Source organism: Pantherophis guttatus, chromosome 1 (assembly GCF_059756535.1).
Source record: "Pantherophis guttatus breed Tessera chromosome 1, ASM5975653v1, whole genome shotgun sequence".
NCBI lineage: Eukaryota > Metazoa > Chordata > Lepidosauria > Squamata > Colubridae > Pantherophis > Pantherophis guttatus.
Genome location: NC_142063.1, coordinates 288429531 through 288501619, shown reverse-complemented (window position 1 = coordinate 288501619; position 72089 = coordinate 288429531). Strand labels below are relative to the sequence as shown.

At 37.3% G+C, this 72089-nt stretch overlaps 1 protein-coding gene and 1 long non-coding RNA gene across 3 annotated transcripts; one reads left to right on the top strand and one right to left on the bottom strand.

Moving 5' to 3' along the window:
* Nucleotides 1-14595: 14595 nt before the first annotated feature.
* Nucleotides 14596-19307, bottom strand: LOC132712056 (uncharacterized). Of its 2 annotated transcripts, none has more exons than XR_015731482.1 (2): nt 19190-19307; nt 14596-17954 (listed from the first exon to the last, which is right to left on the bottom strand). It is a non-coding gene; the product is annotated as an uncharacterized LOC132712056 (long non-coding RNA). The 2 variants fall into 2 exon arrangements; XR_009622768.2 differs by lacking the exon at nt 19190-19307 and adding an exon at nt 18198-18362.
* KCNK5 (potassium two pore domain channel subfamily K member 5) lies at nt 18458-52470 on the top strand. The gene is made up of 5 exons (XM_034428021.3): nt 18458-19330; nt 41952-42063; nt 44468-44634; nt 46638-46806; nt 47467-52470. The coding sequence occupies exons 1-5, from the start codon at nt 19145-19147 to the stop codon at nt 48285-48287; spliced, it is 1455 nt and encodes a 484-aa protein (XP_034283912.2). The 5' UTR covers nt 18458-19144; the 3' UTR covers nt 48288-52470.
* Nucleotides 52471-72089: the final 19619 nt, after the last annotated feature.

Below are 72089 nucleotides of genomic sequence, written 5' to 3'. Positions count from 1 at the left end.
TTTCTCTTTGTATCAAACTTTCTCCAAAAATTGCTTTATCTTTTTTGTCATTTATGTATACTTTGGAATACTTCACTGTATTCTCCCTGGGTCACACCAATTACTTACAGATGGATATACAGCATTCCAAGCAATTTTTGTTTTGTTAATAGGGGAAAAATAGTATTCAGAGCTGTATATTCCAGTAATTACAGAATTATGTACTTTGTCTTTGTAGAATGGTATCAAAGTATACTGTGATTTGAACACCTTTTCTCCATTTTTATTTTCATTTAAAAAACCTAATTATTTTAAAGAAACATTACAATAAAATATTGTATGGTGTTTGCTATACCAAAGTAGCAATTGAAGATCGTTCATAAAATAAATAAGTAATTGATGTGGCTTTAAGTCAAGTTTCTATATTTTGGTACAAGAGTAGTGTCAGCTTCTGCATTTTGAGCTTCCATACTTCCACCATGCCTGCTACCTTCTAACTATTTCACTGAATCTATTCATTTAATATTACACGGAGCACCAAGGACTTCATAGTTGAATCTGAGCCACAGAGATACTCTTCTATTGGAGCTTTATTCTCCCATAGTTTAACATGTCCTGGTGGCTAAATATTCTAATATAGATCAGGCTCAACGTATGGGAATATTATAAGTTATCTTCAGAAGTTGCCTTCAGAAGTTATGGATGCTCCATCACTAGAGATTTTTGGGAAGAGTTTGGATAGCCATTTGTCTGAAATGGTATAGGGCAGTGATGGCTAACCTTTTCTGGACTGAGTGCCCAAAGTGCGCACGTGTGTGCGCGAATGCATGCATGTCCGAACCCTCAAAATGCAATGTGCATGCACTCCCACCCCGTGCATGCACGTGTGCCCCCACATGCAACCTGCCCCCTGCACATGCATGTGCATGCCCTCTAGGTGCACCCCGACCCCCCACGCATGCATGGCAAAGACCCGATGACCAGCTGGCCAGTGGGAAATGCATGCGCATGCGCAGCAAAACTGAACTGGGGTGACGGCTTGAGTGCCCACAGAGAGGGCGCTGCATGCCACCTGTGCATAGGTTCGTCATCATGGGTATAGGGTTTCCTGCTTGAGCGGGTGGTTGGGCTAGAAGACCTCCAAGGTCCCTTCCAGTCTGTTATTCTGTTAATTCTGAAGCTCACAGAAGAAAACTGTTGCTTTAAAACCACAGAATTATAACAATCCACTTGGGTAATTATAAAGCAGTATGTGGTACCCTCCTAAAAGTAAAGCAATCAGTTTTTTTTTGTTTTTTAAAAAAGGAGAGGATTAGTCTTCTTCTTCCTGCTAATTCTCTTCTGTATTCCTCTTTTGATCTGTTATTACTAGTTGTCTCTTATCCTAATAATAGAAATGTTCAGTTGGAGGACTAGAAATATACTGCAGAATGCTCCCTGAAAAACAAAGCAGATGTACAAGACATTATGCCTCTACCTGTAACTACTTACCAAAGTCTCATCAGATTTTTAAAGTTTCTTGCTACACAAATATTCATCTGAAAAACCAATGCAGCCTAAACCTGCCCAAACTCTTTTACTTCAGTTTTGAAGCAACATCACTACTGTCATGATTATGTTTGTTGTTTGTATACTATATCAAGAAAATGAGAAAAATACATATCCCGTTTCCACGAAAATAAGACCTATCCCAAAAATAAACCCTAGCAAGTTTTATGTGTGCACCTAATATAAGTCCTATCCCCCAAAATAAGCCCTACTTAAGAGTCTGTGCAGTTGGCTGGCCATCCACTCCATCTGGTGGCTCACAGTACCGTGGCAGGGTAGAGCTGCCCCATGCGCCCTGCACTGGCTTACCTCAGGGCCTGCGCAGCCAGGCCATCCATGGCCTAACACCTCACAGTAGCAGCACTAGCAGTCATGTGCAGTGTGAGCCCATATGGACGCCAGCCCACTTCTACTTGCTCATGGCCACAATGGAGAAGGAGGCTGAGCAGTGTGTTGGTGCCATGGTAGCGAGGCAAAGCAGGTGTCGGGGTGTGGATGGCCTGGCTGCGGGGGCCCTGAGGTAAGGCAGTGCAGGATATGTGGGGCACTCAACCCCCCACCTCACCTCGTGGCCATGGCATTGGCACATCAGTCGGCCTTTTGCTCCGTTGCAACTGCAAGCAAGCAGAAGAAGTGGGCCAGCAGGCACTCAGGATCCTGCTGCATAGGGCTGCTGGAGTCACTCCCATGAGGCAAGACAGGTGTTGGGGCATGGGTGGCCTGGTTGCAGGGGCCCTGAGGTAACCTAGTGCAGGGCGCATGGAGAAGCTCCATCCACACCTCACAGTGGCGGCAATGGCATGCTGCGTAGCCTCCTGCCCCACCATGAGCAAATAGAAGTAGTGGGCCTCCCATACATGGAAAAAAAGTAAGACACCCCTAGAAAATAAGCCCCAGTGCTTAGTTTAGGGCCCAAAAGAAAATAAGACCCGGTGTTTAGGGAAACATAAGTATTTTTCTTAAATTTCCTGCTTATCCTTTTGTGGGATAAAACTCTGTCTCTGCCTAGAACACTTTCTGGAAAATCTGCAGCAACTCCTCTGCCAGCTTCTGTGGCTTTGACAGATTAAGCACAATAGGGTTATAAAGCATTTCAAAGATCAACATTTCAAATGGAGGTTTCAATTTATCACCATTAGTAACATCTCAAGCAGTGGCTTATATAATGCAGACTTCTTTTACTGTCCTTTTCCCATTTGCTTGATCTAGAACAATTTTTCTGACACTTATTTATTCATAGCTTGATTTAGGAAACATCTGTACTACAAATGTGTCTTAGACATATAGTTTGGCTGAAAGATATTTCCCCTTTGGCGGGACAGGCTGAAACAACGGATGACCTATGCAAATAGTACGAATGATTGATAATCACAGAGTTGCTCACCACAGTATTATCTCTTTCTCCTCACAGTGGTTTTTCTGCTTTAATTTGGTTTATTTTTAGCCATTTAAATGAACCATTTTCGCCTTTTTCATTAACTCAACTAACAGGAAAAACGGTGGGGCCCATGTGACAGGTGCTCTGAGTGAATAATAAAGACACTGTTTAAACAGAACGGGTGAGAAAGAGGCAGGGAGTGGAAAAGAAGGTTAAAAAAAGAATGGACAATTTATGAGGTCAAGAAAAGAGGCACTTTGAATCAGCAGACATAATGAGAGTTGCTAGGATGGAAAAGTACTTAAGAGAAAGTCCACTCCTAAGAATGTTAAATAAAAGTATCTGTGCTTTAGACAGATTCTTTCTTGCCATGGGCACTCATTTTGCAAGAATTGAAGGGCGGGGGTGGGGGGAATAGCTAGTTGTAATTCAAAAGACAAGGAAGCCTGAAATGAAAGTTCAGGAGAAAAAGGGATACTTGTCATAATCATAAGATTATTCTTGCTTCTGGGGAGTTTCTTTCCCACTAAATTATATTTAAATATTTTTTCATATTGCTCTGGATTGGCTATTTTAAAAAAAGAGAAAAAATCCCAAAGGAAACAATCTGGCAAGGTGTGGTGCACCTAATAATATTTCCTCAAAGAAAAAGAATCTTAATGTGTGGGTTTTATTGCCCTGTTTTGCTAAATGTCAACTGACTCAGTTACTGGCCATCTTCAGAAAAAGGACAAGCAAGTACAGTAGCACATTTTTCTCTGAAGAATCAGTCTTTTTGTACATTTTATAACAGTATAAAACCAAACTTCCTTCGTTTTGTAAAGCTTCAGGATGTAGATAAGTAATCACAGTCTTCCATCTCCAAACGTTTCACGAAGGCAATGAGAAATCCAATAGAATGTATCAAAATTTGAAGCTTTGGTGCAATTTGCAGGCCAACTATTTCAGAATCACGTCAATGGGTGTAGCCTAGTCACTTTTCCTGAGTATGTAATTTAAGGTTTAGCTCTTATGATGAAATGCATTTGTATTTATTGCTCAGAGAATTATGCACTGGTAGAAGATCCAATACAAGCCAGGAAATACTACCTCCAAATATGTGTGCATTGTCTGTCTGTCTGTCTGTCTGTCTGTCTGTCTCTCTCTCTCTGTGTGTGTGTGTGTGTGTGTGTGTGTGTGTGTGTGTGTATGCGCATTTGTGTGCCCGCATACCGTACACCTGTATACTGTGCATGATACACACATGATACACATAAGTTAAGTACTGATAGACACGTTCAGTTCTTTCTACTACAATATTCTTGAAACTCAAGAAAATGGTGGATTAAAATATCCTAAAGTAGCAATGAGTTTCATAGGATAATGTATAAAAAAATAAATCTTCAAGAACAATAATTTTAATTTAATGTCATAAAATGCATTTTGTTCTAATGCTGAGTAATAAACAGACTAATGCTGAGTCTGTTTATTACTGGCTATAAAAGAAAAACAGAATCTAAACAATTAAATACACTTCGGTTTTGTTTTAAATGTCAGGAAGTAGATTAATATTCTCAATCCACTGTCCATGCATCAGGGGCAATATCGTTCTGGGGTGCACAATATACAAAATCACAAATGCAATATGCAATGCATATAAACCAATTCTTTCATTAAAAGCACACAAACATTTCCCCATACATTTCCATTCCTTAACATAAACATTTACCCATTCCCTGTTTCATCTATGCTGTCAAAATCTTGTTGGGAATTTACTTCAACTGGTTCCTTTTTTCAGGTTAAATCTGTAAGGACCTGGTTTGGGTGGCAAAATGAGGGATAAAGTATACTATAATACCTACCAACCTTTCTGTTGTTTCTCCCCTGTGTTTACCTTCAGGGCACAGTTAAATTCTTCCTAGCGTGTCTTCTACTTTTATCAGCCTTAAGCAAATGTTTTTCTTTCTTTGAATACCCTTGACAGCCACTAACACTGAATGGGTGGGAAGTATACTCCAACTTTTTCTGTTTGGCCTGAGCTCTTGTGGTTACTCACACTACTTCTGAGGACTTCTGTTGTCTGAAGCTTTTAATTAACTTCCAGTAGGAAAGAAAATTGGTTCCTGTAAGAAGATCAGAAGGAAGTCTTGGGACTTTTTCTACTAGAAGATCCCTTAGTAGTTCCTTCTATTTTAATTGGAGTCTGTACTAAGGACAGTGTAGTTGTCTATACACTTGTAAAGGTTTTCTTTATTTTTCTGAATCAGTTTGGGATTCTCAGTGTTTTTTAGACCGACTACTTGTCTCTCATGTATTTTTACAGACATAGTCATCTTTTGTCCTACAGGATCTTTAAGAGCTGCTGTACTAAGTCCTTTTGGAAAATTATTGTGACCTCTCCCCTTAGCTAAATGCCTTGCTTTACCATAGATATAGCCTTTTATACCTCCAGTAGGTATCTTATTGGAAATGTGGGAAAGTTTCTTGTCCTTTCTGTTTCCTTAACTTTATCTTCCCTATCACCTGTCAGTGTTGACTTTGCCAGGCCAGTTTTTTTGGTATTGTGGCTGTTTTCCTATTTCTAACTCTTTTCTGATCACTTTGCACTTCTCTGCAAGGGTTACAGCTTTCAGCCCTGTTTGTAAGTGATGCTGGCAGAATCTGACACAAGTTGGTAGAACTTGGGAGAAACTGTCCTAACAGTTCCAATATTGATGCAATATGATCCTCCTTCTCATGTATATTTGATTTTAATCACTTTCTTCCTATATCTTCTAACTCTCTTGTCCATTACTCTCTTACTCCTTCCTGTGGTTATAGGGATACTGCCTTAAACCTTGGTCTGTAGCAGGGGTGAAATGCTACCAGTTCGGACCGGTTCAGCTGAACAGGTAGCGATGGCGGCAGGTGGTTTGGAGAACTGGTAATAATAATAATTATAATCAGAGATCACTTCTGAAAGGAGCCCTGTATATACTCTTAAGCATGGAATTAGCTGAACCACCCACTGTTCCTTAGGCTATTTGCAAGCAACTGCAACACATTCAAATGCCACAAAAAAGATTCTATATGCTCCTCCTCGGTAAAAGTTTGGGATCCTTCCTTTATACTGGCTACTGTGGAACAAGAAAGGTTCAAGCTTCCCTCAATAGAGTAATCATCTCCTGGAATGCCTTCCTCTTTTCCTCTCTAACCGGTATTTCTTTCTCAAATTGGTCTCTTCATTCAGCTTCTCTCCACAATTATCTTCATCCTCCCATTCTTTTTCTTTCCTCATCCTACTGCTTGATCATGTTTCTAATATATAACCAGGCATCAAGGAAAATCTCTTTACTTTTTGCTTGGACTTGGGAGTCAGCGTCAACCTTCCTCTGTCTTCTTCTCCAAGTTCCTTACATAATCACAAGTCTCTATATATGTGCTTAGGGAGAGAACCTAGGCCCATGATGGCTAACCTATGACACATATGCCCAAAGTGGCATGTGGAACCATGTTGTCTGGCATGCATGGCATCGCCCGTTCCTCTTCCAGGTTTCTGGTGCACATGTGTGTGCGGCAATCAGCTGACCTTTTTGCATGCGGCCATGCCAGAAACTAGAAGAGCTGTCTTCCATTTTTCTGTGTGCGCATGTGCGCCAGCCAGCTGATCGTCATGCGTGCATGTGCACCAGAAACCCGGAAGAGTAGCTGGCTGAAACCGGAAGTTCATTTTTGGGCACGCACTTGCGCCATGGTCAGCTCCTCTTCCGGGTTGCGGCCCAGATGTGTATGGCTCTAGGTGCCGAAAAGTTTCACCATCATTGACCTAGGCAATGCCTTGTACTGCCCTAGCCCTTCTAGGACCAAACTCCCTTTTCCTGGGTGCAGGTTCTGCTTTCCTTTCATTCAAAACTCTTGCATGTTTTGCTCAGCTGCTGCACCATCCTACCGCTAATACCAAGTGTGAGAGGGCTCTTTTGAGAAATGGTACAAATCACCAACACTGTTGGTATCTTCCCTGTGTTTCCATATATAAAAAAACTAATGAATTCATTTCCTAACCCCTACCTTAACACATCACTAAGTCTATGCTACAGTCTACTTATACGGATATTTCTGTGCCTATATGATTACCTAATTCTTAAATAGTCTTAGGAAATATTCTGTTGTTCTTTGCTTTCTGAAATTGTAACAAGTCTTTAGCTATTATTTAGCCTGTTTCAAGTTAGTAGGATGCTGTGGCTGTTAGCTGCAGCTTCTCAGTCTGGACTAGGGGCAAAGAGAAATAAGGGTGGATATACCAGCAGCTCGCTGTAGGCTCTCAGAATCTTTGCTTCCCTTTTCATTTTTGTTGTTGGCTTGCTGAAGTCTAAACCAGCTTCTCCTTCACCATCAGTCACCTGCTGAACTAATGGCTGCTCTGCTCCCTTGGATAAAAAAATATTCTCTTCTCTCCCACACAATACTCCCACTGTCCACTCTCCAGTGCTATTGGCATGTTCCTTTTATAATTGGAAATCAGGTGTGGTTCAGGCTACCTTAAAGTCTCAAGGGAACAGACAAAGGGAAGGAAGAATGTATGCTGGCCAGTGCAAGCCTTTCATTTTGCAATCACTTTTTCAAACATTAAAATTTGTGTTTCTTCTAAAGTAGTCTAATTTTATTTAGTACAAATGTGTTAAAGCTTAAGCAAAAATTAAATTTATAAAACTTATGAACTGAATCATGATTCCAAAGAAAAAAAGATTATTGACAGTGTTCATACAGCAAACTATACATAATATCATTTGTTTGTCCCAGTGCAGTAAGTGAATGCAACAACTGTTATTTGCATTTTGGTATCAATGCAAAATGGAATTGTGTAGTGCACTGTGTGAATCTATACACAGTTGTAGTACAATCCTGTTTATGCTAACTCAGAAGTAAGTCCCATTAATTTCAGTGAGACTTAATTCCAGAAAAAAAAATAACTTTCTATTTGAAAATCCTGTATATATGTTTGACTTTATACAGGACATAATAAGCAATATATTGTCATCCTCCATCTAATTTAACCTTTGGCCCAGCAATCACCATTTGTTCTAAGATCTTGAGAATATCAATAGGTTTCGTAGTCATACAGCACATAAGAAGACCTGGTACTCCTATTTATGCATTCCATCTCTGAAACTCATTAGCATTCAAATTTATTTATAACTTATATAAACTATAAGCTAACTGTCCTGGTTGGCTGACAATAATAACATTAAAATGGCTATTAAAACAAAAAAGAACAAGTGTAGTGATGGAATTGTTGGAATGACACCAGGGAGAACCAGATTCCACAAATTCACTGGTTGACTTTGTACCATTCAGTTTCTCTATACCAAGGATTATTGGAATAGGATTATTCTTGTGGAGAAAAACAGGAGGAAGCCATATCTACACTGACTTGAACTGCTGAATGAAATATAAACCTAACAACTAATTAAATAAATAAATGATAACAAAATATTGTAATTAACATTGTAACTTATATTTCAATATTATATATGTGTGTGTTCTATTTAGCTGAAAACCACTAAATCTAATTAACATAGCAAGCAGGTAATGTAATATACATTGCATTGATATTAATGTAATACATTTGATATTAATGTAATGTAATATCAATTTCAGAATGGGAAACAGATTCCAAGTAATTATTTAAATTTCTTTGATTCCATTAAATGTCATAGCTCGGTTTTAGCTCTACCTTTCCTGGTTTTCATAGTACTTTCGACATCTGTAAAAAAAATTGTGGAGAAAAGTGTATGATTATCATCCAAGGAAAATTCTTATTTTTTCTAGAATTCCACTGAATATAAATAAAATTCACACTTGTATTTCCATTGTCTATCAATCGAATGTTATTCATTTTAACACTCAATAGCCTAGTTCATTTTATTGGCTGGAAAAGAAACTGTTCATAAATACATCTACCCCCTATTTATACTACTTACACAATGGGCTTGCTATTTTGAGGCATTATTTAGCTCCTTTTACAAATGCTTCATCATCTCCCATATCAAAGAGGCCAAATGTTAGTTAAAACTAAAAGAGAGAACAAAACTGAACAGCTACAAGCATTATGATAGTTGAAGGCATAATTAATTTAATGCACCATTTGATTACCTAAAATGGATTGTTAGGTAACCATTCATTATTGCTCTCGCAGTACAACAGTGATTTGTGGGAAATCATTCTTGTTAAATTACATACATTTTCCCCCTAAATTTAGCATGTCTGGTGATGTGGTATTAAGGCATTCATTAGGAGTGTAAAAGGGCTTGAAGGGCTTAAGTAAAATCACACATGTCTGCAGAGGTGCAAATAAAATTGTTTAAGTTGTCCCAAGAAAACAAAAATACAGATAAGTTTCCTTTTTATATATAAATTCTGTGCATGTTTGGTTGACACAACTTGATTGACTTTTCAGTTGGGAATGGGCAGAATGTGATGAAAACCAATGCTTGAAAATGCTAGAACCCAAAAGCAGCAGGAATGAGAGGATGACAAAGTAAGGGAAAGTTGCAGAACAAGGTTTCTGGAATTCTTTTCCTCCTCTTAATAGCAGCAACACTCTGGAGCAAGTGACCAGGAGGAAAGAAAACTGAGAATGGAGCAGACACCAGCATTCTAAGCCATTGCCCAATTCTCTCTCCCTCAGGAATGCACTGAGGATTATTATTATTTTTACCTCTGGAAGTACATCCAGTCCATGTTCAAATATACTTTTGTTGCTATTGTTAGCTTCTCTTGTCCTACCAAATTTGGTCATGTCTCTTCTGTTTTCAGGGAATTATCCTGTTGATAGACAGAATTCTAAGCCTTATTTATTATGTAATTTCTTTTCAAAGTGCCATTAAAGTGCAAAGAACAGTTTCAGGCATTTATCTGTGTGCCACAATGTCTCATGGTGGTTCACAACAGTTATAAAACACAGCAATAAAGTCTTCACAATTTATACCCAAAGCCCCCTAGAATAGTTTAGTTTTAACCAGCTTCTGGAAGTCTATTAACAGTGGAGCTAGTCATAACTCTGAGGGAAATCCATTCCAGAGACTAGGGCCTAGTCACTAGGCCAACCTTACTAGAACACTAGTAGACAACCTCCCTGGAATAAGGAGCATTACTGACAGCCTCTCTTGGGAGAGTTTCAAATGGATCAAATATGATTGGAAGAGGTGGTCCTGAAGGTGGCATCAAGTCACAAAGGGATTTATAGATTAAATCAATATTTGAATTCCTTTTTGAAACTTAGCATAGGGACTACAAAACAGCAACACACTACTGTTGGTATTGAGTCTTGACACTTGATGAACTTGATGAACTTGCTCAGGTTCAGCAAGCTGCAAAGAGAAAAATAAAAAGGCAGAAACCTTTACTGTGCTTCCTCTTATTAAAATTATATAACATATTCAATAGGAGAAGTAAACACCTATTAAAGTAAAGCACTATAATGTTAGTCAGATATAATGTGTCTACCCTATTAATATGATCTGTCTTTCCATAGCCTAGACTTACAAGTCTGGGGATTTATATATTTATGTGATTGATGTGGATACTCAATTTACAAGAGCAACTCTGGCTGAATTGCAGTTGGAAGGAATTGAAAATAAAACAAAATACAATAAAAATAATAAAACTTCAGAACATAAAAACCAAGTTGTTAATGCCATAATGCAAATGCCAATAATGACAAAAGCAGCCAAAGGCCAATAACACAAGTTTCATGCATTCATTACATTCTAGGTAGGTGCATCTCGTGGTCTCAGAGGAAGAGTCATGTCTTCTGCAGGGCCCTGCAGAAAGACAAAAGGAATGGGACTATCTAATCCTCAGGAAAGAATGATATTCCATGGATGCTTCCCTTTATCAATAGCAGAATCTTAATTAAGATGATGCAAGATAGAAGCTATTTCAGGTTCAAATGATATGATAAGCTTGAAATCGGAGGGCCCTTAGGAAATGGTCACTTCTGTTACTTCAAAATTACCATAATGCAGACCTGAGTTTTATCAGTATGAGTAATTTGGGATTTTAAAAAAATAATATTTAGCATATAAAATATAATGAATACATGAATGAGCCTGCATGATAAGGTAGCATAATATGCTATAGTTGTGCAGCACTTTGGATGCAACATGGAGATGTTGGAGATGCATGCAAGTATTTGGCTCAGTGGCTAAGAAACTGAGCTTGTTGATAGAAAGTTTGGCAGTTCAGCGGTTCGAATCCCTAGTGCTGTGTGTGAGCTCCCGTTACTTGTCCTAGCTTTTGCCAACTTAGCAGTTCGAAAGCACATAAAAAATGCAAGTAGTCTTTTCCTGAAATTTCATGGGTAGCTACCCATCACTACTGCAGTGCAATCTCAGGATCCATGCACATTACAGCACAGCACAATCCTACAAAGCTTATATTACTGAAGGTGTCATACAAATGTAGCTACAAAGAGAAGCAATAGCTAACATTGACTTAATTAAGAGAAATGACTATAGAAAAATGACAGACTTGAACCTAAAAGAATTATCTCCTAAAAATTTGATGAATGAAACCTGTCAAATGACAAGTCAAAGAGCTTTGCATAAGATGTTTGACTCCATAGCCACCTGGAGCGTTAAATATTCTAATTCAAGACATGAAAAGCCCAACAACAATTAAAGCAACCTGTCAATATTTAATACTTCTTTCTTCTACTTTTTCCAATGCAAGAAATATTTTTGAAATCACATTTTACATGTTTCAACTTTGTCAACTTAATTTCACAATTTAAAAAAAATGTGCCAGCCCATAGTCATAATTCACCTGCAGTTTTTGTGACCATGTAGTTTTTTCATATAAATAACTAAATAGGTAACTGTGTCAATCAGCTGCCTCCAATATTAGTATTTCCTATATTTCCAATAGCCAATTGTTGGTATCATGAATTTCCTAATTGCACGTAATATTCCCATTCTCTGCATATTTCTGTCTTTGACTTCTTCAGCTTAGTTTCCTTCAGATTGCTTATACACATTGTTCATGCCCATAGTTTATAGAATTAATAAATTGAACCATGAATTAGATTACTACAACATATTGAGCCTAAAGTTAATCAAACACTTTAGTTTTTGTGTTCTATCCGACTAAGGTGCCTTATTTTTTAAATTATTTTGCCATTTTTCTCCTTGCTTTAGTTATACCTGGAACTCCCTAACAGAATTACATTATTCTGCTTTTTTATTTTTCTTCAAATTTCTTTGCAGAGCTCAATTTTTACATGAAGACGTTGCGCGAATCTTTGGTTACCATTCGCTATGCAACAATGGGTTAATGAAGCTCTTCAAATCTTTTTAATTCCATGTTCTATTAGCCTTAGTCATCATGGTCAAAAGTGAGGGATATTTATCAAGAACAACTGAAAAGTCAAATGTTATTTACTCTATAAAGAAATTAAGTCTAGACTACTGATGAGGACCATGATGAACCTCCTGCCTACCAGCCATTTGGAAACCTGCCCTTATTGACAAACGAGTCCCTAACATGAGGAATGACACCAGACCCACACTCACGAGGGCCACACAGGATGTCACCACCACACATCCACGCGGAAAGCAGACTCAAACCCACACCGATGATGAGGCACGACCATGGACCAGAAGCCAGACCACAGCTGCATCATTAGCCACTTTAAACCTCTCCAATCCATACATGAAGCTGACTGACACCCACTGATGAGGCCTTATAAGGCTGAAATAGATCGATTTTAGTCTCTCTTAAGTCTTATAGCAGACAGCATAGTGCTGCTTAAATGTCTGATAAAGCCTAGAAAATAGTGATTTGGGATGTCACTTAACTATGGCAATACAATTATCTTGATTTACGTAGGAAAAACCCTGGCTAGAACAGTAATGCACATATAGACCTACGAAAAAAGAACAAAATAAATATTTGACCGTTACAGGGAGGAGTCAAAAAATGAGGGTGTGGCTGACTGATGAGGCCTTATAAGGCCGAAATAGATCTATCTTAGTCTCCTTAAGTCTTACAGCAGACAGCATAGTGCTGCTTAAATGTCTGATAAAGCCTATAAAATAGTGATTTGGGATGTCACTTAACTATGGCTGATTTGGGATGTCACTTAACTATGGCAATACAAACATCTTGATTTACGCAGGAAAAACCCTGGCTAGAACAGTAATGCACATATAGACCTACGAAAAAAGAACAAAACACACACACACACACACACACACACACACACACATTCTTACTTCTTCGTAGGATTTATGTGTGTTTTTCCTCTAGCCAGGTTTTTCCTATGTAACCAAGTCTCTCACCTGGCAGCAAGAACTTGCTGGCTGCCAGAAAGAAAAAAGCCCAGAATCATGAAATGTTTTCTAATAGCTACATGGAATTTCTATGGATTTTCTATGCTCCTTAATATTATTTTCCCTATGGCCTATTCCATGATTATCTGGGTCAACATCTAACTTGAATTTGGTTTCTGAATTCTTAAATTGCTGTAAACATATTAAGATGGAATTCTTTTATTACTGCTGTATTACTTAACAATTACAAACATTGAATGTCAACTCGCAAAGCATCCCTGGCCTGCTCTCTAGTTGCCATAGGGCAGGCGGGATGGGAAACCGGCGAAATGGCACAGCAGCCAAAGAAAAATGCACATTCCATGCTTCTCTCTCTCAAGGCTATATCCCAGGGTTACTTACAGCAGCAGAGAGGAGTGACCTCTACAACCCGCATAATTGTTCCGTTGGAGAATGTGATTGATGGCACACCCTGGGGGGAGGGGGGAAACAGGGTCATAATTGGAGCGTAAATTATGTAGGATCAGAGCTGGCTTCACTCAACTTACCGACATGAAGCTCCTAATAAATAACAGGATTTCTTTTAAAGCTTGGCTCGAGACTCATGATTTAATTAGGGCATCCATCAGAACCCTGACACCAAGCCAGCTCTCTCAAAACTAAGATTACCGCGATTCCTGGGTCCCAGGCTCTGTCTTTGGCTGCTGTGCCATTTCGCCGGTTTCCCATCCCCCCTGGCCTATGGCAACTCGAGAGCATGCCAGGGATGCTTTGCGAGTTGACACATTGAATTCATTAGCCAATTTACAAACTATATACTAAAGATAATTTACATTGTAGTCTTATCATTCTATATGATCTTTAGGCTTATCATAGATGGATTGCTAATATATGGATAATCACTGAAATGGCAGCAAAGGGATCTTTTTTCCTTCTAATATCTCTTTGCTGGCATTTAATGATTTTTTTTTCCAGCACAGATAAATTAGAGACTTAAGTCAGGAAATTCAAACTCTCAGCTTGTAGTTTGGCAACAGAGCTAGTGAGAGCTAGTGAGAGCGGCTTGCCAAATTCAGGTGGGCATTGCAAGTATTCCCTTGTGCTGGTAGGAGTTGGTAGCTCTATGAAAGGCCTGGGGGAGTTGTGTATCGCAGTTTGGTTCATTTTATTCATTTTTTTTTACTTACTGGAGACTTTTCTATTCGTGTATTGGTATTATAGCTCTTGGACTGTTTCTTATGTGACACTTGGGGCAATTTGAGTTTGAAATCCTTTTGTACCTTAGCATTAATTCTTATACGAACTGGAAATAAGAATTAGTCTTTAAATGATCACAGAAAGCTGTGGAAAATATTTTAACTGCAACACCAATATTTAAATAGAAACATATGAAGGAAGAGATTAAATAGAACAAAGGATTTATTTATGGAATTTATCCGCTGCCTCAATCCAGATGGATTACTTTATAATCAAGGCTGCATTCCCATGCACACATATGAGAATAAGTTAAGTCATAAGAATAATGCAGGTAATCTATCCACCTGATACCAGTTATGTATCATACAGATATATGTATAATATAGGTAAACTGATATTCATGGTACTTAGAGCAAACTCTCCATTTCTAAAGAAGAGGCATTCTCAGTCTATCTAAAAATTCTATCTGAAAGTAATGAAGGTAACTAAATTTTCAGAAGGAAAAAAAACAATAAAGAATATATTAACAACACTGGATTGCCTACTAATGTATGAATTCCACAGTTAAATAGAAAAGCATACCCTGCTGATAGAAGAAAAAATTGTCAAGTTTTGCTTATGGAGAAACTGGTCAAGAATAAGCATTAAAATTACCTGACTTTCCGATAACCTTCCTATAATAAATGTACATGTACGATGATACATACTAGTTATAAGGATTATTCACACATATATAATTTGCCTAATAAAATATTTGTATAGTAGATGGAGGATAAGGACAAGTCACTGATTGCCTGAGCCTGCGAATATAGGATACAAATCAAAATTCAATTCTAATTACTGGTATTGTGCTTTGATTACTCCAGAGAAATTCAGATTATATATGAGAACTGACTCACCTGTATGATTTTACACAGCAAGAAACAATGAGGAGAATACAGGCATCTAGTACAAACTATGATGCAAAAATTATGTAACAACTGTTCTCCTGTCACAATAAATCTCAGCCTTTTGTGCTTGCTGTCGGATACAAATATGTCAGTCCCAAGGTATATGTCATAATGCACATTTTATTGCTTGCCCCATCTGTGCAGATATTGATGATTGTAGGACTATATAGACTGAGTTATTTAAATTATATATTATATTCTCTGTATGGGGCTTGTCAGGATAACATATTTAAAGTTTTATAATTTTTAAACTAACCGAAAATATTCTACAAATCACATAATCATTTATCCACAGAATAATTTTTCCAAAGGTTCCATATGCTTCTTTTCTTTCTACAGCATAGAATTGTACATGAGAAAAAGCAACAGAAAATGATAGAAAGAAGCGTCTGTTACTAAGCATTGATTTGTTTTATCTCAAGGAGTTAGGCTTCTTTCAACAATGTTGCAATGATAGTTGGGTGAAATTTTTTTAGAAACTGCCCTTCATTTTCCTGGTGTCCCTTAAATGATCGGCAATGTTTTTTCTCAGTATGCACTTGCTGTACAAGTATAGTTTCTGACTTGCATTTTTCCTGACCTTAGCTTGACGTTCTGTGTCAAAGTGCTGTAGTTCAAGCTTTGCATCCACAATGCCATTATCCTATTACCTTGATTAAAGATTCATTTTGTAATAGTAAAAATTGGAAACTACTATGAAAAAGGTGAGCTCTACATGGATGCCAAGACCAGAAATTATTTTTGCATTACTTGGTTGGCTGATTATGTACCATCAAGTCATTTTTGAGACCTAGTGACCATGTAAATACATTTTTCTCCTTGATGTTCTATTCCCAAACCTCTTCTTTCAGGTCTCTCAACAGGACACTCATTGCCACTTTGATTGAGTACAGTATATCGACCTCGCATTGGTCATCTTCTTTTTCCTTCCACCTTTCCCAGCATTAGAGCCTATTCCAGGGAGTTAGGTTCTCACATAAAAAGTCTGAACTATGATAATTTGAGCAGATCACTTGCGCCTTGAGTGAAAACTTTGGATTGATTTGTTCGATGAACCATTGGTTCATCAGTAGTTTTATATATCTTTCCATAATTAATTAATTAATTAATTATTCTATTAACATATAAAAAAGCTACTGGATTTCAAAGTCACCGCTAAATACAGAAATGAAACTGCAGCAGAGTAATCAGAAGAAGCAGCTGCGGCTATCGCTCACCTAATTTTCTCAGCTATGAAGGGTAGAAAAAGTGAGCAAAAAAAAAAGAAGAAGAAGAAGAAGCCACTACTTCCTCCTACATGTCGTTTTGGACTTTCAGCCACAGTGCATTTAAGGACATGAGAGAGAGAAGGGAAAACTGACCTTGTTGATATTGCATTAGCCAGGAGGAAAGCAAATGAAGTACCCTCCTGACACAAGTGGTGATTGAGTGGTCCAGACAAGGAAACAGACTGGTACGATACTGCTCTTCAGGCAAGGTCAGTAGCCCAAATTGTCCCCATAGACTGCCTAACACAGGAGTCAGCAACCTGCGGCTCTGGAGCCACATGTGGCTCTTTCACCCCTCTGCTGTAGTTCCCTGTCACTCAAAATATGCGTCAGAACCACCAATGTGTGACACCCACCAGCGATTTACTGAGTTTTTCAATCTCCGGTAGGCCAACCATGGATAAATCCAAGAAAAGAAAAGTTTCAGAAGAAAACAGAACGCTTAAGTCAACTACATATGCTAGTTTTGTGGCCGCTCAAGAAATAGTCAGGCACGGGAAGGGTTTTGTGGCTCCTAGTGTTTTCTTTTCTGTGGGAAATGGGTCCAAATGGCTCTTTGAGTGTTTAAGGTTGCAGATCCCTGGCCTAACAAAAGGCAGTACATGATCCTCTTACTGTATCCACCCTGTCAGTGATGTGGCTGGAAGATTAAACCCATTGAGAGAAGAAAACAGTGACACCATAAAAGCATATTGCCAAACGCCACCCACAATGTGGAACAAGGACCGTCCACTCTCCCTATCAACATAGCTCTGGGGGAAATAACATTGATGAGATTTAGCTCTAAAACAAAAATTTTACCTAGTTCCAGCCACATTTATCTATTACAGCAAGAACCAAGTCTTATGGCACTCCAAAAGGCTTATCATCGCAACATTTTCTTAAAACACTGAGGAAACACGTGATCCACTCTGCTGATTAAAGTATCAGAGCCTTAATTATTACAGTATCACTCATAACATGAGCCCTTGACCCCATGCAATCCAATAGACCCTGGCCTTGGCTCACTATTTTCTCTCCTGCAAAACCCAGAAGGACAAAGAGAGTTGGGGCTGTTAAAAGTAGACCAATCAATCAGAACAGAGTTGGGAGGGACCGTTGAGATCTTCTAGTCCAACCTACTGCTCAAGCAGGAGACCCTATACAATTTCAGACAAGTGGCTGTCCAGTATCTTCTTAAATGCCTCCAGTGATGAAGCCCCCACAACTTCCGAAGGCAGCTGTTAATTGTCCTCACTGTTAGGAAGTTTCTTCTTACTTCCAGGTTGCTTCTCTCCTTGATTAGTTTCCATCCATTGTTTCTTGTCTTGCCTTCTGGTGCTTTGGAAAATTTTTATTCTTTATTCTGGAAATAGAGATATAAAAATATATATATTTTTAATTTTTATTCTTTATTCTGGAAAATAAATTGACCCCCACCCCCACCCCCACCTTCTTCTTCAGACCCTCAAACACGGAGTCTACTAATGACAACTTTATTAGGACACAATGAGGGATTCTCTTTGTGACAGCCCCTCAAATACTCAGATAATATAATAATACTACTAATAAACAATTTTATAAGGGCACAGTCAGCGGCTCCCTTCACCCGACAGTCTCTTAGCCTCAGCAGTCACAAGGCAGCGATTCTACCCGAGGGGACCAAATCTGATGGTTTTCGCTGGTTTCGAAACAACTGACCGGCGTTTACCCTGCCCGCAGCCCTTAAAAAGAAGGCAGGAGAATGTAAACCCGGGCGTGGGTGTCACTCGCCACGACGTATTACGCAGGACCCCACCTACTTCAAGGTAAGAATTAGGCTCTATCTCAGTTATATCTGCGCTGCTCGCAGCTCACCCCACCCAGGCGGTGGCAGTAGCAAAGAGTTCCGACCGCCCCACAAGCTGGCACCGCGGGGTGGGCGTTCCGTACTAAAGACGGCGCGCAGACTAAGGCCACGCTCCAGTTGCGAGAGCGCCGCCGAGCGTGCGGGGCCGAAGTAGTCAAAGCGGAAGCGCGGGGTTTGCCTACAGTCAAGCCGCGGCGGTGGTTTCGCTCGAACTTCGCGTGTAGAGCGGCCGGCCGGGACGCGGCGCCTCGAGGGGGTGTCCCCCGGCCACGTGCTGCGCCCAGGGACTCGAGCGGAGGGGACCCTCACTCTTTCGCTGGCCGCTTTTCGGACCGCCGCTGGTGGCGGCCGGCCGGGAGACGCTCCGCATGCGCCGCTCGAGGAGGCGAGTGGGTGAAGAGAAGGGCTCCAAATTCAAACGACGGAGGCAGCAGCGAGGAAACCCGGAGGAGTAGCCCGAAACCGAGCGGGAGAGAAGCGGGAGAGAAGAAAGAAAGGCGGCGGTTGGGAGGAGAAGAGAGGAGAATAAAAAGAGGAGGAAAAGGTGGGAAAGCCGAGGCCGGGTGAGGATCCCTGGCATTCCCTACCGAGGGAGCGGGGCTCTTCTCCTCGCTTTATTGCTCCCCTGCCAAGGCAAACCCCCTCCCCCCCCTTGACTCGTTTCCTCTCCCTTCCTCTGGAGCCGAGGCTACCCATTGTGCACCGCCATGGTAGATAGGGGTCCTTTGTTGACGTCGGCGATTATTTTCTACCTGTCCATCGGAGCAGCTATCTTCGAAGTGCTGGAGCATCCTCATTTGCAAAATGCGGCCGAGGGTTACAAGCAGAAAAAGTCGGAGCTCCTGAAAGAATTTCCCTGCCTGAGCCAAGAAGGGCTAGATAAGATCCTGCGGGTGAGTTTGTGTGCGTTTTTTAAAAAGCTTCTTTCCCGCCATCTCTTTCGACTCGGAACAAAATGGGTTGTCTCCTTTCAAATGTGCAATTGTTGTAGGGCGCCAGTTACACTTTACGCTTGAGCAAATGGCACCTGCAGTAATTAAAATTCGCGCCCGCAACACATTGCTTGCTCTCTCTCTCTCTCTCTCTCTCTCTCTCTCTCTCTCTCTCTCTCTCTCTCTCTCTCTCTCTGTCTGTCTGTCTCTCCCTCCCTCCCCCCTCCCTCTCTCTCTCTATCTCTCTCACACACAAACACACACCTTGCAATGTGAAAAAAGAGGGAAATTGTCCTCCGAATTGAGACACGTTTGCTATTTTTTTTTTGGTCCCTCTGGGAGGCAGGAGCCAGTTCTTTGAACACAGTAAAAGCATTCTTCGACTCCGATGGCTTTACTGCTAGGTATGTGCTTCTTCCTGCGCTGAATTGCACAAACTTAACAAGGCGTGGATAACATCCAGAGTCGCTGAACTCTGCTATAGTAGAAAGTATGGATTTGCTGTGCAAATATTGGTCTCTGAAATTACATTTTAAAAGCAGGTTGCTTCTGAAGTGTACAGATTCACTTGGCTCCTTCCCTGATATTGTGGGAAAACCAAGCTGGTCATATTTTAGCAGTGATTATAATATGCTTTGCTAAGAATACACTGAATGCCATGTCAGAGCATTTATCTGAATAACAGGTGCTTTGTTTGCAGTTTCTTCCCCCCCCTCCCCCAAATGTTGCACAGTAATATTTCTGAAATTGAACATGTGAACAGGTGAAAAAAATTGTATTTATGAGACTGATGTGTAAGGGAGGCCAATTTTGTAATCAAAATGTACTTTTAAGTTTTCTTGCAGTTGTTGGTGACTTTTAAGATTATGGCCAAAAAGTTTAGGGTTATGTCAACAGGCAGCTAAAATTTCTCATTTGAATGGGTATGGGCAGCCTAAGCCTGTTGGTGCATCTCTGGTTCTCAAAAGGTCAAAGATGAGCTGTAAAATAATTCATTGGAAATTATCTTCCATGTGGTATGGGTTATGCAACTTTTTGTTCCATCAATTTATTTATTTATTTATTTAAAATTCTGCCTTTGGATTCAGTGAGATACATCTAGAGTGGGTAGAAAGACTGAAGACTTCAAGAGAGCTTAGGCTGTAAGCACCTGATTGGCTGAACTTCCTAAGGATCTGAAAAACAAAGAAGGGTGCTGAATGTGTCCTTCTCTTGGTCTTTGTTTTTCCTGCCCCTTCTTATCTATCTGTTAAGCTCCATTAAGTAGGAAAGTTTGTCTGGCACTTGTGTTAAGCTCTGTCTTGCACAGAGGCCAGAGAGTACAATAAAGAATGCAGTATATTTGTTATGACTGAGTGAGTCACAATTTAGGCCAAGTCCTTTTGCCTTTTGCATAGAAATGTTAAGTCTTTAGTATAGAAATGTTAGCTGTTCTGCAGTAGCCTTTTAAATAAAGTTTTTCTGGATTACAATCCGATTCTTGTAATGTTTAAAGAATACAGATCTTCTTTTTTTAAGATGTTACATGCTTCAAAGAAAAGACAATTCCATTTCTCCTGTAAAAGAATGGCTTATTTTATAGAAAAATAATATTGTGCACCAAATGCCATACTTTCTAGGAGATCATTTGTTTGAGAAAGACAGACACAAGCAATGCAGTTCCAGTGCAAATCTTCCACCTGTGCTTTTAACTTTTTGAACTGTGACAAATGAGTACAATCTGAACTTACTGTACAGTTACTGACTTCAGCCAAGGCTGCATGTTTGGAATATTACATATTTTCCTCTTTCCATTCTTCTCTAAGATGGAGGGGTTTTCTGGAGGTAATAAGGAAAAAGGCAAATTGTTTTGTTATAATGCATTTGTATGTCACATTTTGCATTTTACATGTAGCATCATCATTAACCTTGCACAGTGCTTTATAATCACTGAATTGTCTTCAATTTGGCTTAGGTCATTATGGCCATTAACACCCTATTTTAAGTTTAGTGAACTGAGACTGTGAGAAATTAGTGCAAAAGTCATTGGATAAACCTATAATGTAAGCTGGGATGTCAAACTGGCGGGCCGGATGCGTCATGTGCAGGCCACGCCCACCCCAGCTCCGCAAATGGGAAAAAATCATGACGGCAACGTGACGCCATGAGTTTGACATCCATGATGTAAACCAAAGAAATCTATATGTCACGATCTGGGAGAACTGAACTAACTAGCATGATGTATAAGCTCTGTTTCAGTCTATAAAATGAATTAGATCTGTCTTTCCATATTGTTGTTCAAATTATTCTACAACTGGATTACTTGGATTGCTTGTATCTTTACAATTTATATTGTTTTATTTGTTTCCTAGGATGATTTGATTGCTTATTCGTAAACTTTGACTAACACCAAGTGTTGTATCTTATGATTCATCTTATGATGAATGTATTTTATTTTTCTTTATGTGCACTGAGAGCATATACACCAAAAGCAAATTCCTTGTGTGTCCAATCAAACTTGGCCAATAAAGAATTCTTCTTCTTCTTCTTCTTCTTCTTCTTCTTCTTCTTCTTCTTCTTCTTCTTCGTCTTCGTCTTCGTCTTCGTCTTCGTCTTCGTCTTCGTCTTCGTCTTCGTCTTCGTCTTCTCCTTCTCCTTCTCCTCCTTCTCCTTCTCCTCCTTCTCCTTCTCCTCCTCCTCCTCCTCCTCCTCCTCCTCCTTCTTCTTCTCCTTCTTTCTCCTCCTCCTCTTCCTCTTCCTCTTCTCCACTTGTAATTGAAAAAGTTCCTTATTTCAGGTCAGCGAAGTTCTTAAACTTTGATGCATCAAAAGTGCTACTCTGCTTGCTTGTTTTTCAAAGACTTGTATTTTCTTGTCTTACACCCACGTGGGAAGATGCTTGGTAGACTTCTAATTTAAAACTCTTCTACTGCATATATCTTGCTGAGGTGATTGGGCACATACACAGAACCATTCACAGAACTGATGGCTATTTCAAAATTTTCAGAAAAGTTGCTTACTCTGTTTAAGAGGCAAATCTATATACTTTGAAGTATAATTATTTACCTGGAAAGCAAGACATTCTTCAGAAACCTCTACTTCTTAGCATTTCCTCTTTCTTCATTAACAGACTGCACCTAAAATGTACCCAGGAAGTAGGGGAAAGGCTTCCTGAAGTAAAGTTTCAGTACCACTGATCTTACATTGGTTGCTGCACATATTGCATCATTCTAAATGAAGTGAGGAGTCCATGCAATTAAAGATCTTAATAATCATAGTCTTAGATGAATGATCATCTAGGACTATGATTATTAAGACCTTTAAATTTGTGTTGCTTTTTCACACAGAGCATGTTTACTCAATTAGTAAATCGTGAAGGGTTGTTGGTTTTTGTTATTGATACAGATTGATTATTTTGCTTTCCATTTCCATTAATGAAAATTTTGGACACTTTGTATTGGAGTAGCTAGAACTTCTGTTTTTTTTTTTTTTTAAGTTCTTAAGTGAATCCAGGAATTCTGCTGGTATGACTATCTCATTTTCTCTTTGCTCAAATTATGGTGCCACACCCATGTTCAAATCCCTAGTAGCTCTCATATGCAACTTGGACACAACTTGTTTCTTGTTTTGCACAATTGCACTCTGTTCTGCATATACCGTACATGCTATCTACTTTTCTTCACTCCCTCAATTTCTGGGAGGCCTGTATTAGGTTTCCAGCTATATATTCTCTTTTTAAAAAATGTTACTTATCTTCCTCCTAGTTTTTTATTTTTTGTTTTTAATTTGATTTATATGCCGCCCTTCTCCGGAGACTCAGGGCGGCTTACAGTGCGTTAAGCAATAGCCTTCATATTTTTGTATATTTTTTATACAAAGTCAGCTTATTGCCCCCACAAACTGGGCCCTCAATTTACCTACCTTAGAAAGGATGGAAGGCTCAGTCAACCTTGAGCCTGGTGAGATTTGAATTTACAGTAATTGCAGACAGCTGGTGTTAATCACAATGCTATCAGTCTGCTGAGCCACCATTTTATTCTCAGTTTCCTGGAAGCTACAAATAAGCTATATTCTTTTTCCTTTTTCCCCTTTAAAATGGTTGTTTTGATAAAGGAACAAGTTCAAAATCAAATCCTAGAAGATATTGGTTTCAATATGGTAGGTGTTCTTCTAAATTCTGAGTTTTTGCAAAAAAAAAAATAATCCACTCCTAATTAGTCTTTAATCATATACCCTGAAAATATGAAAGATAGTGCAAGATAAGTGTATTTCCATGGCTTTCTACTTCACAACAGGTATTGCTAGAGCTTAGCGTGTACAGACTTGTAATGTTCTATGAATTGTGGTGTTTGTGCTACATTTTTCTTAATAGATAATTTGTTACATTTTATGCTGGTAATGAAGTAACATAGACATAGTTTGTAATGATAAAATGTCCCTATTTTGTTCCTTCATTGAGTCATAAACTGTAACGGTTAGTAACTGGTTTTTATTTCCTGTAACATAGTACATAGGAAACTTTTTTTTATTCTTTAAAACCACAGGTGCATTTCTGTCTTAAAAGATGTCATGAACTTCTGAATGGGATTATTAGAAAAGATTTTTTTTTTCTTGTATGTCTGCAGGGGTGGGTTTAAAATAGCAGCATAATCTTATGCATGTTTATTTTGGAATATATCTACTGATTTTTGAAGGACTTATTATCTAATAAGTATGCATAGGGTGGCAACTTTACTGGGCAAGAACTTTCGAGGATTAGGTCATGTTTTCTCATATGTATGAAGCATTATCAGTTAGAAATTGTATTGGGTACAGGAACATATTTGTGTTTTATGAATACTGGGCCACAAAACCACAAAATATGAGAATTGTTGGTCCATGACTTTTTCATACAGAACAATAATGCAGAATTGCTTGGCAGGATGAGATGGGTGGCATATAAATTTAATAAATAAGTAAAGTAAAATAAAATAAATAATGTATGAAAGATAGCATCACAGTTAGGTTATTCACTGGGCCAATGCTATTTTTCTAACTTGGGTTTAATTTAACTTACTTGGGCTGATAGTTACATTGGCTGATATTCTGAATGGGTCATGCTATCTGATGTATATTTGGGCTCCCTACAAAAATATTAAAGCTTTGTTCCTACTTTTTGAATTCCACAGTTTTGTATACTTTTTTTTTTCTCCTTTCCCTCCTCAGTTTCTTAGCAACATGTTAAACCCAAGTCAATCAAAATTGAAGGTGTCATTTATAAAATTTATTTCTGAAGAGTGAAGACTTAAGTATAATATCAATATTGGAATAAAAGCTTCTCTAAAACTTTGTTGGCCTTCCGTCAAAGATAATTATAAATGCAACCTTGCAACCTCTGATTCATATTGTCAAAATATAATTATCATTTGTGAAACTAAAGTGACAGATTGTCCTTAGACGTATGTTTATGAAAACAATGACATAAATTCAAAAATAGGTTATTTGTATTTTACTCTACTGAACAGTATCATTTAGTCATGAATTTTAGCATACAAGTAGTCCTTGACTTACAATCACTCATTTCATGACCTTTAGAAGTTACAATGGCACTGAAAAAAAGTGACATGACAATTTTTCCACACTTAACTGTTGTAGTATCCCTATGGTCACATGATCAAAATTCAGATGCTTGGCAACTGGCATGTATTTATGTCAGTTTCAGTGTCCCAGAGTTATGTGATCACTTTTCACCACCTTCTGACAAGCAAAGTCCATGGGAAAGCCAGATTCACTTTACAACCATATTACTAACTTAACAACTGCAGTGATTCACTTAAAAATTGTGGCAAGAAAGGTCATAAAATGGGACCAAACTCACTTAAAAACTGCCTTGTTTAGCAATGGAAATTTTGGGTTCAGTTGTGATCATGAGTTGAATATATCATAGAGGGTTTATATTTTCTTATATCAAAAGAATTAGCCAGAGTCTTTTCACACTTGATAAACTGATGCAATTTCCACTTTGTCAGTAGTCAACTACTAGGAAAATGGAACTTGCTTTCTTTTTTTATGGTATCTACGATTGATACCACTAACTAATCGACTGACATACTTAGAATTTACTTATAATGTGAGCAAGATAAATTTTCTGCACTTCTATAGTTATAAGTTGAATGTACACCCATCTATCTTAGTGTACAGCTTTGTCTAGTTGATAGGAAACTTGCTATATGCTTCTAAAGCACTTTAGCCTGCCTCAATTTTTGTCACAGTCTCATTTGTATGTTGCAACACTTCCCAGTACATCTTGCATAAAATTAATAGAGCATTGCACTCCTTTTCTCTCCATTTCCTGCCTTGTATTTTTAAAATAAGGATGCATTTGCCAGTTAGGTTTTTGCTTTGTTTTTTACCTGGGTGTACTTAAATGTGGTCAACTTCTTTATTGTGGTCTGACAATTATACAGAAGCAAAAATATATTACTAGGGTTTAATTAAACATTGCACCAATGCTGGGGGATAAAGAAGCAAACAGGCAGCCATATAATCCATTTGTTTCTTGGAGCCAAACTGGGAGACTTTCTCCCTTTTAGCAAAAATGAATAGGCTAGGGTTTTTTTCTCAGTTGGATAAATTGGTGAAAGGATCTTTATTAGCATTGTAAAGGAAAGGATCCTAGTGACAGTCAGAATAGCATGGGAATGGCAAGACATCTAAAAAAGGAGGGGGGAGAGATTATCATATTGTCATGACTTACAAATTGATAATTTTTAGAGAAAGTTGAGTCTTCTTTAAAGTAGAATAGCATTGAAAACTTATTTTAACACACCTCCCTGTCTTTCCTTTAGGAAATTATATTTGTTTATTGTTCTTTTTTTTAAAAAAAGTATGCTCTATAATTATGATTCCGGTTTTATGTGAAAATGTGTTGTCATTGCCTTGAGAGAAATGTTTGATTCACATGTCAACAGACAGGAGAGTGTAAATCTGATTATATCTCTCACCTCTTAGGTTTCCTAAGGGAAGATTTGAAAATTTTGCAGTTGTTGTTATTGGTAGTGATGATTTTGTTACTAAAATATTATGGGAACTTTTATATGAAGTGTACAACCTACACAATTAATAGAAACATTTCATTTCCCCCACAAACATGCAATTTGTAGCCCTAAAAATATTGATAGAGTGCTATACTTCCTAACTCAGATGTCTATTTGCTAGATTTTTATCTGAAGCATTTTTAAAAACCCAATTTCTAAATTTTATAGGCTAGCAGTGAACAATATTAGGTCCAAATTAGAAGAATTATGGCACTGCCATAGAAAAATGTGAATTTGTTTTTTCAGTTGATCAGTTCATAGCACAACCAATGCATTATTTTACTTGAATAGGTTTCGGATATCTTAAGATGGTTATTACTGGCATTTTTGTCAGTGCTCAAACAGTATGATACTGTCACAGTGCAAATATATATTGAAATTCAGAATTCTGTCAAAATGTAATTGCAAAAGAGTTGTAAAGAACCAGTTTCCCTTCAGGTTATCCCTTTCTTTAGTACATGTATCATTCATGACTGGAATAGAATCTTCCACCAAGCAATTGAACAGCTTGAGGTTTTTTGTTTTGTTTCTGTTGTGTTAAACTTGCAATGAAGATAATCAGCTTCAGTCCCATTATCTGCCCACCAGTTGTTGGATGATCACTTCCCCTCTTGTGTGCTACAGTGCATGTTATCTGGCAGGGTCAGGAAGGAACAACGCTAGCATAGATCTTATCCTCTTTTCTCTGTATGAGTTGGGCAATAAGTAACTGATCTAGAATTGTTACAAGATTATTTCATAAGATAGGTAGTAGTTTGATTTGATGGCATGCATAAAGTCTATTTCAGCCCTATACCGAAAATAAATTTGGTTCATCCACAATTCTTATGAAAGCAGATTATATGTGGAAAGTGAGTATGGAGCCAAGATCCCAAGACCATTTGGCACCTTAGCCTTTCTCCTTTCATGTTTGGCATAGATACATACCAGGAAAAGTCTGTGAGCTTTACGTTTACCATGCAGCTGGGTAATGAAATGCAGATTTTTCTCTATGGTGCAACTGTGTTTAAGAAATTAGTCCTAGCATATGGTGAAAAACTAGATACCTTCCATTATTTATGCTCATTTATGAAATTAACTGTGAATATAACTTCCATTAATCTCTGGATTCCATAAAGCACATGAGAAATCTTGTGATGGATCAGGCAGTGTACTGATGTCATGAGAATTCTTGTATATTGCATGAAATCAAGCCACTGAAAGGTCAGGCTGTGATGATCTTGTGTCCCCTTCATTAGACTTGTAAGTTTCTCATTAGAATAGCTATAAAACACTTGTCAGTACTGCCTTCCCCAACTCCAAATTGGAAGCATGTGCATAGATAAGTTACAGAGGTTTATTTTGTTGACATAATTTAAAGAGAAGCATCTACTTTTCCAAAGAGAAATGATTCTTTTAAAGGGTTAGGAAACACTTCACGCCAGTTCCTGCCAGTCATCTACTAAACTAGATAAATCCAGAACAGAGAAACTTGTATTACAGACAGTGAATTAAGGACAATGGTTTTCACAGCCTTTTAAGATAGACATACCATATTATTGATTGCCTCATTTGGATTAGGCTTCAGGGTGGAGAAGAAGCAGCTGCAGCAGCTACAATTAATTCTAAATGTGAATACTGTAACATATTTGTAGTTTAAAAAGAAGAGGATGCTGTCTTTGATAAAGCATTGCCATGCATTTGATTTGTTTCTCTATATTGTTAATTTTTTTTTTAAAAAAATAACAAAGTCAGGGTCCCAAGTAAATGTGTGATGCATCATGAAAGTATCTTGTATTTCCTTGTTGGAACTGCAGCAGAATATTTTTCCAAACCAAACCTGAATAACTTCCATTTACAAATTGGAAAGAGTTATCAGGAAAACTTCTGACTAAGGACAAACTACCTAAGTGATTGGTTATTGCTGCCATCTGCTCTATGAAGTCCACTCCTTTTGATTATATACAATCCAGGGGTGAAATCCAGCAGGTTCTGGAGAACCAGTAGCGGAACTTTTAAGCAGTTCGGAGAACTGGTAGCAGAAATTTTGAGTAGTTTGGAAAACCAGCAAATACCACCTCTGGCTGGCCCCAGAGTGAGGAGGGAATGGGGATTTTGCAGTATCCTTCCCCTGTTACGGCCACCAAGCTACGCCCACCAAGCCACACCATGCCCACCAAGCCATGCTCACAGAACTGGTAGTAAAAAATTTGGATTTCACCACTGATACAATCAGTTTAAAATGGGGGAATATTGTAACACAGGGCAGTTTTGCTAAATTTCTAGTTTTCTCAATGTTACTTTCCCAATTTTATACTATTAAAATAATGTTAAAGAGTGATATCTTTAATTGAGATATGAAACTAGTATAAAATGTGTGTGACAGTAGTAATCCATGAAACATTTAGGCAGTATTCAAGCTTTCATTTGCAGACATCTTAAGAATTTATATCCAAATCTACTCCAACATGGACAGCTGCTTCTTGGACTGAAGTCTCAACAGCTGCTGTCCCTTTTGTGACCAGCAAACTATTGAGATGATCACATTTCAGGCTTTATGATGCAATAACACTTGCAGCTGCACTTGTTTCAAAAGAAGGATGTTCGTTTTCAGTGGTTATTGAATATGCAACTTGGCTAAGAGAAGGAAGTTTGTGATGTTTACTTTTTCTTTATAAATAGATATGGAGACTATTAAAATGGGAGCAAGGTGAAAAAGAATAATGAATAGAAATCTTTTGCTTCAGGCAAATGATGACCTGTTAAAAATGTGAATAACAGCAGGTTTTCCTTTTATGCCATCATACATACAAATATCTCTTAATATAAATATGGTCTCCTTTCACAATCACAGATTGTATGTGATTTATCAGTGTAATATACAACTATGTTAATTATATAATAAGCCAACCACAATTTGTGTGAAGCATGATGTTTTGGTGCCAAAAGTACTATATATAGTCATAATCCAGTGTTCAAAGCAGGGCCATTAATTATTTCTTCATTATAAACTGCTTTACAGGTCCATGCTTCCTTTATCAGTTAGATTTATTATATATCCTATTAGCTGAATTCTAATTGGATCCTTGGTGGGAACATCTGGAGAGGTTTTGCTCATAGTTATGATTTGCAGTACTATAGAGCAGGCATGATTTTCTGTTGTCCATACCCTTGAACTTTATTCTGTTCATGAATAAGAACTTGAGATCCAACTTATAATATTACTATTTATTGCTATTTCTCTCTAACATCTCTAACATCAAAAAATGTGAAAGGTAATGCACAATTTCAAGAAATTTGCTAAGACTCTTGGTCTGAACTGAGACTCCACAAAATGGCTGCAATGGATAGAAGCCAAAAAGTTTTATCAGGAAAGTTTCTGGAAGACATTTACTATAACTTGGAGCTCTTACTAGGTGGACATTGGGGTTAGAATATCTGGGCTGAAAAAAATCAGCCCAGCCTGATTTTTTATTGAGAGGGAGCCTCTCAATAACAAGGATTTAAATTCCTGTACCTCTTTGCTGTTATGTCCTGGTCTTCCCAATGTTTGCAGCCCAGGTTGAATAGTCCTTTAGAACAGGAGTCTCCAACCTTGGCAACTTTAAGACTTGTGGACTTCAACTCCCAGAAGCTTTTCTGGCTGAGGAATTCTGGGAATTGAAGTCCACAAGTCTTAAAGTTGCCAAGGTTGGAGACCTCTGCTTTAGAAGATGTCAGATTTCATGAGCAGTCAAAAGTAATTGCATATTAAATGCTAACCATGAACTCAGAACAGAAATAATTTTCTTTGATCATTCTTCCCTGAGCACCCAGAAATCTGTTAGAGAAGTATATTTACATGAGCTGAACGGTTCTAATGTAAAATAGGATGTAGTTTTGTTACAGCAACATGGCTAGAGTTTGGTGTAATAGTTACTTTAAATATAAATTTTTAGAACACTATTGCTTTTAATTTATTCATCTATTTTTTGCGGGTAGCAAAGTATAATGAGATTTCTAGGTAATAAAGGTTCAGTTATATATAATGCATACTCTAATCTTATGAATATGCAGTTGCCGCCATATGTAGACTATATTCTACATATTATTTTTTGAGGGTCTTTTGTTATTAAGGGATGAGGAATAACTATATTATGAAGGACTTGGAGGTATTCTTTCTTGGCTGTATTCACCCACATATGACACACACACATATATACAGGCCATGAAGTATAAAGTTCATGAAAACAGAATTAGATGTGTTTATCTCTGCTATCTCTCTGCAAAGTAGATGCTGATTAATGCTGGGAAAAGATTATGTTGAAATTATTTTACTTAGAATAATATATTTTACTGGAGTCCTCAGAAGGCAAATGAGAGCAGCTATTAAAATATGAAAGCAACAGAAGGAAAAAAATACAAAATGGCCTTTGTGCAGCAATTCATATATGGATTAAAATTGATTGCATTTGTGCTAATGTGCAATGATGCAACCACAGTTTTACTGTTAATCATGCACACAAGTACATCAGTATAAGAATATTGACAGATAAGCCTATTCCCCATGCTGTAATTTCATTTGTGTTAATTAAAAATGTTTCTAAATAGAATTTTTTAAAGGCCATAAAATAGAAAAATATGAAGAGCAACTCCATGAAACAGCAACCAATTTTGTGTAACTTTGCTTTTTATAGTTTGTTCAAACATGTCTCCTTTCTAATTATATGAAAATATGTTTTCTCTAATCTTGCTTTATCTACATAGGCTAGCACTGTGTGTGAGTGAGTGTGTGTGTGTGTGAGAGAGAGAGAGAGAGAGAGGGAGGGAGTTAGTTTAGTTAGTTAGTTAGTTAGTTAGTTAGTTAGTTAGTTAGTTTATATTTACAGTGGCCCATACAAGCAGTTTCTCAGATTAACATCACATTTGAAATATATTACTTTTTTCTTGTGTGTTTAGCTTTCTGGAATTTATAGCCCAATCCTAAACAAATTTATTGTAATTAAGGAAGTTTAGTACCAGAGAAATGTGCATAGGATAGTTTGTCTTAAAGTTGTATCTAAAACTGCAATGATAAAAAAAGTGGTCTACTTTAAAAAAAATCCATCAAGCTAACCTAAATTTTTTTAGAAGGTTTATATATATAATGCTGTACAATACAGAAAACAGGAACCATTTCCCATTTGCTTGCCATCAAATTTCATAAATTTAAGAATCCCATTCATGATCCATAACTTACTGGAACCATTAATAGATTCTGCCCCTATTTACCTTCTTTAAAATTAGTTTCTGTTAAGAAGACTCATTATCAAGAGATGCTGTTGTCTTCAAGAATGCTTGTAATTTATTAACAAGAGGTAGCTTCTGTGATTTGAGGACAGGGAGAGAAAGCAAGTTCAGTCTTACTGAGAAGCATAAAGCAGAGATAACTATGTTTTCCTTAGCTTCTACTTATTTGTTCTGAGATAATGCAGGTAGGTCAAAAGTTCAGAGATGACACTGATTTGCCTTGGGTGTGTTCCAGCAGTCTGAATCCTAGTTTGGTGCAGGATTGTCATGAAAAAGTATTCAGCTTATGATTACTGTAAACAGGATTCCAACCATATACTATGCTTAGGCTGTCATATTTTGTTCCTCTGTTAAGGATATTTTTTTTATATAATTTGCTTAAGAAATCAGTTATGTTTTAATGTTATTTATCAATAATTTTAAAGCTATGCATACATGAAATTGTGCTACAGTTACTGAACAGATATCATTCCACAGTAAAGGTGAATTGTTTGCTAAGTTTAATATTGATGCTTAAAACACCATCTTTCCTATGCTACATTTTACATTAATTGCTTTGTCTTCCCCACACTAAACATTGGTAATAATCCATTTTAGTTATCCTTAAACTTCATCTTTGGATAGTCTTTACCTTTGCATGCATATTCTAAAGCAGGGGTGACACTCATGTCATCATGGCAGCGTCACATGGTGTATTTTTCCTCTTTGCTAAACCGGCGTGGGCGTGGCTAGCACATGACGCATCTGGCCTGTGGGCCGGGAGTTTTGACAGCCCTGTTCTAAAGGCATTTATCCTAGTATTTCTAATCCTTTTTACCTCGATTTAGATTGATTCCCTTGCTTGAAGCTTGAATCATTCTAATATTCACAGCAATGAAAATTTATCCTATATTCCCTGTAGCAAAATGCATTAATTAAAAATTAAATAATGAATGCACGAAAGATGAAGATTGATATAAAGAAGAATAAGAAGCATTCCTCTACCAAATTCTCTGAAATTGTTTCAAAAAATAAAACTGTTCATTGCATTGTTCAGTCTTATAACAAATAAGAAAGCAGGCAACTTTTGCTCCCATTTTCAAGACTTCAAATTACCAATTTTCCTACATTCTGTGACATTCCATTAGATAAGAAAGATATGTTCTTTCAAATGCAAGATCAGGTTGCTGCCTTATTAATTATACAAATAATAAATAAGGCAGTCTACTTTGCAGCCTTAAAATATTTTAACAGCAGTACTGTTATATAAATATTGAAAGAGCAGTCAAAACTATAGTCAGATTATGTTTCTGTTTTTTTATTATTATTATTATTTTAATTTATATGCCGCCCTTCTCCGGAGACTCAGGGCGGCTTACAGTGCGTTAAGCAATAGCCTTCATACTTTTGTATATTTTTTATACAAAGTCAGCTTATTGCCCCCACAAACTGGGTCCTCAATTTACCTATCTTAGAAAGGATAGAAGGCTGAGTCAACCTTGAGCCTGGCAGGATTCGAATTTATTTTAATTGCAGGCAGCTGGTGTTAAATTACAGTGCTTAGTCTGCAGAGCTATCCAGGTTTAAATGCTTCAGTGTACATCAGGATTCTACCTATGCTGTTTTCTGAATTGAAAATGGTACATATCTGTAATTTGTTAATCTCTGTGCAATCCCCACTTGTATTTACTTAGAGATTGCTTTATTGATCTTAACCAGATTGCAGTCTTTATCTTTTTAGTGAAAAATTAAATTTTACCTTTTCCACAATATCATTTTAATGTTACGTACTGCATAGTAGCCTACTAATAAGAAAAAGATTACATCTAAACATTTATTTTACTTATAGCCTGATTCAAAAAATAATCCAGTGCTGTGCATAAAATTATCTAACTAAACCAGTACAACTTGGAAATATTTGTGCTTCAGCAGAGATATTGCAGTATCACTGTGAACTTTGTTGCCATTCTTTGAAAAGATAGCTACAAAAGGAATCGGTTTTATCTTATTTATTCATCAAATTTACATGGCTGCTCATGTCACAAGAAAGAATTGCGGAATCAGCAGTTGGTTGCTGAAATGAACAAATGGTATCTATTGGCAACAATCAGTCCTATACAAAAGACAGTACAGGGAAAACTTGACTAAGGCTTTTGCAAATTTAAACAGTTATCAAAGAATACAAAGTTAATACCTACAATTTCAGCATTTTTTTCACTTTTCTTTGTCTGAATGGAGCAAGAGAAATGGAAGCATGTTATTTAGACAGTTCTTGCAAAGACCTGTAGTGCAAAGGGTAGAAATTCATATTTATGTGATGTAAAGTGTCATGGATCACTCTAATTTTAATTAGTGAATGAAAACGAGCATGCTGATTTTACTTCTCAATCTTACTTCAATTAACATCTATGCACTAAGGGTAAATTATAGTGCTCATTAAAAGTTTGAATTTTCAATATTTCTGTATAAATTTGATCTAAAACTTGAGCTGTTCTCCACACAAGTCTTAAAACTAAATAAAGAGTTCACAAATGTAAGCAGTACTACACATACAGGAGACCTAAATTGATTTTAAAATAATTCCTTACTTCATAGGTTCATACTTGACATGAGGAGGTGACAATGACAGAGGAACAAGAGGGTACTTTCTCCCCAAATCACAATTTCAACAGGAGTGTCCTTGCCTTGCCCAATGCTATATGTAGATAATCTACCAAAGCTGCTTCTATCCTAGAATCAGACTTGCAACTAGATTATAAAAATTATTCAGATAATTGGTCTCATTTAAGAAAACCTTGGATTTGTGATATGGTGCTATGAAGATCAATATGGTTTTAAGGTGGGAGTGTACTTTTGAATTATATACAAAAATTTTGAACTTCATTGTAGGTAGTCCTCGACTTACAACCACAATTGAGTCCAAAATTTATGTTGCTAAGTGAAACACTTGTTAAGTGAGTTTTGCCTCACTTTATGACCTTCCTTGTCACAATTGTTAAGGGAATCACTGCAGTTTTTAAGTTAGTAACCAAGTGTTAAGTGAGCCTGGCTTCCCCATTGACTTTGCTTGTCAGAAGGTCGCAAAAGTTAATCACATGACCCTGGGACACTGCAATGGACATAAATATGAACCAGTTGCCAAGTGTCTAAATTTTGATTACATGGTCATGGGGTTGCTGCAATGGTCGTATTACTGCTTTAAAGGGGCAGGAACATGGATTTTGAGGAAGTATTTGTCACTTCTGCTATAACGTCTACTTTTCAGCGAAGATGGGCTCATTTTTATGATCGCCACTGGTGCATGGTTAGCCTTGTTTCTCTAGTTAACTATTCCACATCCTTATCAAAAGGAACTAAAAGTCATCTATCAAAATAGATGGGTGAACTGAATTTGTATGCCAGTTAATATATAAGAGATTATGTTACGTTGTTATTTCAAGAAGTGACAAAACTCTGATATATAGTGTATGTTAAATTCAACTTAGTCATAATAACAAATTAAGAGTAAACAAACATTTCCAATTTGATTGAGATTATCAGTAACCTTTGGGTTGGTAAAATACATGAAAGGATTCCAGCTCTACATAAGATTTTAAAGAACTGATGTGGAATTTAGAATTCTCAATTTAGTGAGAATTTACTTTGAAGATTTTGGCTGAAACAAATTATCAAAACAGGAAATGCCTCTTGAATATATTTTAGACAATAATATGCTTAAACATTTTGTGTTGATATTGGATTAGGTATATGCAACTTGTTCTCAGAAGGGAGTGTTTGTGAAGTTTTACAACTTTTAATTATGATCTCTTATTTCCTAAATGAAGTACAAAGAAATACGGAGTCCTATCCTATGTTTTTTTCTCTATTGCACACTTCAGTTTTGCTTTTCAATAAATGCCAGTTAAATGAAAGTGAAAAACCCCAGTAGGTGACAGTGACTTCTAGCAACTTGCCTACTAGTTTGAGTTTGGTTTTTTGTTGTCTCTTACCCAAAGGTCATAGAATGTTCCAGAAAATTCAAGTGTGAAGTTGAACTTCAAATAACACTATAAAATTGAAGGGAACCAGAGAAAAAATGATCAGCCATGCTACATTTGTTTTCTAGAATCATTTGAGAGGTTGGTATGTCAAGTGGCTGAGCTATTTACAAGAGTTGCTTCCTTAAGTCCTTGTCTTGTCCCAATTATGTGCTATTATGTAAATAGCTGGGGTCTCGGTGGCTAAATGAAGGGACATGAACATTTCCACTTATGTCTGGTATAGGAAACTAAGATAGGGAGTAATCAAGGATCACATGTTTATGATTTGGATATACTTTGAGGCAGCCATAATGCCTGTGAATGAATTTGCTTGTACACATTGTACATACATTCAGTCCTCTGTGAAATGCCTAAAAGGGTACTGACACCAATTACCCTTAATCATTACTAAAGTGCCTGATTTTCTGTAATATTTATACGATATTGGGAGAAATATTTATGATAATGGATATGACAGTCATAGTATTCATACTATATGAGATGGCTGAATTGTGTCTGCAATTGAAAAAAAAGGACCCCAAATTCTGACATATCAGAATAACAAGCAAAACTAATATCTCACATTTTAACAGTTTAATATAAGTTTGAAAAATGGGCAAAATGTTCATTTTCCATTTTTCAGTTCCAAGTTAGCTTGGCATAACCCACAATGCCGTGATTTGTCTCACCTTGTGTGCACTTCACTACCTGTAGAGAACAAAATATCTCCTATTTTAATTGAGTACCTACTAAATTTGCTTCATTGGCCTCAGTAGTAGCAAAGTTTTTTTAAAGTACTCAACAATGATGGTTAGGAATCCTAATATGGTACTGTTGGAGTCCACAAATGCCTGCTGTGCTCCCTGCTCCATTTTAAAATATCACTTTAATTAAAATGTAAGTGCCGTCTCCTGGGCTCATTGCTCCATTAAAATATAATGGAGTGGTCACAACTCAGTGCTTTCTTTGGAAGTGGGCCTATCTGCCAGGAAAAAAGACTATCTCTTGAGGACTGGAGAGTATATTGGAGAACAAATTCACCCAGAAAACTGATGGTTTGGAGCTGATCACATCTGCTGTTACAGCCCTGTTGCAACTCTTGAGTTGAATTCTGAGAAAACACTGGTGAATAGGGCTATGGGGATGGGGAGAGGAAGGTTTGAGTAGTGCTATCACAAAATATAACTGTCCTAAAAGTATTCATTGATAAACATTCAGGCCATCCTATATTGAAATCTGGAGTCAGTCACTTATTTTATGCTTTCAATATAGCTCTTTCTTGGCACTAAAAACACTCATCTTAATTGCTGCCAGTGCTGTTGATCCTACTTGTATTAGCATGTCTTTATGCCAAGGGGGCAAACTATTAACATAATCTAGTGAAACCTGTTGGGGCTATAATGTATCATTGTTGTTGAATATTATTATTGTAATATTTGGCTTTATCAGTGTTGATCAGAATTGACTGCACCAATCTAACTTCAGATTATGTCCTAGTATGTTTAGAAAAATAGCAGCCGTTCATAACAAAACTTTGAAGGAGCTTAGTGCCTCCACTTTGTCAGCTGTCACATAATTGTTCTAAGGGTTAAGGATGTACCACATAACTTTCAAGGAAGTTTACAACCATTGGGGTTGGTCAGATGTTAGAAGATATTTACAGTGGAACCTTGTTTTCATGAAACTTGAATCAGTATTTTGGATATAACAGACATTTAAATTTTGTCCATAACATGCTTGTCATCAAGATCCTCATTTAGCATATCAGTGCTGATAATGCTGAAGTATTTTATATGGACTTTATACATTAAACTCATGGTGGCGCAGTGGCTAGAATGCAGTACTGCAGGCTACTTCTGCTGACTGCCAGCTGCCAGCATTTTGGCAGTTTGGGTTTCACTGGCTCAGGGTTAACTCAGCCTTCCATCCTTCAGAGGTGGGTAAAATGAGGACCCAGATTGTTAGGGGCAATATGCTGTCTCTGTAAACAGCTTACAGAAGGCCGTAAAGCACTGTAGAGTGGTATATAAGTCTAAGTGCTATTGCTATTTTAAAAATCCTAATTGTCATTTAACAAACAGCCAGCTCCCATTGACGCTCCTTTTTCCATTAGTCTGTTAAACTGAAGATTTATGTTATTGTTTTGTTAAAGTCTTAAAAAAAACCATCCAGAAGACTGAGCAATGTTTCCAGAATTCAGATTTTAGTTCTCCCTGTCACTTCCCAAACTACTGTCTGTGATTTATTATTTCAGTAATTTATATGGTGAGAGTTCACAGACCCAGAATAAGTCTTTTTCATTCAGTGCTTGCTTGTATGAATGCTCAATTGTTTTATGTTCTTTCGTCACAGTGCAGAACCTTTTCAATTCAGCTCCAATTGATACTTTCGCATTATGTAATTTTTATTCTATCCTGTAAGATTTATTTTATTTTATTTTAATCTCAGAATAATAAGATTATATATGCTATGTCCTGTATATGTATTTTCTGTGTATAGCATAGCTAAAAGACAAGATTTATTTTTGGAAAAGAATCCTGTTTAACTGTATTCTGTAACTAGAATTTATTTAAACTTAAAATGTACTTCCTTATAGACATAGGGTGGATAACAAAGAATTATAAAGCATGAAATCCAAATTATAAGGACTCTGTGATTTAATTATGTGAATGGATTACACTGTGGCTTTAAACATGTGTTGGACAAATATTCATAGATGTATCCTGGAAATCATTGCGGTTTTGTTGCTGCTTCCCATAATACACAATTACTTTACAAATCTATAGAACAACTTCAGTTATCTTCTGATCAGAGCAAAAATAGCAAAACATAGTTTCAAATTTCTGAAGATTTAAAAAAGTTTAGATATATTATGTTAAAAAGCATGATTTTGCACTAGGGAATTTCCTACAAATAGCTATGTCTTAGAGTTAGACAATGAATGAAATTTGCAAGAAGTCTGTGAGGAAAAGCTTTCAGCCAAGAATGTTAAATGTTTCTGTGAATTTTTATAATTTCCATAAGTGTAGTCTTTTGATTTTTCTCTTGGTTTTGCAGCTTCCAGATAATAAAAACTGAAGGACCTTTAGAAAAAGAAATGTAGATAATATAATAACAATTAGATTTTCTATTAAAACCAACAATAGGATAATGCTTGTTCTGTTTCATACTTCAAATTGTCATGGCTAGTCTGTGCACTATGAAATTATTTTTGTTGATTCAATCTCGCGTTAAGAAGTACTATGGCTAAAATATGTGGGAAGTATAATGAAAGCAGTGTCAAGCAAGGCCACAGCTCATCCTAAGTCAAAGCATGCCAATAGGGACCGGAGGGAGGTGCATCTTTGGCAGAGGAAAGCTATGAGTGTAAACTTGTGAAATGTTGACACAGCAGTGAAAAGAGTTGGCCCTGTAGCCTCCTCAGGATATGAACTGAAATGATGGTCTCTTCCTTTCCATCTGCTGATTTATGCTTTCCACCTCTTACCCTGCAACACAAACACTTAAAGATTATTTCAGCTATTTCATGGATAAGAAATTGGAGTAAATCATTTGGGTGGAAACTTTGTTAACGGTTAAAAATGACATAAATCAAATAAAGCCCAGTGAGATTTACTTCTGCTTAACAGTTTCTCTAACCTAAGGGCTAGCAGTAAAATAGAAACAAAAGCAGAATTACAGCTATGCGTTTGTCAGAAAATGATCCTTTTCTACATCTGTATATACTCTGCTGGTCCTGGTGTTTTAAAAGCTGGAGTGGCCGAAGTGATATCTAAATATCTATCTATATCTAAATAAGAGATAGATAGATGATAGATAGATAGATAGATAGATAGATAGATAGATAGATAGATAGATAGATAGATAGATAGATATACTGTTTTGTGGGGTAATTGTTGTGGGGAAACTCGTGTCAAGTTCACATGCTCATTTTATTTTACACATCTTTTGATTAAATTAATATTTTTGTGGCATTGTAACTGTAGATTCAGAAAAATAGCTCTAGCCGCATGCAAGTAGTATGACGAATTAATATAAATGGGTGGCTACTATTGCGCAAAGCACGGACACTTTATCAAAACAATTGTTCATGTGATTCCAGGTAACATAGATCATGCCAGTCTGAATCATTTTTTCAGCAATAGTTTAAAAGGTGCATGATGAAAGTCAGGGTGGATTTGATTTAAATCAATTCGATTTAAATCATGATTTAAATCACTAGTAAAAAGGCTTGATTTAATTCAACTCGATTTAAATCATAATTTTTAAAGAACAACTGTCATCTCTGTCCTGCAGTAGCTCCTCTGACCTGTTGTTGATTTACTGACAGTCCCAGTATTGCAGAATATACAGCCACATGCTACATAACTAAGCTCCATTTCATGCTAAATAAACTATTAATGTATCTTAAATAGAAAACTATCTTTAGATAGATGTTTACTCCAAAAGCATTTTATTAAAATAAATTTGATCAAAATAAAAAAATCCGATTTAAATTTAAAAAATCGATTTATTTATTTATTTATTTTTAAAACCATCGATTTTTATTACCCTGATGAAAGACACCAAAGCCATGACATCATTCATTTGCATATGAATGTATCTGACTTTAGCTATCTTTTCTGAATCAGGAATTGAGGATGAGGATGATGGTGGGGGAAGCTGAGACCCTTTCAGCTGACACTGGACTACACCTCCACCATTCCTGCCTATTGGCCATTCCATCTGCAGTGGAGAACATTAGGCCTCAACAATGTGACCTGGGCTTCACCTGCCATAGCAATAATTTCTTGGCCAAGCTATGCATTTTCTTTTGATATTAACTTTATTCTTATCTTCTGCTTACTCTTCTCTGTCTTTTTATAAAGCCAACCTTTGTGCTCAATGTTCTATCTGACCCTGAACTATGAGAGAGATTATAATTATCAGATGTTTCTGCACGAATGCCTTGGCATTAACAATCAGTGTTACCTGTTCACCATTTTAACAGAGAGTATATAAGTATAAGAGTTCATATGTTGTTATAGGCATTGCCTGAGTTTCTATACACACTGTATTATGGGACAAATGATGTGGCCTGTTTTGCAAGTCACATCTGAATTTTTTAGACCAATCTTTTAAGTTTCAATTTCCATGTAATCGCTACTTAAAGCAAAAATCGTTTGTTTTTTAAAGAGACTATACGAGTCTGTTTCATTCATTTTCACTGGAGGAATGAGTTCTTTTCCATACATTGTTTGTGTATTTTGTGGCACTGCTGTCCCACCATTTTCTGAAGCTTAAGGAGGTGTACATGGAGGCCTAAGCTTATTTTATCACCAGGAGAAAAGTCTTGTGCTGAAATAGATGTTTGGCCAAAGTCATGTGGTAAACTGTGTGGCTGAGTAAGACTTAAAAATGAGTCTTCCCGGGCCTAGTCAAATGCTTTAACTACTAGACTATTTTACATTGGTTTTATCTCTGCACACACGCCTCTTTCAGAGAGTTAGCCCGATGATGTAAACTAAAACCAGGAAGACTGGGTTCAAACTCACTCTCAGCCATTAGATGATGCTAGGTTAGTGACATATCTTATCCCACAGAGTTATTATATTGGGAGTAAAATATAATTGATCCCCATGTGCCTGGAGCACCTGGAGAAATGGTGGCTACATATAAATAAATAGACCAATAAGAAAAGGTGTAAGTTGCCTCAAAGTAGTGCCTGTGCAGAACAGAAGTTGATTTTCTTAAGTAATGTTGCTGGATAAATGCTTGGAAAGAATGCTTTAACAATCACACAATCTAATTTGCTTTTGACAGACAGTTTGATCTTTGAAGTTTGACCTGATAGTATAAAATTAATTTTAAAAGATGAAGCAAAGAAATAACAATTTCATGAGCACCCTACTGTGGTTCTATTGTTTTGAATTTTTTTTTTTAGCATTGCTGTGCCCTGCAAGGAAGGATAATATTGGTTGTTTTTAAACAACAATAACAGCAGTCAGAAACCACCACCCTCCCTTCAATTTAGGTTATTAGTTTCTGCATATAAGGATTTTATTATATTTTTCCAAATTTGCTCAGAATTAAATGATTTACCACGTACTGCTGCTTTTCTGAATTATTCAGTTTCTAAAATCCACAATTATTGAACATTGTGTATTTGTGCTGATAGTAAGTATGGCCATGTTTATCATTAGGCCACAAATGTATGAAGAATTGGAAAAATACATTTCCTTTCTCTTTTTTTTTAATATCATATTTTACTGCATTTTTAAATGACTTGTATCATTTTTATAGGTGGTCTCAGAAGCTGCTGGGCAAGGAGTTTCAATCGATGCTAATGACACATTTAATTACTGGAACTGGCCTAATGCTGTCATCTTTGCTGCTACAGTGATTACAACCATTGGCAAGTATCAGTTTGTCCATAATTTATATATTTAACAATATAGGGAAATACTATTTAATGAAATGAAAAACTGAAACATTGGAAGAATCTGGAGGGGGTTGATTATATGGTGGTATCTTAGTTTGGTCTTCTAGATCTCAGTGCCTTTTGCCTTTTCAGTCTCTTTGCCTTTTTTTTAAGACTGACAATTTAAAGACACAAATATTGGCCTCATGAATAGCTCTACCTGCCCTAGTAGAAATAGATTCTCTGTTTACTGACTTTGAATCAATCTATTATGTAAAACATAGGGAAAGAAAGCACAGGGGAAATAGAGATTTCTATGACAATATTTTTCTTCCATAGAAATGCCTAACAATTGGATTTCTAAATCCATTATCCTGAATATATAGCCATTTGTTTTGTAAGAAGATTATTTTTTCAAAAGCCATGTATTTCAAGATGGTGGCTTTACAATACTGCAGTGAGAAATGTTATCCCTGCAGTTCTCAAGGTATTGCTGACTTTGATGGAAAAATCGCAGAATAAATATGATAACGGAACTGTGGGATGACATTTTTTTCAGGTTTGCTTTTGTGCTATCCCTGTAAGATACAGAAAAAACATAAGTGTTACAAAGTTTGTTTGTTCTGATGCAGAACACACATAGTGCTGGAAAACAAACTGACCAGGGAAAGTGGGAAAGGGAATTAGAAACCTTGCTGCTAAATCAAATAAAGCACCATGCTTCATTTGTTACTATTATTAAAATCTATTTGAAATATATGTGATGGTTCCTCTCTTCCAATATTTCCCATAAACAACTCAAGAAAACCAATGCAACATTTTTATAGTTTGGCTTTCACAATGTTTACTAGAAGAGGGGTCCCCAACCTGTGGGGAACCATGAGGGGATTGCAGTCGGGCCGGGAAAAGGGCCGGCGAGCCTGGGCGTGCACTCTATTTGCATGAGCAGCATGCACGCTCATGCCGCTTGTGCAAATGGAGCCACATGCATGCACGCTTGCCGGCTGCTCAAACAGAACCATCCCCTCTCCCCCCGCCAGTCCGCAAAGCTGGAAACTTGGGGAACTTTGTAGTAGAAGATGAAGTTAGATCAGCATTCCAGTCATTAACAAATCAAAAACCTATAGGAACTAGTGGACTATCCATTCAAATATGACAAGTAACTTAAAGAAGAATTAGAAATATTATACAATATTCTTAATTTTACATTTTGTAGCAAAGCAATGCTTAGGACCACCCAATATAGATTAGAACCCTACATGGAAAAAGATATGCCAAATGTTCAACAAGCATTAGAAAAGAAACATGAGACTTCATTGCTGCTGCATGCTGGATAATTGAGAAAGCCAAAGAACACAAAAAAATAAGTCATTATGTGCTGAATAGATTATTTAAAAGCCTTTGAAAATGGGAATCTCAAAATACCTCATTGTTCTTGTGAGAAACCTTTATGAGGTCACGAAGCAACAGACTGGCTCCAGGTTGGCAAAGGAATGAAGCGCAAGATCTTATAATCTCTATAATCTATTATATACCCAACCTATATGATGAATATATATTAAAGGAAGCTGGTTTGGAAGATGAGCATGGCTTTAAAATTAGAGGAAGAAATATTAATATCAATAACTACTATCAATGACACTACTTGGTAGCTGAAAAAGCAAAATATCTGCAAATTAAACATAAAGACCAAAGTAATGACAACATGCTTTAGAATAGACAACTAGCTTTGGAATTAATAATGAAGGTACTGTATTGAAGGCTTGTATTGAAGGTACTGTATTGAAGATACTGTATTGAAAGGCTTGTGTCTTTTAGGATCAACCATCAGTAATAAAGGAACAAGCAGTCAAGAAATATGTCACAGACTAAGAGCAGCCATGAAGGTCTTGGAAAAGTTATTTAGACACCCTGATGTGTCTATAACGATAAAGTCTCAAAGGAGCAGGATAGGAAGCATATTCATGCTTTTGAACTTTAGTATTGGAGAAGATTCCTGAGAATATAATGGGCAGCCAAGAAAAGAAATCAATCCAGAGTTGTCATTCGAGGCACAAATGACTGGGATATATTATGAAAAATATGTCCTTAGGATATATTATGAAAAAGACCTAGGTAGCTCTGTGGAGAAGTTTATGATTCTGGGAAAGATGGAAGGAAAGAGGAAAAAAAGACAATCAGCAGCAAGGTGGCTAGACACAGTTGTAGTGGCAAATGGTCACCATTGGAAGACATGATAGACCATTTTAGGACATATCATCATGGAAAAAATCTGAGGTTGTTAAGAATAAGCTCTATAATTTTTTCGGCATCTAATCATAAAAGATAAATTAACACCTTTTATTATATGTGACTCTCCTGGCATGGTTAACTTTTTAATCACAATATTCTTTTTCAGGTTATGGAAATGTTGCTCCAAAAACTTCAGCTGGGCGACTTTTCTGTATCTTTTATGGACTTTTTGGTGTTCCACTCTGCTTAACATGGATCAGTGCTTTGGGAAAATTTTTTGGTGGTCGTGCCAAGAGGCTGGGCCAATTCCTAACGAAGAGAGGAGTAAGCCTGGTATGGAATTCTGTTTAATTTGCTTCCAGCACATGAAAATTATTGGAATTGGATTATAAACAATCTCAAGAAAACCCAATTTAAGGAAGGATTCTCTAGCACCTTTATATCCTAACTAATAGTTAATGTGATTTTTAAAAATCTATGCTGCAATTCCACATCTCTGCCTCTGGACAAAAATAGTAAAAAAATAAATAAATCATAATTTCTATTAAACTCTCCATAATTTTGGATTTTTAGCCCAGGATTGCCACTAAATTTTCTGTATTAACTGTTGCATAGCAAGGAATTTGATAGTGAGAACGTAAGAAGGCAGAATACTGTCTAAAATGAATCTGCTTAAATTGTGTGTCATTTTCTTGCTTTTCTATTAAAACTATGTAGCTTCATAGGAGTTCCGCTTTTCTCTTTTCTTTTAAATTCCCTAGATTTGAGAATTCTGCTTACTCAAAGACAGAGTATTTACATTCTGCCCATCTTACGCAACCTCTGCTTTTTGCTATGTCAGTTATCTGTTTCCTGTTCCTTGGTGCTGTTTATAACTTCCTTGACTAAAAGGAAAGCTGACTGTAAACCATAATAAGCTAACAGTTTAGATTTTAGTGCAACATTCACCCAGTCAATATCATAATGCCCTGATTTAAATTGATGTTGCAGCTGCATCTGGCATATTATGTCTGGCTCTGGTCTCCAGATTTCAAAAAGGGTATAGCAGTGATGGCAAACCTATGGCACGCGTGCCAGAGGTGGTACGCAGCACCCTCTCTGTGGGCACACGAGCCATCGCCCCAACTCTGCTTTGTCGCGCATGCGCGCGCACCTCCCACCAGCCAACTGGCCTTTGGGTCTCTGCTGCGCATGCAGGGGAGGAGGGGTGCATGCGGGGCCCACGCTTGCATGCGTGGGGGTGGGAAGCATGCAGGGGGCTGCACGCACATGCATGGGGTGGGGCGCATAAAGGGGTGGTGCACGCACATTGCTTTTTGGGGGTTCGGGCGCACGTGCTCTGGGCACTTGGTCCAGAAAGAGTTAGCCATCACTGGGGTATAGTATAGTCAGAGAAAGAGGAAGGCAACTGAAATGGTCAAGGGGCTATAGCTGTTTGCCTGTGAGGCTTTTTCATTTAGAAAGGAAGTGAATGACAGGTGACATAATTGAGGTGCACAACATTTTGAATGGTGTGAATAAAGGAGACAACAAGAAACAATGTTCCCTTTGCCAAAATATAAGAACTAGAGGTCACCCAGTGAAATTGAATCAGGACAGAACAGATAAAAGGTTTTTTTAAAAAAAAAACCATAACACTTAATTGAACTTTGGAATTTGGGATGACATGCTGACTACCAGCTTGGTTACCTTCAAAAAAAATGCTCAACCAATTCATAAAAATCACGAGGATCAGAGGCTTTGCATCTGAAGGCCATCTGCTGGAAACCGGCAGTCTCCATGTGCAATTGATTGACCTTCCTGAGAATACACTGCTGGACTAGATTGACGGGTCCATCCAGCAGCTGATGTTCTAGGCCTGAATATTACCTTGTTTTAACAGATCACATTTTATATAGTCTTGGAAAATGCATTTGGTAGGTAATTTTTCAGTGATGAAATGAGTCAAAGAACCTTTATAGGGAAATTAGAAATTATAAAAGTGTTATAAAGTGTTATAAAAAGGACATTTCTCAAGGAATTTCTACAATTTATTATTATAGTTGGTGGAATAGAGATGTAATAGATGAGAACATTTCACCAAGCAAAAATGACACATATAGGACTTTGTGCACACAGATGAAACAGGAAGTAAAGTAGAAATTTTCAACCTTGTTTCTGCACAAAATAGCCAGAAATAATAGCAACTTCCTGTAGCTTATAGTTATTCTGTTGTTGCTGCCAGACAGTATATCAAAAATATGATAGGTTGGGCTTTCTAAATATGAGGAAAAAATCTACTAAATGTAGATTGCACTGTATGATTGATCCTTCTTCTTTCCTTCCATTTATTACAGAGAAAGGCACAAATTACTTGCACAGCTATCTTTATCATTTGGGGCATTCTGGTCCACTTAGTTCTTCCTCCTTTGGTTTTTATGGTGACTGAAGAATGGGATTACATTGAAGGCCTCTACTTCTCATTCATCACCATCACGACAATAGGATTCGGAGACTATGTTGCTGGTCAGTAATAAACTTGTCATTTGAGTACCTTCTAATGTGAATATTTTGTGAATTTTCAGCAGTTCACCTTTAAAGATTTTAAAACATGTAAATAGAAATGAGCAGTACTATAACTAATTGCAATTAAGATTAAAGTAATGTGTTGGTCTCTGTACTGTGCAGAGACTCAAGACAAAAAAAAAGAGGGATGAAACAATTATTTCAAGGAACAACCATGGAACTGTGTGTATTTGCTGTTCTGCTTCCTCTAAGCCAGATGATATCTACAATGCTTTCATTGTCTAAACTTATGGGCAACTTGACAAATAAACAAGCCTAGATTGTAAGATGTTAGTTATTTGTATGTGTTGGATGTTGAAATAATCATAATTCTAATCATTTAGCTAATGAACTTTGAATGTTTTTCTTTTCTAATTTCCAGAGTAGACAGCTGTCATCTTAGTATCTGAGCCTCAGTTGACTACTGAAGTCTCAGAAATGGGATAAGATAGACTTCTAGAGATTTGCCAAAACTTCCTGTAAATGTGCCATAAGCACAACTTATTCAAGAAAATGTTGAGTTTTTAGTAAAGTTAACAAATTTCTGGATCAGTGGATCACTTACCCGTGTACAGTAGCTGAATTTATATTTCTTGTGCTGTCTTTTTTTTTTCTTTTTAGGTGTGAATCCAAATATGGACTACCACTCCCTGTATAGATACTTTGTGGAGCTGTGGATCTACCTAGGCCTTGCTTGGCTTTCATTGTTCGTCAATTGGAAAGTCAGCATGTTTGTAGAAGTTCACAAAGCAATCAAGAAACGAAGGAAGAAAAGAAAAGAGTCCTTTGAAAATCACTCTCCCACCAAAAAAGTTCTTCAGATGTCTAACACAAAAGATATCAACATATTCAGTTTCCTTTCCAAAAAGGAAGAAAGTTACAATGATCTCATTAAACAGATTGGAAAGAAGGCTTTGAAAACAAGCAGTGATAAAATTCTCAACTCGGAGCAAACCAAGCCAACCTTACAGCACACCAATAAAGACCTCAAAGTGATGTACACAAGGAACAATATGTTTGACTTTGACAATGTTTCTCTTGGACTGCAAAACTATCACGTGATGAGGCATTTGACTGACAAACGTCTTGGGGACAGCCCAATAGAAGGCAATGTGTTTGTAAATCAGCTGGACCGGATCAGTGAAGAAGAAGGGGAAGCATGGGATTCTCGGGATTATCGACCGTTGATTTTCGAAAATGCCAACATAAAATTTGTAAATGAGGGTGAGGATGAAGAGGAGGACCTTTCAGATGATGAAGAAACTTCAAAGTCTTCAGTGGATGACAATCTTGCACAGGAGCCTCAAAGCCCCCAGAAACTGCTGAAATTTTCATCCTCTGATGAATCTACTTTTACCAGTAATGAGATGGCGATATCAGTGCCTTATGAGCAGCTTATGAATGACTATAACACATCAGATACTGCCAAGGCTGCAACGTGACAAAGGTGGGAGGGAGTTTCTTGAAATCATATGATGCAAAATGTTAATAGATAACGATCTGAATCAACAACCATAAGTGAAGAAGAAGAAATATCCTATGAGATATTTTCCACCACTTCCTTCTGTTAAGCAGACTGAAAACACGTGTTGCCTGGATCTTGTCTGTTGGTGAATTTTATTCACTATGAAATAACTGTCCTAAAACCTTGAAGGTTCTCTAGGGATTTGATGGTTTTTGAATTTAAGAGAGGAAAAGCCTAAACTGATTGGACCTGTCTGTTCTTCCTTCCTTCCTTCCTTCCTTCCTTCCTTCCTTCCTTCCTTCCTTCCTTCCTTCCTTCCTTCCTTCCTTCCTCTCTGTCTCTCTTTCTTTCTCTCTCCCTCCCTCCCTCCCTCCCTCCCTTCCTCTCTCTTTCCTTAAGATTGCAGTCAGACTGGTTTTGGTTGATTGCAGGCCATGGTTACATTGGATTACTGCATTAACTCTTCAGCCCTGAAGAAACTGAATGCAAATCATGCCAAGGTTCAGAAGGAAAAATATTGATGGATTTATCATAGTCACATCACAAAACTCTCTTCATTCTCCCTTAAGGGATGCTTGAACTGGAAGAAGAGCAGAGTATTCTGAAGGCCAGAGTTGAGATACATGGGTGACTTGACTAGTGTTTGTCTAAGTTAATATAGCTCTGTTGAATTATGAGCTGAAGTTCATGAACAAAAATACTAACTTGAAACACAAGGTCAGTCTACTGGAAATATGGATTTTGTATGGACAAGAAACTAAATATTTCCAAATGTTCCTGATGTTTGTGAAAAGCACATATAACGGATTGAAATACAGTAAAACAGAATGGTGCAAGAAGATACAGAGAGGATAATTAAAAATGAAGAAAAGCACAGTAACAAACTTTTTTTTTGCATCAGAAGTGCCCTTTCACCATCATCCATACTCTAGAGGAAATACTTGAATGAACTTCATTTATAGGTCTAAGTGAAGTTTAAAGGAACTCTGCTTCTGAATAAGTGTATCTTATTAAATAGGTTGAATAGCTGAAGTTCCATTTGAAGGATTTAATAACTAATTTCTTCTTTGTTCTGTCAGTGGCTCCATTTCTATAAAGTTCTCCACTCCATCCGGTACTTTAGTATTAGGGAATATTGTGTTATGAGATGAAATACCGCTGAAGTATTTCAGGTGGCTTTCTAAATAAAGTGTTAGCTTATTTTTAATGAGTTCCTTTAACAAAAGAGAAGGAGTATGAGAAGTATTACAGAAGCAACGAAATGTAATTGTCACATCAAAATTTATCTATCTTTTTATATTACTATAAAACTGTCACAATGATTGGGATTATTTTTAAAGTAGAAAGCTGCCTATGATTTGTAACTTTCTGCTGAAAAACAATTCTCAGAAGTATTCTAGCAGTGTAAGTACTGGAGCTACTTGGATGATTTACACTCCAGTGTAAATCTTTTATGTTATAGTTCAGTGGCTTCAGTTTGGAAATAGAATGAAAATTATAGCTATTGAAACCTTGAGGAGAGGATTTCAGAATTGAAAATGGTAATAAGGCCAAGTGGAATTTTGCAGAACTAATTGTGAATAATAAGGTACATTCAAATCCACTCATGTGCTTAATTTTGAATCTTACGTTGTGAGAGTGAATGTATTTATTATCTTTAGAAACTTGTCTCTGACTAGATGTACACTCCTGTTCGCAAATGCTTCTTGAAAAGACAGTTTTAACATATATGCTGAAAAAAAGTCCATTCCTGTTTTGAATTGTACACAGTTTATGCAGAAATGTTTGCAGAAACTTCATTACTAAGGAACCCAAACAGTTGTATTTTCATACAGTTATTTCATTGAAGGTTCCAGTGTTACCATTTGGTTCTAGCTCAAGAGGCTATTTTTGTTGCTCCCTAAAACATGGTAGCTATTTGAGTAGATGGTTCCTTGAAAGACAAGGTTGATTTTTTTATTGCTAAACAGTAAACCATCTTTATCATCAAACAGCTCAAAGACCCAGAGGTGTTGTCTTAAATTTACATTTCCAATTGAGCGGTTCTTAGTTATGAATACCACTTGTGTCATGTGTAAATGACAAAAGTATATCTGGCTTTCTTGAAAGTAACCCTGTAAAGCTGATGTATTCTGGGATATATTTCATAAATGAATGGCTAAAAAGTTTGCCTCTGCACTAAAGAAGCACACAGTAGTGTGTAAAATGAATATTATTAATGCTTTACAGCATTTTAAATACAGTACAGGAACAGAAAGGTGAGAGTGGATGATAAGTATATGTTGCTGCTTTGGATGTATCTCTTTTGGATTGTTTATGTGCTGGATTGCACAGGTAGACAGATGTGAAATGACAAGCTTGAAACAGCTTGCATATAGAGATAAGGTCCTTTCTAAAGTTCAGGCTTGGTGCTGCTGTTTAGGTTTGATGCACAGGGTATTAATACCTTCCTTTAAAAGTGTCCCATAATTTGAGGGATTTGTCTAGCTGTCAAATAAGCATCATGTTTTTAAAATTGAAATCAAGATAAAATTGATAGTTAGACTTTGGTTTGCTATTTGAGCTTATTAGTGGAGATTTATTCCAAGTGCTTGGACCATTGACAGGAGCCTTAATTCTTAATAATTCCATTTTGTGCCTTGCTACAGGTGAAATGACAAAATGTACTTACTCACTGTGACTAGCACAAAGGTGTATGAAATGTTTTATTAGCTGCATAATGTGTTCAATTGCCCTTTATCTGAGTACAGTTTTCCAGCAGGCATTACATGGTAGCAAATTGACCCTATTAGAGAATTGATCTTCCTTACCATTCTGATAGGAAATATTGTCTTCCATGTATTAAGGGAAACTAGACTTTTTGTTCTGAGTCTTTATTTATGGCTCTGGACAAATAAATTAAATACGATGACAAAGGAGGCAATTTTTGTTCTGATTTTGGGATTTGATGAACTAACATATTAAAGAAACATTGATTCAGGGAGGAGATTCAATAACACTTGAAGGGTCTTCGATTCTCTGGCTCTTTGACTACATTTTGGAAAGAATATGCATAATATGAAATATTCTGGAATGTGAGGTTTGCAGACCGCTACTGCTTTTTTTATGAAGACAGGGGACTGTACAGTTTAACAGAGCTAACCAGATTAGCTTTGGGTTCATGTTATATAACTGTTTACAGAAGGCATTTAACAAAATGGTTGCTAGCTATCAAAAGCACCAGAGCATGAATAGTACTCATATGTTTCAAAACAAGAGGGAGGGATCTTCCTTGGTACCTCTATAAACTGTGGATCATGAAGCCTTAATAATGCTGCTTTCTCTGTTTTTCCCTATAACCGATATTATGAGTTGTTGAAAACAAAAATTGTTTCAGAAGTTGAAGCAATGGGATGAGTGACTTTTCTTCCTATTACTCAGTAGAATTCTCCCATAATCACAATTAATTAAGCCTGGTAGTATTTCCTGGAGTTGTTTTCAATAATTATATGGCAAAATGATAAAGAATGGAAACTACACTTACTATTGATTTCCAAACATATTTAATACAAAACTGATTCACAGTTTCCATAACAGTTTTATGTAAAGTACTATTCATACTTATTTTAAAATGTGCCACTGAAAGAACCGAGTAGAGTACTGTTAAGCAAGAGGGAAACGTTTTGAAAAAGGTCCTCTTTCTTTGCAAGTATGATTAACTCCATTGCTGGCAATGGATATATCAAAACATTGCAAAATCACAGCCGGTTCTTCTTGTTTTGTATCCCTAAACGTGGCCTGGTTTATCACTTTCTTTTATAGTGCTACCTTTTGTATCTTGTTTTAATTGGAAATAAAAAGCAATACATAAAACTCCTATTGAGACATAAATTTTGGCTACCACTTTGACCCATTTTTAATTTTTATACCTTCTGTGCTGCACTGAACTCCTAGAGCTAAGGCATCACTGTTTCAAATAGTTCACAAAATCTGAACAGCCTTGAATTTGTCTCTGTCACTCCATCACATGAAAGAGACACAAGGGTTTTGTTTTGTTTTTATCAGTTCTTGTTTGCTAATTTGTCACTGGAATCACTGTATGTAAATATTAGACTTTATAAAATGTAATTTATTTTAACATTTTTTTTCAATAAAAATGAAGCCTTTTTTTAAAAAAAAAACTCTGATGTCTTCATTTTTTAAGGGACTAGATGAGAAATGAACTTGTAATGGCTTTCTTCCATTTAATTAACCTTTTGTCCAGGCTCATTGTTGAAAGTAAGCATTGACAACGAACGTTGATAAAACATATATTTAAAATTTACTTTTACACCACCATGAAATTGGACATAAGCCCATTTTGTCATAAATAGCAGCACTGGCTATTTGAAGGGCATGCATTATATTCGGGATAAATTGTGGAATTTTCACTAGTACTGGCTAACATAACCATTATAGCAATAACAATAGCACTTAGACTTATATATGCTTCATAGTGCTTTACAGCCCTTTCTAAGCGGTTTATAGAGTCACCATACAATCTGGATCCTCATTTTACCGACCTCGGAAGGATGGAAGGCTGAGTCAACTTTGAGCTGCTCAGAATTGAGCTGGAGTGAGCAGTGAGTTAGCCTGCAGTACTGCATTCTAACCACTACGCCAGTGGTCCCCAACCTTTGTGTCTTGACAGCCTGGCTGGGGCGGGGGAGAGAGGAACTGGGCTGCAGGAGCAGTGGGTCAGGCACAGGCATGTGCAGCTCCATTCACGCAAGAGAAAAACCTTTGGGACGTGATCTTGGCTCCTTCAGGCTTCTTCACACCAAAAGCTTTTGCAAAGGGAAGCAGCATGAGATCACTCTTCTGAAGCCTTTCGTCCATTTGCAAAAGCTTTTGGCACAGAGAAGAGAAGGCTTTGGGAGCGCAATCTCATTCTCACTGAGACTCACTGAGGCTTCCCGACGCTCCAAAAGTGGGTAGGATGTCCTGCGCAGGCAGCCTCAGTGAGTCAGCAAAGCTGAGCAGGGCGTGCTTGTCCCACTCAGGCTCTTCTCACCATTCCGCTTTTGAAGCATTGGGAGCAGGCAACTTGGCACCCAGCTGTGGGGGACAGGGGAATTGGGCCACTCAAGTTCTGAGCCAGCGCGCATATGCAGCTCCACTCATGCAAGAGAGAAGCCTTTGGGGCACTGCTCATGTGAGTGGAGTTGCGCGTGCACACACTGGCCCACACTCAATGTGGCCCAGATGCAAATAGGCCACGACCCAGTAGTGGAACACGGCCCACAGGTTTGGACCCCTGCACTAGGCCACCACAGCTCATACTCATTATCACAATATACAGGTAGTCCTCACTTACCAACTACAATTGGAACCATCAACGTCATCACTAAGCAGCACAGTCACAAACTAAAATGTGATGTGACTTTGACTGACTTATGAAATAAATTCTGGTTGTGGTGGTTAGGTGTGAGGTCATGTGATCACCCCTTGTGAGTTCTTGTCTGCTTCCCAATGCTTTTTGGAAGCTGGCTGTGAAGGTTAGAAATGATGATCACATGACCATAAGACACTGTGCCATTGTAAATGCACACTATTTGCCAAATTCCTGAATTGTGAACACGTGATCAAAGGGCCACTGTGACAGCCTCAACTTCATAGACCAGTTTTAAGTCTCCTTTTCAGTTCCATCGAAACTTCAATTGCTGAATGGTTGGTAAGCAACAACTCCCAATATCTCAAAGCAGGAAAAGAGTAATCAAATGCATTGATTAACCACTGCTTGCAAAGTATCTTATTTACATTTCACCTTTCCTCCAGGAACTCAAAGCCAATTTACACAGAATCCTTTCCATTTTTCCCCCACAACAACCCTGTGAGTTATGTTGAACTGAAAAAGACTTACTGATCCAAAATCAACTTCCATGGCAGTGGGTGTCTCTGATTCTAGTCCAGCATTATAACCATCATACGACACTGGTGTCTTGGATGTTCTGCTCCAAATGTATCTCCTTTCAAAATTAAGCGTCCTTTGTTACACCCCCACCCCCTGTACAAGGCTCCTTCCCATGAATTCTAATGAGTCTCATCTAATCCATCCCAGTACTTATAGTTGTTCTGGCATGGATGTGTCCTGCTACATGATCCTAACTATATTGGATGTTCTCATGTATAAAATCTTTGCAGTAGCAGATTTCAAAAAAGGAGAACATATTTAGAAAAGCAGAAGAGAACTGTACTTCATCAGAGAGAAAAAAGTGCAGAAATAGTTTCATCAATTCTAAATAAGAGTACCTGGAAAGGCAGATTAATTCACAGGTTTTTCTTCACAAATGTCTGTTGGCTAAAGCAAAGACTGGCCAAATCTGGCCCACTACTTGTTTTTGTACAAAGAGCTACAAATGAATGGATGGGAAGCAGGAGATTGACAAGCCTGAGCCTCACCCAAGCTTTCAGAATGAAGGATATAGCCAAGGTGCTGTGTGATGATGGTTATCAACTCTGGGCAGCTCACAGCAGTCAAAAGTTACAAACTGCAAAACCATAAAATCGCAGAACTAAAACTATTATTATAAGCACTATTTTGTGCATGAATGTAATTTGCAAGGAGTGAGGATTTGGAAGATGGCTCTTATTTGAGATTCAGTTTTCTTAGAAAGAGATCGGTGGGTTGATCTAATTTATTTGCATATGCACATGCAAATGCCAAAGGTGAGGAATTATGGGAAGTGCTGGAAATGTGGATGTGTATCTTTTTCCATCAGGCAATTCTTAGGACATAGCTGGGCTGTCTCCAACCAGACCACATTCTTTTACAGGGCGGGGTTCCCATTAGAAACCTACATCTTGAAATCAGAAGTCTTAAGCTCCTTCCATCATAAAGGGTGAATCAGGCCAATCTCAAATCTACAGTAGGTACCATCAAATGACTATATTTTTTTCAGGCAGAGAAGGTAAAATACTTCACAAATTAAATCTACCATTATTGAAAGCATAGGTGATACATAGAGGACTAAACATTGGGCCAATTCAGATTATTAAATGGTATAAAGCAGGTGTCCGCAACCTCTGGACCGTAGCTGTTTGCAGCCGGGCCACAGAAACGGCAGGTGAGCGTTCACGCACACATGCACACCCTCATGTGTGAACAGCGGGTACACATGCCGGCCACACGGCCAAACCATCCCTTCTCCCCACCACCACCACCACCACTCTGCAAACTCTGAAATCTGGTATAAAGGCTGCAAATTTGGAGAAGGGTTGCTACATCATTGTGCTATTTGCTATAGGGTTGCTATTTAATTTGATTTTAATTCTACTTTTAAATTTTGTATGTATGTATTTTATTGTTTGGCTGTGCACCGCCCTGAGTCCTTCGGGAGTAGGGCAGTATAGAAATCAAATCAAATAAATAAATAAATAGTAATTTTATTATATGCTTACTGACACTGCAAAGCCCTTGCTGGATCTTGCTATTTTCCAGTTGTGCAGCACTAAACATTTGCAGACAAATGCCTAAACAACTATATTCAGAGAATTTATAGATTGTGTTATCAGTGTATAGTTAACTTGGAAACATGCATGGCCTCAATCTATATCTTCAAAAGATTTCAGAGTAACTCTGGATCTTTATAATTATCTGTTGATTGTATCTTCTTAAGAAATAAAAACATCTTGTTTATGGCTTTTATCTCCTTGTAATCAGTTTCTGGGAGTATTGAGAGACAATGCTCTCTAATGATCGTTAACATTGATTACAGTTTAAAGGAGCTATGTTTGTCTTGTTTTTCAAGATTGGCAACGTGACCTACATAAATGACAACCAGAGCTATATCAGTATACCAGACAGAGTGTGGTAGACCTCTACTTGAATATAGACCTCTACTTGCCCATCAAAATTCCTGAATTATTTTATATCAATCATTGGCTAGAACCACACACAGTATACCCATTACAATAAATACAAGCTATAATATATAACACTGGATTTTGTTTTGATATCACACAATATAGAGAGCCAGTCATGATTTAAAGGCTACTGTGTTGATTGAAACTAACCAGTTGTGGCTTACCCAACAAGCTATTGCTTATTGAAAAGTGTGAATCATATTACTGTGTTTAAGGTGTTTAGGATTACTATGATGAAGGGGGTGGGGAATAGACTCCTTTGAGTGTCATAGATGATATGAAGTAACCATGTAGGAACTGTTGATAAATATTTGAAAAAGTACTGAACTTATGTTTTGTTCTTCTAAATTTAATTTGATCATATACAGTAGAGAATTAAAGGATTGGATTGCAAAACAAACACATGATGATGGATGAATAGGGAAAACCAAGAAAGCTGCGGTTGAATAAGCTAATGAAATCTTCAAAAAGGGAGAGGTGAGAAGGTCAAAGATCAAAAGGGAATGTACAAAGAAATGTATGGACATGAAAGAAGCAAGGATGTTTTGCTAAGGATAAAAGTTTTGAAAAATAGAGCAAACTTTATTTAACTGCTCTTCCCTTTTTTCTTATTTCACGCCTTTAATTTCTTTTAGTTCCTTTTCTTTCTCCAATTTGTAGTTTTGGATTATTACTCCTTTTTGCATTTTACACTGCTTTTTATGAAAGAGAATAGTGTGATAGATACATGTCATGTGAAAAATTATACAGAATGATTTTTTTGCCTTCCAAGATTCTATTCTGCATAGTCCTTACATGATTCCAACATAGTCCAAACCCAGATTCTACTCTGACTCTGGATCTACTTTTGCTCCATTTACCATTCTAGGACTAAAATGATAAATGTAGATTCATAAATGAAGTAATTACAGATACATATTACATTTAGATTTGACACTTAGCCAAACTTCTCTTTTAATTCATATTCTCATCAACATATTAACTTATTCATAGTCTTATCAACTTATTTCTGATTGAAGGCATTGTAATGCTGTACGGTTGTAGTTGGACTGACACTATTCAGTTATGGAGGATTGGTTTATTTAACAATGTTTTTTAGAAAATACAACTGGCTGGATTCACACAAACTATTAAATTGTAACCACGGTATAAATCACAAGGAAAGCATATGGCTTGATAAAGTAATTTTAATAATAGTCTTAATAATAATATAATATTGACAAAATCCCCATCAGGGAATTTCAATTGGTAACTTTACTTGGAACAGATTATATCCTGCAATAATACTTTTAACATCATTTAACAACGTCTGCCTATCCCAGGTTCTTGGGAAGGATTTGATAGGTAGACAAAAATGCCAAATCCAGTCTGGGCATCTGGCTGACTCTGCAACAAACCATAATAATATGGTAATATTAATCTCATTGTTAACTCATGGGTCTGTAAAAAAAAAAAAAAAGCTTCAAGTAGGTAGGTAGATAAAAATGTCAAATCCAGTCTAAACACCTGACTGACTGTGCAATCAGCGAAAGCATTAGCTGCAGTTCAGCTAATCTTGTCAGGCAAATTTAAGAGAATAAAAATCTTGTAAAGGTTTTTAACCTTTACAGTAAGAAGGAAAATTATACAATCAACCAAAGAGTTTTTAAAAGTCCTGGGGGTTGGAGTTAAGTAGGAGTTTTTGTGTGAAGAAAGACACAACTTAAACTCGACTAGGCTCATAGAGAAAAAATGACAAAAATATAATATTCAGAAGTATTGTTTTTCTTGAGATAAAATTTTTAACCTGAATAGTTATGATAAAGCAACAATACCTTAAACACAGTTATTTAAATAAACTGCATACATAGAGAAGGTACCATTATTACTGGGAGTTGGGTGACATATACAGATACATTTAATAAATTATTATTTGAGATTTAATCTTCAATTCGATTCACAGTCTGGGACTGGTAAAACCTTAAGCAGTTCAAGTTCTAACCAAAGACCTAAGTGCTGTTAAGGTAATGTCTGAGTATATAGGCAGTTCTGAGTAAGATGGGGTTTTTTCAAAATCAGATAAATTCAAAATTTCCATGTATCTAGGCAGCCCTTTAGGTATTGCTCCAAGGGCTCCTATTACTATTGGTACAATCACTGATTTCTTCCACCACAATCACTCAATTTCAATTTGCAGATCGCAGTATTTCATTATTTTTTCCTAGTTGTTTCTTTTCAATTCTTGCATCATCTGGTATTGCAATATCAATGAACCAAACTTTTTTATTTTCCACAATAGTGATGTCAGGCATGTTGTGGGCCAGATGTTTCTCTTTTTGGATTCGAAAGACCCACAAGATCTTGGCCTGTTCATTTTCAAGAACTTTGACATTTTGGTGTGCTTAGTAATTTTTGCTGCATTCAAACCCAAACTTCTGGCAAAGCTTTCAATGTATGATTTTGGCAACTCAATCATGATATTGTGGATAATCAATTTCTGAGATTTTGCTGCAGCCACTGGTAAGGTGATCCACTGTTTCATCTTTCTCATTGCCTAAGCGGCATTTGCAATTGTTACTGACATGTTGAATTTTTGCTTTCATAGAATTGGTCTGTAGGGTTTGTTCTTGGGCAGCCAAAATGAAACTTTCTGTTTCTTCCTTCAGCTCCCCTGATCTCGACCACCTCCATGTTAGCTTTGTATCTACCTTTCCTTCAATGTCTTTCAGGTAGTGACTGTGCATAGGCTTCTTTTTCCAGTTAGAAACTTGATGTTCAGTTGTTTCCTTTTGTTATTCTGCTTTCAATCTTGCTGCATCATCATCATCATTATTATTGTTGCTGTTGTTGATGATGTGGCAGAAATCTGGATGGCCACTCTTTGCTGTCACACAGCAGTTGTCTGAATTTTTGCAGACCAGATATGGTTATTCACAGGAGAAAGATAATCTACTTTTGTTCACTGAACTCAAGAGCACTCTGTTACATTTCATTTATTTATGATTATTTACACATAATTATTTGCCCAAAGTATAGGCAATTTGGATAACTTATTTGCAGTCTATGTTGGGGCAGAATTGCAGCCAATGTAGATATACAATATTTATATCTACCCTTTCTCCCACTCCAAGAAGATTAAAACAGATCCAGAATAAAATTAACATCTATAGTTCTGAAATTTGACCACACAGTCTTTTCAAAAATTGCCTTTTGTTCTCCTCACTGTCCCATTTTGCTAAGATGGATTGCCATTGATTGCATTTTCACCTTTTGCAAATGCATACAAAGCTAGATTTTGTTTAATGTTATAGCACAAGTGAGTCTTCCTAAAGTGTAAATCAAGGACACAGGTGCTCCTCCTAAAACATAATAGAAATATTACCACAGGTACTTTGTGATGAATCATCACAGAAGGCAGATTTGAGAATTTATTTACAAGAGTAAATCCTAAAGATGACACAATGCAGAAGAATCTTTCTATGCCATTGGCACTTGGCCTGTCACTGCCAGCATTCAGTCCGGTAAATAAGTTCCAAGCCTTCTGTCTCTTGTGATGATTCACAGCATGTTACCACTGTGAATCAGAAAGAACGATAACTCCCTTGGTTTACTCTTCTAGAAATATAGGGCTGATCACTTCTGCTGCTACTTCAGTTATATTTCACTGGGTACATAAATATCAATGAGTGGGGAAATCTTTCTCTTCCATTAATCCATCTCAACCCAGGAGAGAGCACTAGCAATGGTTCCATCTTATGGTGAGAAGCAGTCAGCTACTGCTCTGATTGTCAGCTGTTTCCATAGCAGTTGGTATCAAGAATAGGTCACCAAGCAGACAACCTTGGTCAGAAAAAGGATCACGGAAATAGAACAAGTCACCCGTGTCCAAAATTACAAAAAAAAGAAGCAGCTTTACTTAGAAATATTAAGCAATGTTACAGCTAAATGAAGTGCTTGATTGACAAGGTTGACAAAGTGAGGAAGAGAAGGTTTATTAAGTGAATTGTGCGGGTATCCTTGACTTACAATCAAAACTGAGTCCAGAATTTTAATCATAAGTTGTTGGGGGTCACAAGTCGAGTCATGTGACTGTCTTTATGAGGATCATTAAGTGAATTCACATGTTATAAATAGGAATCTAGCTTATCCAAATGGGTGTCTTTTTGCTGGAAAGTGGCAAAATAATAATAATAATAATAATGACGCTCCAACCAGTCGTAAATGCTGGGCAGGAGCGGTCACAAATACATAGCAGCTTAAAAAAAGGTTGACTGCATTTCAAAACCTCTGTTCTGCCTTAGTAATGAAAACAGGATAGGGTTCTGCCTTTACTGAGATCCCAATGGAAGAGAGAGGCAGCGTAGGGAAATAGTTCCTTTGGTGCCATTTGCAGATCTCCTGCTATCAGAAGACAGCACTCTTAAAGCCAGGGATAGGGACTAATGTACCCAGTGAGGGCAGAAGGCATTTGAGACACATGTGCCATGGTCTATCAGAAGCAGAATGGGACAACTTGCCATGGCCAACTTGTTGTGGGACAATTCAACCATTCAATTTAATTATTTAAAATAATTTTAATTTTTGTCATTCAGATTGCGTTTTGTCCCTTCCTTTGCATCCTTTCTTTAATGATTCTATCCCACTGTTTCTTCAATATTAGTGTAACTCTTGTCCTGTGGCAAGTTGGCTGTGGTGAGTTGTTCTAGACCAGGGTGTCAAACTCAATTTCATTGAGGGCCACAAAAGGGTTGTGTTTGACCTCAGGGGGGCAGGGGCGAGATAGGCATGGCCAGGGTGGGTGTGGCCAGCTCGACATCACTTGTGTCAGGGGTGGCTGAGCTCTGTTTTTGGCCATGACAGCCTCCTGCAACCCGCTGCCAGCGAAAACAAAGCTTGGGAGGGCCGCGGGCCGTTCCTTCACGGTTTCCAGGTCATCCCCGTGAGCCAGATCTAAGCATCCCACATGCAGGATCCAGCCCATGGGACTTGAGTTTGACACCCCTGTTCTAGATTCTATCTGAAGACCACTGAACTTCACCCCTTGGCTTTGGTGCTGTAGTGCCGAAGATGCAGGAGGTTTAGGCAGCGGTTCCTTGAGACCTGGTAGCCAGTACCCCTGTGGTAGAGCTGTTTTGACCTTACAATGGAGGTGTGGGCTGTTCTACTACTTTTGCCTTTTTCTCTTCAATTATTCTATATGGGAAAATGGGTCTTCTGAATCCTAGAAATCTCCATCTTTCTTCCTTCTTTCCTCCTGTTCTCATGTTCTTGTCATTTGGCAAGGCAAATGGAATAGATGCTTTTTTTGATACTGTGAATTTTCCTGCTCCCAAAATGTGAGCAACCCTAACAATCACTGGTGAACAACCAGACAGAGGCGCCTGCCCACAGTAGCTTAGTGTCATGGCAACTTATGTTTCTCAACTTATGTTAGAATGATTCACTGCTCCATACAATTTGTGTCAGCTGAAGCTGAAAGCACCAATTTTCGATGTAATGCAAAAGATGAGGAGGAGCTGCCTGTGTAGTGAGCTGAGGGATCTTGACACAATGCGTGTACATAAGTTCAACAAACGGTTAGTGAACATGCAGATGAATCTTAAGTTTCCAGTGTACAGTTAGTGATGGAGGTTGCTTATATTTCTGTTGCTAAGAAGAGGCTTTCATCAGCTTCTTTCTGTTGTAAGCAAAGAAAAAACCGTATTACACAAGCCACTTAGAGGAACCAGATTCTCAGGTTCAACTGTACAATCTTTTACTCATACCATAACTACTGACCTTATTATGGGAAGATAATGTGCATGTCTTTCATTTTTTGCGATTGAAATATAAAATGGGCAATTATTTATCTAGGAACCTCACTAGATGTAACATGGGTAGGCATATATTTCCTTTTACGTGTGTATTCTGTTCTCTTGTAAGAAAGGATGGTGAGGTAACTTCTGTAGGAACACAGAAGCAGAGCAACTGCATTCTATGCTGTCCCTTCTCTCACTCAATTATCTAAACACTTTTCTTTGTAGTCAGCCTCCAATATCAGAGCAAGACCTATACTGCCCATACCAGGGGAAAGGAGACATTAATGTATACGAAAGTATAAGGGCCCTCTTCCAAATATTGATTTCATGCTACATTTATATCACACCTTTCTACCAGTTCAATCTTCCCTCCTCTGTTTTATTATTTTATTACTATTTTTATTAATTATTTTATCCAATGTATATGGCTGCCCATCGTAACAAGATGACCCTGGACAACTAACAATTATTAAAAAGAATAAATCAACATCAAAATAAATACACAGCTGGCAGCCAAGATAAACAACAAGCAACTCTTAGTACAATGAGCTCTAGCTGAGATTCTGACCCTCATGTCTGGGAACACAGCCATGTTTCTAAAACCTGACGGAAGTCCAACATAGTTGGGAGCCAATCTAATCTCCAGGGGCATAATATTGTACAGGGCAGGCACTTTCTTTCTGGGTATTGCCAGATAGGATACTTTAAGCAAGGGTTGTCCAACCTTAGCAACTTTAAGACTTGTGGGCTTCAATTTCCAGAGCTGGAGAATTCTGAGTGTTGAAGTCCACAGCTCTTAAAGTAACAAAAGTTGGGCAACCCTGCTTTACTCAATGAGACCACAACATGTCTCTTGCTGGAGCTAATGGCATGGTACACCCCGTTAGTAGGAAGTGGCCTTGCAAATAATCCAACCCCCACCCCCATATTATGCAAGGCTTTATAGGAACCACAAACATCTTGAACCAGGAAGCACACTGACAACCATTGCAACTTGCAGAACAGAGATATAACCCACACTGATGGAGAAGCACATGTAACTGAATCAGCTACAACTCCTGCATGAACTACAAGCTTGTGATCATATTGCATTCATCCACCATCAATCTGTAGTCTTGCTAGACATGTGAAATAAAAGAGGCAACATCTTGCCCCTGAAAATAATAATTTTCCTTCACAGAATTTGAGTTAAAAGTGAGTTTATATTTCTGATACAATTAATAAAATTAAGACTTTACAGCTGGTTTCCTGCTACAGCCTCCTCCTCCAATACATTCCTCCAAAACACTCCAATCAAATCTAAGAGGAGACAGGGCCATTTGAACCAGGGCCAGCTAATGTCTTCATCATAAGCAAACAAAAAGGACTGAATAGGACAGGAGTCTCACTAGAATCTTCCTATCTTATGTTTATCCAGGCAGGCACTTTTCAAAAGAATAAATTGGAAACCAGCAGAGAAGCTTCCATCCTTATTTCCTGCTGTGGCAAGCAATCTTCTTGGAAGTTTTGTAAATTACAGTTGCTAATTATTCATAGCCAGCAGTTTCCTGCCTGTCATGATCTCTTTCCAGTTTCTATGTTGGAATACTATCAGCTAGGTTTCATCCCCTTCCCCAAACTGAGGCATCAGGGCAAATGGAGTTTACCTCCAGAGCAACGCTGCTGATTCCCATGCATTGTGCACTATCATTCCTGACGCAGCAGGTCATTCCTGTCATCGCTTAGCGCTGAAATGGAAAACAGAAAACTAAGCCAGTCACTTGTACAAATAAGGCCTTGGCTCCCAATCAGCAGCAGTTCCACAAAAGAAAAGAAACTGAACTGTCAGGGCATAGGATCATTTGTGTAACTAAAGGAGGCACTGACCTTGGGAAGGAAAACAAAGAACAGGACCAAGAAGGTAGGTGAACTCCCAATAAGTGCCCAAGCGAGTTACACTTTTCAAAAAATGCCATCTGAATGAAAAAAAAAGTGGCAGTGATCCGCATCCAGAGTTTGCCATGTAAGCTGAGAAACAAATACAGCGTGTCCCTGTCCTTCACTACTCAGAGCTTAACTATAGATGGTCCTCAATTTGCAACAGTTTATTTCATGTTCGTTCAAAGTTACAACAGCGCTGAAAAAAAATGACTTTCGACCATTATTTTCACACTTATGACCATTGCACCATCCTCACAGTCACATGATTTACATTTGGATGTACGTATTTATGACGGCTGCAGTGTCCTGGGGTCACGCAATCAACTTTTGCAACCTTCTGACAAGCAAAGTCAATGGGGAAGTTGGATTCACTTAACAACCATGTTACTAATTTAACAACTGCAGCGATTCCCTTAACAAACATGACAAGAAAAGTCATAAAATGGGGCAAAACTCACCTAACACATTTCTCACTTAGTAACATAAATTTGGAGCTCAATTGTGGTCATAAGTCAAGGACTGCCTGTGTTCAACTTTAATTGAATTGGTTGACACATATTATTTTAATGGCATTTATATCCACTGCCTTCTAAAACAGTTTAGAAACAGCCGTTCAAAATATAGACAGAAAATAACTGCAAAAACATTGGATTCAGGACCTTTGTCTGCGAACAACTAATATTAGAGGTTTTTAAAACTTTCAGTCTGTTTTTCCTTAAAGTTATATGTAACTACATTGTTAAATAAATACAGAGTTTAGTGTGCTTTATATCTTGGGGGCATGCTAACTACTGTATTTTTCAGACTATAAGACGCACCGGAGTATAAGACACACCTTAGTTTTTGGGGGAAGAAAATAAGAAAAAAGCTGATTCGTGGGTGGATTGGCCTCCCAGAACACCCCCAATCAGCTGTTCCCAGAGGTGAATTTTAGCAACAGGTTTGTTTGTTGTGAGCTCTGTGCCTTGCTTTTTTTTCAGCCTCTGAAACCTCTGTTTCAGAGCCTTTTTTTCTGAAGCTCTGTTTCAGAGGCTTTTTTTCTGAAGCTCCGTTTCAGAGGCTTTTTTCAGCCTCTGAAACCTCTGTTTGAGAGGCTGGGTGGGGCTACATTTGGAGTATAAGACGCATCCAGATTTTCACCTTCTTTTTTGGAGGAAAAAGGTGTGTTTTATACTCCCAAAAATATGGTATTCTGGATTAGTATAAATTACAATGTTTCTTATGATTTGCTAGATCAAATCATATTATAGATCTATTCTGCCAACTTTATACTAATTATTATTTATATCTTATTTTTGTGTCCAGAAGGCACTTAAGAAGGCATTACCATCTATTGCAATGCAATAATGTACACTAAAGGTGGCATTTAAATTTGTGCAGTGACAATAAAGTAAACTAAAGATCATATTAATCTTCATATTAATATAAACTGTAAACAAAAAAGAATAAAAAATTAAAAAAAAACATAGGAGGAAGATCTAGATAAAACCAGCTAGTCTAATGTCAACATTAGGACCCAGATTGTGGGGACAATAAGCTGACTTTGTATAAATATACAAAAGTATGAAGGCTATTGCTTAACGCATTGTAAGCCGCCCTGAGTCTCCGGAGAAGGGCGGCATATAAATCAAATTAAAAAAAAAAAACATCTGGCCAGATTCTAGAACAAATCATATAAAGTCAGTTGATAAGCATCTTGAAAGCAATGCAGTGAAATTATCATGGTTTTGCCAAACTACTTTTATTTCATTTGTTTTAATCAGTAACATTTTTAGCAGATTGTGGGAATGTTTTAATCATAATATATCTTGATTTCACAAAAACATTTATCAAAGTACCACATGCCATTTTGATTAACAAACAAGATTATTGTCATGCTATAAAGCTGACAATTAACTGAATCCATAGCAGGGTTATGAAAGGTTAAAAAATAGAGTGAAAATGGAATAAAGTTTTATAGAAAAATGCACAAAACTTTCATGAACTATTACCATCCCCTACTTTATGTATGTAAAATCTTAATCCTGAGTCTTTATCATAATATTGGTTCACCATTTGTATAGTCTGAATCAGATGCTAAGAAGATATAAGCAGAGTTTCATAACAATTTTGGAATATGGTTTTCAACATGCTCTATACATCTGGTGGTCCTTGAGCTGTTAGATCCTATACACTCTTGTCTTTGACTTTTGTGTAAACCGAGTCATTGCTGTTTATTCAATAATCCATATTTAATAATGTTCCTGTCATTTCTGCCAAGATTGTTCCTGTCTTAACTCAGAAAAAAGCAAAAATTCTATTTCAGTTTCATAAGGTGTTGTCATCATAGAACTTTTCGGAATTCTCTCCACTCTATTTCCCTTTTAGAAATTAGCTGCTTGCTATTGTGCTCTCTGATTCTCCACCTTCTTTGTATTTCCTCTCTCCTTCCCTTGGTTGCCTTTGAGATATAAATAATAATTAACTATGGCATCCTTTATACTCAATCCAATCCAGCATTAATGGTTACTGTAAAGGGGAGGCATATGGCTTATTTTTGCATAACATAAACAAAACTATGGTTTTGTTTCATTTGTTTTATTTGTGATGAATCCAGCCTCATATTGCTTCATTATTATTTTGTTTTCCATTTGGAAATTTCCTTAATTATGTAATACTCAGCCGGTTTTATTGATTGCAGCTAGTTCCTGGATTTGTAGGAAGTGGATAAGATCTAGTTTCACTCAAAAGTTAGATATTTGATTTCATTTTCCAATAATTTTGAGTCACAAAGAGAATGGTAGCTAGAATTTAGCTTGAACGTTTCAAGGTTTGTCTGAAATCTGTTTAGAGGGAGTTATTGAAAATACCATTCCCATGAAAACGTCAGCCAAACAATAACAAGGTACCTTCAGCATGAATATTAAAGTCCCAATTTAATCTAAGATCTTTTCTCTGACTAAACTAAGTGACATTTACCTGATTCCTACTTTTACTTGCTAGTAGCGCCTCCTCCATAGTGGATTTTCTTTATTGCATCCCAAAGAATTGCTCTGTTTAAAAAGGGCTCAGTTACACATTTGCCCTGTCCTGGACCATACACACACACACACACACACCATATTTTTTGGAGTATAAAATGCATCTTTCCCCCCAAAAAAGAGGGTGAAAATCTGGTTGCATTTTATAATCCAAATGTAGCCCCGCCCAGCTTCTCAAAAGAGGTTTCAGAGGCTGAAAAAAGCATCAGAAGAGAAGCTTCAGAAAAGAAGCCCCCAAACAGAGCTTCAGAGGCTTTTTTCCTGAAGTTTTGGAGGCTTTCAGAAGCAGGAAAAAAAGCAAAAAAAAAAAAAAAAAAGCAAGGCACAACCAAGGAACCTGTTGCTAAAATTCACCTCTGGGAAGAGCTGATTGGGGGTATTCCGGGAGGCCAATCCACCTGCCAATCAGCTTTTTTCTTATTTTCCTCCTCAAAAACTAAGGTGTGTCTTATACTCCAAAAAATATGGTAAATATTGACCGTGTGTTGCCTCTCCCCATCAATATCGGTTTCATATTCATGACAAGAAACAGCTGGGCTGTGACATGTGGCTGAGAACTCATGCTACCCACCAATTTTCATCAGCTACAATTAACCCTAATGTGACCTTCATCTTGAATTATCTTCCGAATTAAAAGTCCAACAGGCAATGCAGCTGTTTAACATTGTAACTTTAAGGTATCCTTATAAAAATTTTGTTTCACTTTATTCGGAAACAAAGAGCTAATTTTTATTTCAGAAGTTTTTGTTCTGCTTGTCTATCTTCCAAGGAAAGAACAAACAAACAAAACTTCAGCTCCTTAATATGAATGACCTTGATTATTGTCTAGCAATCCCTTTCCTCTCCAGTGGATCAAAATATCATCATCATTTATGAAAGTCTGGGAATCAAATCAGAAAGAAAATTTCTCACTAGAGAATTCTGGCTTTTTGGAAAAGGAGCTTAGATACATTTTACTGATTTCAAAACACCTGTGAATGAGAACATCTGGCTCTATTTATCTATATATCACCCTTAAAGACAATCACATATTTTTTTCCAGGCAGGAATTCTTATGACAGTGGCTTCCAGTGTTCAGTCCCAAAAAAATTCTTGAAGGAAGCATAGCTGTCAACTTCAATTGGTTTATCATATGTGTGCATACACACCGCCTTTTCTGCAAGGAGCTTAACCTAGTGGATGTGTCCTTACAATTGCCCTGTGAGGTGAGCTGTATTATTTGAATTTGGGGTTCTAGTAGCTCAATATGACTTAGGACCTGTCAGTCATTATGGACCAATGGGTAAACCAATTGCTCCAGAGGTTCCATGTTCACAAATTGATTATAGGGAGATCTCACCAATCAAAATACACTTATTTATTAAACCCTTTCATTTTCATCTTTTTCTCCTCTGATCTAATGGGTACTTTCTCACAGGTAGCACTAGGCTGCAATGTTTATTTTCTCAGATTCTAGCTGCCCACATAACCTGTTAAGCATTTCTAAGAATTAAGGTGATGCTGGAGGCTGACAATGTGCTTTGTAGCACATCAACTTCCAATAATTATTATTGCTACAATCTTCAAACTACATGAAATTAGCTGTTCATTTTCCATCCTTGCTTTCCAAAGTATGGAATGCTGCTGGGGTATATGGAATATCAAGGCTGGGTAATACCACAAGTGGGGGGGGCATATCCCATCTTTTTTTCCCAGCTGTGGCCCTTGGCACTCAACTCTCACCTGTGGCTCCTTGTGGCTGCTTGCATGCAACAGTGGCCACAACCTCAACAATGGCTTCATCAAGTCAGCTAAATGAGGTGAAGATAGTCAATGGAGTTTTAATCCTTGGTATGACAGGGAGTTGTCTATCCCACCATGCAAAGACAGATTCCAGCTAATTGAGGAAATGAGACCCTTGGATGGTACTGTGGTTAAGAAGGCAGTCTCTGCAAGCACAAAAAGACATAGAAGATATCTTGGTCATCCACTGTGCTTGTGACTGGAGATGTGATCCACTGAGGCTGACATTGTGCAGATCTCATTCCCTTGTCCAAGTCCTGACAGTAGTCTAGGCACTATCAGGTCTTCCTTGACAATGATGGAGAGTAAACTAAATCATGCTGCCAAATGTCAGTGCAGCCAAAGATACAATTTAGTATTGCTTTGACGAAAGTAATATTTCTAAAAATAAATAATTCTTTTATGTACACCGAGAGCATATGCCCCAAGACAAATTCCTTGTGTGTCCAATCACACTTGGCCAATAAAGAATTCTATTCTATTCTATAATATGGTTTCTTTTTTAAGATTTAGCATACTTAAGAGAAACTTCCACTATCCCCTAAACATTTTTCTCACTTCAAATCCCAATGGCCATTTACGTGGTGTCTCTGTTTAGTTACCATCCTATTAATTAGGTATCCTATCCACTGCAGTCTTTTACTCCAAAATGATTTTGGTTGCTCATTCTTATAAATAGATGATATTGTTAGATAATACTTCTTTCAGAGTACCATAAACTTTACAGGTATATTTTATCAAACCTAGCATAATTCTGGTACATCAAAAAGCAGCATTATATACTATAAGAAGAGAGAGTAGAAGGTGAAAGAAAGGAAAACCCAGATGATTGATTTCAACACGAGGCTATATTAACCACAAATCAACATATCAACATCATAACATTTACTGTATTTAAAATAAAATATCAATAAATGCACTAGCCTTACTTTTTAGTTTATTGCCATTTAGAATGACATATTAGACAGCTAAGTTTTTCTTTATTTGTATATGCCACATTTTGCTTTGTTACATAATACATATATTTTAAAGTTCTGGTCTTAAGTGCCAGCCTGGCTTTATTTTGGATCTGAAGTTCAGCAGTGATGGGGCCTGGTTAATATGGGAAGGGATGGGAGGCACCCAGGGAATTCCAGGACTGTAGATTAGATGAGGGATATAAACCACATCCCAGAGGAAGTCAAACTATTTCCCAACTTTGTCAGGTGATTGCATGGAGGAGCCCATGTCATCATCAGATGATGAGGTGATATGACTTACCTTATTTACAATGAATCAAATAAAAGTAAAACATCTTCTAGAAGGTAGGAAAGGCTGTCCCACCAGCCCAATAATTATCACCACCAGCAACAATTCGTTGTCAGTAAAAATCACATTTGTTCTCAATTTTCATAAACAGATTTTGGCCAGCAAGGACAGTTTTTACATTTCTGATCAACATGCAAATTGGTGGGAATTGTTTTATCATAAATCTAAAGATTCCTTTAAATAATTAAAAGAATCTATTAACCTTCTGAAAACTTCACCTTAGACAGCAATCCAGGGAGCAGCTTTTGTTCTTTCTTCTCTTGATTACTGTAGAATAATTGTTTGAAATCTCTACTTAATACATTTTATTTCTGAACCCTAGAGAGAAATCACTAAACATATAAAGGCTTGTGTGTCATTTCCCATAAATGGCTTTTCAAAGCAAGCCTCCAGGGTCAGTAAGTTTCCACTGAAAGATCACAGAGGAATTCCAGAATTTAACAGCCTTTTCTTATGCTAATAATTTGAGGCTGGTTCTTGCTGGCATGTACTTCTTCCTAAGGCACACATTAAATTGCACTTCTTCTATAGGGAGCCAGAACATTCATAAAAAGACTTTCTGCATGGAATAACTATTTCACTGAATAAATATGGAAAGGTAACAACAGATAAAATTGCCATCAATCATATACTATATGTATTCCTAAAACAAATTTCAGAAACCTATCCTGAACATTGCAGGACAAACACTGTGAAAACTATTTACTTCATGATTCTTAAGCAAATTCAGTAAATAATCCACTATTGCTATTTCTGATTGTCCCCATATAACTTTTAATAATCGTAAGTCCATACCAGCCTGTTTTAGATATCCATCAGTTAAACTGATAAAAAGCCAGCCATCAGAGGATACATGCAGATTCAATTCTGTTGGTGCACTGTAGTTTTCGTAAAGCTCTTGTAAAGCTCTGATAATTATCTCATAAATTTATATTAGTATGTGATAAATGCTTCTTGTTTGCTACGTGTTAACCTGCATCATGGGCAGCATATTAATACTGTATTCTGTTCCAGATGTAAGTTCATTTTATTATTTCCTGTTCTTATTCAAAGGAGAAAAAAGTAGAAGCTGTTCTCCATTTAGTCATTCTGTTTAGTTTTTGCTCAGAAAAAGAACTAAGAGTCTTAGAAGCTTATGCAAAACACCTAGGAAGATTTTAAAAGAGAATTGAGCCTCTGTTGACTCTTAGCAGAACTGGTACAATCCCTATATTCAACAAGTATAACATAATGACTAAACAATTAAAATCGAAGTATGATTGTTTATAAGCAATGTTCTATAATAAGCATCATTTAATAGCAACAATTCTCAAGGACGCGATGGCTCAGTGGCTAAGACACTGAGCTTGTCAATCAAAAGGTCAGCAGTTCAGCGGTTCGAATCCCTAGTGCCACATAACAGGGTGAGCTCCCATTACTTGTTCCAGCTTCTGCCAACCTAGCAGTTCGAAAGCACATAAAAAATGCAAGTAGCAAAGGTACCTTCCTACCTTTGGTGGGAAGGTAACAGCATTCCGTGCGCCTTTGGCATTTAGGCATGCCAGCCAGATGACCACAGAGACGTCTTTGTACAGCGCTGGCTCTTCGGCTTTGAAATGGAGATGAACACTGCCCCCTAGAGTTGGGAACGACTAGCACATATGTGCGAGGGGAACCTTTACCTTTACCTTAATAGCAACAATTAGACATAAAAGAGTAGCATAAATCAAAGGTCTACTTTTGCAAGGAAGCCCTCCACCATGTCTTCATTTCTGTTAACATTGATGTTTCTATCTTAAATCCAGTATTAAAAACTCAACAATGAAAACTTAGAATATTTATCACACAAATCCTATGCTTTATCCTGCATTCTTAAACCTTTCAAGATTAATGAGCTTAATATCATCAATAGTACTGCAATGGGTTCATTTTCCTAACCTACACATTGCCACTTATTATATACAGCATCATTTCCCTGTAACATGTTGCAGCTGTTCAGAGTACAAGTGAATGGTCACAAATGGAATGCTATAAACCAGAGCATGCAAAGCAGATATTTTCATCCTCTTGGACATTCTGTCTTCAACCTTGAGATCAAAGTAAGACGTA

Bases quoted from the DNA above. Each gene is read 5' to 3' on its own strand.
- KCNK5 (XM_034428021.3), top strand. From the start codon at position 19,145: ATGGTAGATAGGGGTCCTTTGTTGACGTCGGCGATTATTTTCTACCTG. The intron at 19,331-41,951 runs GTGAGTTTGTGT...TCATTTTTATAG, and splicing joins GGCTAGATAAGATCCTGCGG to GTGGTCTCAGAAGCTGCTGG. The intron at 46,807-47,466 runs GTCAGTAATAAA...TTTTCTTTTTAG, and splicing joins ATTCGGAGACTATGTTGCTG to GTGTGAATCCAAATATGGAC.